The sequence below is a fragment of the Mixophyes fleayi genome, chromosome 3, assembly GCF_038048845.1.
Source record: "Mixophyes fleayi isolate aMixFle1 chromosome 3, aMixFle1.hap1, whole genome shotgun sequence".
In the NCBI taxonomy this organism is placed as follows: Eukaryota; Metazoa; Chordata; class Amphibia; order Anura; family Limnodynastidae; genus Mixophyes; species Mixophyes fleayi.
The window spans coordinates 25,905,721-25,977,809 of NC_134404.1; the positions used below are offsets into that span (position 1 = coordinate 25,905,721).

At 40.0% G+C, this 72,089-nt stretch overlaps 1 protein-coding gene across 1 annotated transcript; it reads left to right on the top strand.

The window, feature by feature from the left end:
* Positions 1-18,121: 18,121 nt before the first annotated feature.
* Positions 18,122-38,014, top strand: LOC142143406 (cysteine-rich venom protein-like). Its single transcript, XM_075201236.1, has 10 exons — positions 18,122-18,221; positions 18,683-18,734; positions 25,604-25,642; positions 26,603-26,722; positions 29,074-29,193; positions 30,580-30,670; positions 31,067-31,212; positions 31,487-31,581; positions 32,652-32,737; positions 37,665-38,014. The coding sequence occupies exons 2-10, from the start codon at positions 18,687-18,689 to the stop codon at positions 37,796-37,798; spliced, it is 879 nt and encodes a 292-aa protein (XP_075057337.1). The 5' UTR covers positions 18,122-18,221; positions 18,683-18,686; the 3' UTR covers positions 37,799-38,014.
* Positions 38,015-72,089: the final 34,075 nt, after the last annotated feature.

Sequence of the window (72,089 nt, forward strand, 5' to 3'; positions counted from 1 at the left end):
AGGTAAATATGTTAAAACATGTATAGTATGTACAGATGTATCGACATGCTAATCCGGACAATTGTTTTATCAGCCATTGGTAAAATCATTATTGATTTGTCAACGGGAGAAATTTTCTGTAGTGTGTACCCAGCCATAGTCTAACAAAAGTAGAATGTAGCCAGTCTCACACTAATTCTTCCTGGTTTTCTGAAAGGAAAAACCTATATCTGTGTCTCTTAATGGAACCATAAATACTGCACATCTCTGCCTATTAAACTGTTTCACTGCAACACTCCCACGCATTGCTGTCTACACAGCTAAGTCTGTACACTGTGCAGATTTCTAGGTTTGTAAACATCTTGTCATATCTGTCCTTAATACGTGTATTAAAGTAGGGTTCTCTGTCCGCTCACCCAGATTTTTATCTTATGTTTACTGAAATGGCAGCACTATGTGTTGCTAAAGAATCTCATAACACATTTTGAGCCTGATTCATTGAGGAACATAAATGCTGATTAGAGATGGGCGGGCTCGGTTCCCCGAGAACCGAACCCACCCGAACTTTGGGTATCCGAGTACCAAGCCGAGTAGGATCAGTACTCTCCCGCCTGCTCGGAATCATAAATCGAGGCCGAACGTCATTGTGACGTCGTCGGATCTCGGGGCTCGGTTCTCGCGATACTTGAAGATTATAAATACACGCCTCCACAGCAATCCATCGCCATTTGACAGAGGGAGAGAGCAGGGTGTAGTCACAGGCTGAATAGAGCAGGGACAGAGAATACAATATTCTGATTCCAATTGTGCTAAAAAAATCGCTAGAGAAGAGAGGAGGATAGAGGATTTTTTTTTTTTTTTCAATATTTGGCACTCAAAGTGCTTTTTGGGTGTCCCCCATTATTTTGCCTAAGTATTTCTGGCTGTCAAAATTACTATCTGTCAGCAGTATCTACCAAATAAATTTTAGCACTCCCCAGTGCTTTTGGGGTGTCCCCCATAATTCAGCATAAATATTTCTGGCTGTCAAAATTACTATCTGTCAGCAGTATCTACCAAATAATTTTTAGCACTCCCCAGTGCTTTTGGGGTGTCCCCCATAATTGTGCATAAATATTTCTGGCTGTCAAAATTACTATCTGTCAGCAGTATCTACCAAATAATTTTTAGCACTCCCCAGTGCTTTTGGGGTGTCCCCCATAATTGTGCATAAATATTTCTGTCTGTCAAAATTACTATCTGTCAGCAGTATCTACCAAATAATTTTTAGCACTACAAGTGCTTTGGGCTGAGAATGGATTCAAAGCAGTCCACATATGAGCAAAATGAGCAACCAGGCGATGTCAAACTACACAGTGTTTCGAAATCAGTCCAAAAAATTTTTTTACTGTGTTGAAGCAAAAAAGAAGTGTTACTGAGCAAAAGTTAAGTGCTGATAAAAAAAAAATTGCCAACATGGCATTCTACACACGCAGTGGCAAAGAGAGAATGAGGCCTTCACCTTTGGCTATTAGTGGCAGATCCCAAAAAGTTACTGAGCCTACAATTGGTGCACAACTACTGTTACGCGTTAAAGCCGAGCTGCAAGATAACAGTAAGGCATTAGAGGATAATGTTTCCTCTGATTCACAAATGACACCAATCCCTGTGGAGAGTCCATCCAACAGTGGGATGTCTAATCATGAGCAATCTGGTGATGTGTGCCTTAACAGCCCGAGTGTAGCCGGTGATACACAAATTGAGGATGCCACTTTGGAATTAGAAGAGGATGAGGGGGAGATTTGTGTAGGCGATGAGGGCGCTAATGAGGATGTTGATGAGGATGAGGTTGTTTGTGTAGGTCCTGCACCGGTGGCAGCAGTTCTGGCACGTGACAAGAAAAAGGCCATTGTCATGCCTGGGCATAAAACGAAAAAATCCACTTCTTATGTGTGGAATTATTTCTACCCAAATCCAGACAACAATTGTATAGCCATTTGTAGTGTATGTCAAGCCACAGTCAGTCGAGGGAGGGACCTTAACCATCTTGGAACCTCGTCTATGTTACGCCATTTAACGAGAGTTCATGGTAAAGTGTTGGGAAAAGCTGAAAGTTCTTCCCAAAAGATTACAAGCATTCCATCATCAGCTAAGACCCTCCGCTCACCGACATCCCGATGGCTACAAAATACACCTACCACACCATCCTCATCAATATCCTCAGTAGCGCTCGGAGTTAGTCCGGCATCCAACTTATTAAGGTTGGATGACTCCTGCACTATTATTGATTCCTCTGAAGAAAGCGTTAGTCCCACTGCTGCTGCTGCTGTTGCTGCTGCTAGGGGTGAATCGTCAGCCCAGATGCAGGTCAAGAAAATGAGCAGTCCTACATTTCAGCAATTAACTGTGAAACAATTATTTGATAGGGGAAGCAAATATGACAGCAGTCACCCAGTCGCCAAGCGAATTACAGATGCCATGGCTGCAATGTTAGTGTTAGATCTGCGTCCAATCTCCACAATAAACGTAGCTGGTTTTTTCAAAGTTAATTGAGGTTTTGTGTCCGCTTTACAGAATTCCATTGCGACACCATTTCTCCCATAAAGCAATTCCACAACTATACCAAAAAGTGTGTAAAAATGTAGAGATTGCGCTGAAAAATGCCATTCTGCCCACTGTCCACTTAACCACAGATATGTGGACAAGTGGAAGTGGCCAAACCAAAGACTATATGACTGTGACGGCCCCCTGGGTTGGTCATTCACCTTCACCAGCAGGAACAGCAGCAGCATTTACACCACTACGTAACATTTGTCACAGGCAGGTCACTCTTTGTATCACCGGCTTCACTAACAGGCATACAGCTGACAATTTGTTACGCAAATTGAGAGATGTGATTGATACATGGCTTATACCACTTGGACTCTCCCAGGGTATGTCATTTCTGATAACGCCAACAATATAGTGCGAGCATTACAGCTGGGTGATTTCCAGTCTTGCTCACACCATCAACTTGGTGGTGCAGAGCTTCCTACAAAATAACCGTGAGGTGCAGGAGATGCTTTTGGTGGCCCGTAAAATTTCAGGCCATTTCAGGCATTCAGCCACAGCATGTAGGAGATTACAGCAGCTCCAAGAGCAGTTTAACTTGCCCTGCCACCAACTTAAGCAGGAGGTGGTAACTAGGTGGAATTCCACCCTGTACATGCTTCAGAGGATGGAGGAACAACGCAAAGCCATCCAAGCATATTGCACAAGCCATGACATCGGGCAAGGATGGGGGATGTATTTCACTCTTGCACAGTGGGGAAGGTGCTGAAACCATTTGAAGTTGTGACGTGTGAGGTGAGTGCAGACTCTGCTAGTTTGAGCCAAGTCATTCCTTTAATTAGACTATTGGAAAAGCAGCTTGAGAAAATGAAGGAGGAGCTGAAAGCAAGCAATTCAGCAAAGTATGTTGGCCTTGTCGATCAAGTACTTCATTCGCTTCACAATGATCCTCGAGTTATTAAGATCTTGAACTCGGATCAGTATGTTTTGACCACTGTGCTTGATCCAAGGTTTAAGACCTACATTGAGTCTTTACTTGTAAATGAGCGAGATGTGAACTTTTGCAAGGAGCTATTGCTCAGCAAGTTGGCCGCTGAACTGGGCCTCGGCTTGACGATGTGTCCTCCTTCACTTTCTCAAGCTGCTGCTGCTCGTAAAAAATTTAATTTCCCAAAAAGAAGCAGGGAAGACGCAGGGGGCAGACCAGAACAATTTAACATCTGGGCTTTTTTGAAGGATTTTTAAAAAAAATGAGTCACTTTGCCCATAACTCCATCCAATACGATTATAGACATGCAAAGGATGGTGAAGGATTACTTTCAAGAGGTAGTTGATATGGAAATGTCAGACAGTCCCTTTCCTTACTGGGAAGAATAGCAGGCCATTTGGAAACCCATGTACAAACTTGCTTTGCAATACTTAAGCTGCCCACCCTCCAGTGTGTACTCTGAACGATTGTTCAGCACAGCAAGGAACTTAGTCAGTGATCGCCGTAGAAGGTTACTTCCCAAAAATGTGGAGAAAATGATGTTTATAAAAATGAACTACATCTTCCACTAGGAAGGCCTTCACCATCCAAGACATACAAGCACTGACTGTTCTCTAATGGCGGATTAAAGCGGCGATGAATTGATAGTCTGTGATGATGACGTACACACTGATGAGGGTGAGGATGAAGCTCCAGATGATGACAATAACATCTTTTTAAAACTTTCTATGTAAGTGTAGGGTGCAATCTACCCCCAAAGAGGAAAGGGACTTGTGGCATTTCCATATCACGTACCGTCTTGAAAGGCTGCTGTTTCTCATTAAGGATAGGGTGTCATAGACATAGTGACCCCAAACTGGTTTTGTCCATTTCAATTAATATTGTACAGTCTATAACGGCTGAACTTTTTTGTATTTTCTACAAGTGGAGGGGGGCCTGTAGAGCCAGAAACCAAACTGGCTTTGTCCATTTCTTTACATATTTAACTATAAGTGTAGGGTGTAATATACATCCAAAGATGATGGCTGTATTACCAATATGCATAGATGGAGAGGAAGACAATCTGTTTTGTGTGTAGAATAAATGAAGGCCTACCTACCAGGAATTAAACTGTTTTTTTGATAATTTATTAGCGTTAAAATTAGATTACTTATCTATGAAACAGGTTGTGCACTAAATTGGGTTATTTTAGGCCCAAATACATTGATTTTCCCAAAAAATAGCAAAACAAGACCAAACAAAACCAAAACCAAAACACGCAATGGCGGTTTTGCAAAACCAAAACCAAAACACGATGGTAATCCAGATCCAAAACCGAATACAAAACCAAAACACGGGGGTCAGTGACCATCTCTAATGCTGATATGTGCCATATTTTGCGTACAATAGCTCTGCACATGCCCAGTACTAGACCATAACACAGTGACGCAGCAAAACCCAATTATTCTTCAATAGCAAATAACCCCTACCACAGCCTACGATTTAAAGGGCATAATGTGATGGGAAAGGGCGTGTGCACAGTAAAGACGCAGTATGCTCAAGCGCACGTAGCAGCATATGATTCAAGCTCTGGGCATCTCTAAGGTATGTGATTTTCAGTCGTATCACTTGCACCAGCTGCAGGTCGGGTGTAGGTGTCGATTACCAGTGATGACTGTCATGTATACATGCTAGAACATGTGTTTGCAATTAAAAGCAGCTGTAAAGATTAATTTATGTACTGTAGACATTCATAACACTCATAAATGTATTTTATGGATGAAAAAATTAACTTTAAAAAAAAAAAGTTTTGTCATTAATGACTATATTATTAACAGGTGACACTTTTTTTTGTGTGTTCTTTTGTGATTTTATGTTCAGTAAAGTCACAAATTGGTGATGAATTAAATTCTGAATGTTTTACTCTTCTCTAATTTTAGCTGACAGTGTCCTTAATGGGTAACAGTGTCCCACTGTACACTCCACTCCAGTGGCTGGCTGGGCTGGGAGGCATCTGCCCCCAGACCGGATCCATAGTGGGCTACATTGGACTGATTTACTGCTCTACTTGCATTTTAAATTGTTTAAATGTTTAAATTTTGGTTTTGAGTGGAGTTACCCTTTAAATATTGTATTAAATGTGTGCAAGAAATATCTTTGTCTTTTTTACTTTATTTCACTTTAGTTCTTTAGTAACAAAACTTCAGTTGTACATCTAATTTCTAGCAGGAACTCTGCCCCTGGCTATTTTACAGTATTTTAATCACTTGTAACATTCTCTGTAATACAATGGAACGTGCTTTGTACTATCATAAATTTCAGAGCCATGTGCCAAACAATACTAGGTGTGGTCCCTCTTGAGCTTCATTCAGGAAATGTACAATGTTTATAGGTTGATTTATGCAACAAGTTCAGGATACACTATAAAGAATATTATTCATGGAACAGCGGGAATTAGGTTTCTGAAAACAAACAGCAAAGCCTAAGTTGGTTTGTACTTTGTAATAAAATGAGCAAATACAACCACGTGGTGGAACAGGTTGTAAACAATCGTCACTTGAAATACCATTGGTGATAAGGTAGAAGTCCTTGTTGTAGGTTTTCATTTTTCAGAAACATATCAATAAGTATCAGAAAACTCAATGTAAAATGCACCTTTTAATTAGAGATGGGCGGGCTCGGTTTTGTGAAAACCGAACCCACCTGAACTTTGGGGTTCCGAGTATCGAGCCAAGCACCTATTCGGATTCCAAAACGAGGCAAAACGTCATTGTGACATCGTTGGATCTCGCGATTTTTGGAATTTATAAATACTGCCCTCCGCGCCGATCTAGCGCCATTTCAGAGAGAGGGACAGAGAAGGGGTAGGACAGAGTATAGAGCACTTTGGCAGACAAAGTGATAGAAGAGAAAGAGGAGGGTGGTAGCAGTGTTAGAGAAAGCTCATTTGCTGAATTTGTCATTGCTGAAATACAAATTATAAATCTACAAGACCTTGCAGGATTTTTTTCTGAATTTGCACTACTAAGTGTAGGGTCTAATATACACCCTTATAGAAGAGCTGCTTTGGTCATTTGTTCATTGCTGGAATCCTAATATACCAGTCATTGTACTCTTTTTTTTCTGAATTTGCACTACAAAGTGTAGGGTGTTATATACACCCAAAGAGAAGAAAGCTGCGTTGCTATTTTTGTCATTGCTGAAATACAAATATACAAGTCCTTGCAGGCTTTTTTTAGAATTTGCACCAATAAGTGTAGGGTGTTATATACACCCACAGACAAGAGCTCCATTGCTAATTGTAATTGCTGAAATACAAATATACTAGTCCTTGCAGGCTTTTCTTCTGAATTTGCACCAAAAACTGTACGGTGTTATATACACTTTTTGCCGAGAATTACAATGCCTTTTTTTATAGCATTGTCTTGCACCCTGGATTGGTGTCTGATAAAAGCACACATCCCGGGAGGGTCAGCGCTCTTTGCCATGTATTAGCTGTAGAATTACCTCACTTATCCAAGAAACAGATGGAGCGATCAATTGAACCATAACTGGTTTCATAATCCAAGGACAATTCCATCTTGGACCACTTTTCTTTTCTGCCACTGCTGTGTGCCAATGTGTCCTAGATGTGGTAGGAACTGCTGTGTGTTTGAGTCATTGCTCTGTCGCTTACCATCCAGCCAGATCTCTGCAGTATTTGTCTGAAAGGGTATGAAAAGCATATTGTGACCAGTGAGATGGTAAAAATTTAATGAAAATCACTGTAATTTAGTGTTAGTGAGGTTACTCATAATGTAGGTATAAAATATTACCTAAATTATGTGATTTTAGTCCAAAAAATTTAATTTTGTAAAAAAAATGGCTAAACAAAACCAAGACACGCAAGGGCGGTTTTGGCAAAACCAAAACCAAAACCTGAAGGTAATCCAGATCCAAAACCGAAACCAAAACACGGGGTCAGTGAGAATCTCTACTTTTAATGCAATATACAGAAAAACTAGCTATTATGGGCCTAATTCATTAAAGGAAAGCTAAGCAAAAGTAAGTAAGGCAAAACAATATTGCATTGGAGGGTGGGGGGTAAATGTAAAATGTGACGGCAGATTTATAGTTGGGATAGGTCCTAGATTAACTTTAAATTTCACTGTACAAATAAGCTATTAAGTATGTGTGTGCTACATGAAATAACAGCCAGTATTTTCCTTATGTGCAAAATAATGAATTAATTTAACCCCATGCATTTTAACATGGTTTTGTCCAGAAAACTTGAGTAAGAAAATGTACTCAATTTTTTGCTTAACTTTCATTAATGATTCAAGCCCTGTATCATTTAAATAATTTCTGCTGTGCCAAAGAAAAAAAATCAGACCCAAACTGCTCATTAGTCTGTGTAAATGCGCCTATCAGTTCGCCTATGCGCATTCCAAGGTACCCGCCCAACCTTCGGCTCTTGAAACTGGAAAATCGGGGCTTCATTTATCAAGAAACGCAAAAGGAACATTTTTTTTTTAACAACACATGTACATCGAATAAATGCACGTCTGTATTCAGCAAGGAGTGGATCTGAAGATACGTCTGTTAATGGGTGGGGTACCTTTTTACGATGCCCATCCTGCCGATAGGAATACAACGAAGGTGTATTCCCCGGCACACTGATAATACTGACAGCTGTAAAAAGTGACCGGAAACTGTGGCGACGAATGAAGAAGCCGCCAGGTAACGATGATGTCACTTAGAAGCTGTAGGTTAGGTTTGCTGTTCTTAACCTGCTATTTTAAGGAGGCGCTGCCTGTACAATGTTATTTATAAAGCCTAATATGTTGTACAAGTGCTGATAAGGCCATGGTTGGGAATTGAACTCATGACCCCAGTGCTGTAAGGCAGAGGTGCTGACCACTGAGCCACCGTGCTGCCCCATGATGGGCCGTGATGGGCCATGATGGTGTCTAGATCTAGATGGTGTAGAAACCCACATGAAAGGAGGTATGAGAGTGGCAATGTAATCAAAATGGTAAAACAACAGCAATGCAATATTTTATCACATCAATGCTATGGCACAGCAGTACAATAATTGTAGTGTTAAAAGCAGTAAATTCAAAGGTAATTGGGAAATAGTGTTAGGGGGAATCATTGGCAGAAAAGCAGTGAAGAGAAAGAGCAGGAGTGAAATGGTGAGAATGTAGAGGTGGAGGAGAGTTTGTGGAAAGCCGAAGTAGGTAGTGAAAAAGAAGGATAACTAGAGAGAGCAGGCTGGATGGTGAGAGTGAAGCAGGGAAATAAAGTTAGAAAAAAAAAGATAAAATGACCAAGTTACCATATCCAGGAACATGAAATGAGTAGTCCAGTGACGGGTTGCAGCAGGTGAAGCTGTCACTGGCAGCCATCAAAGATTGTTCCCTGTATTTTTCTGCCGTGTTGTGTAACTGTGCATTTCCTTACACTTTCTTGGTTAGTGTGGGACACCCCAACATGTTTCTCCTTCCATGCTTTCTCAGTGTTACTTTCTTTGATGCAGTTATAAACTAGTTGTGTTTGGTTCAGAGGAACTCTTCTTATAAAAAAGTACCTTTTATCAGTACTGACTACCCTGACACAGAACAGAACGACATGAGGATTCCGAATGAAGACTTCAGCGACCTGTGAAAAAACCTACTTACCGGAATGCAGAAGACTTCACATCACGACTCCCTGTCTTGCCGGCTTGAGAAAATGACGTCATCAGGAAACACGACTTGGCTTAAACCGATGATGGACGGACCCGCCTGTCATTTATGTAAAGTAAGTACTCTTTTAGGGGTTAGGGTTAGGATTAGGGTTATCCATAACTCCTAACCCTAATATCCCTAACACCCCTAACTCTTAACAGAGTACTTACTTTACATAAATGACAGGTGGTGGTGGTATCGGTGATCTTTGGTAAACGTAGGTTACTCTTTTGTAAGTAAGGGGAACCCAGTGAAAAACTACCACAAAGCAAAGTATGTCAGTGCATATGAAGGGTGAACTGCAGATTAAATATATGAAAAAATGTATACTTTGTCTTGAATATTACAAGTTTGAAATTTGTTGATGTATCCACTTATGTCTGTGCACACTAATTAAATCACTAATTACTGTGTTTGCATGTGGATTATGATGATTATTTAATAGGCTTATGCAAACAGCCTGATGCAAATGTGTCAAAACAATTGTCCACTATTTTCATTTTTAAAGCTTCAGAAAATATTGATTTTTTTTTTCATTGGAAAGGAAGTACAGAAAAGACATAATTGTGGGTAGGTGTCGTGGTTGAGCCCAAATCAAGAGTTAAAATAAAAATGTATATTAATGTTTGACTTTTCAATTATTAAATTGGTTTCTAGCATGTAAACTTATTGAGTGCAGGAGTTATTCTGATTTTTTTGACATTTTCCCTTTTCCAGTTGCTACAGCTATGTTTCTCAAAGCTAAATAAGTGACCTGGCTCCCCAAGCTGCAGGACTTTATGAGATAAGTTTGTCATAATGTGGGTGGATTTCAATCTGATAAACAATTTGATGCTTATACTTTACAGCATTACATTAACATTACTGTGTTTACCCTGTTCTCTAGGCTCATTGAAGAATGGTTCTGGTAGATTTATAGCGTCTTAGACACCCTCAACTACAACAATTTTTGTGTCACTCCACCTCCTATTATCCATTATCCCAAATAAATTTTCATTTCATGTGCAGCATAGTGGCTTAGTGGTTAGCACTTCTGCCTTACAGCACTGGGGTCATGGGTTCAATTCCCGACCATGACCTTATCTGTGTGGAGTTTGCGCAGGTTTCCTACGGGTGCTCCGGTTTCCTCCCACATTCCAAAAACATACTAGTAGGTTAATTGGCTGCTTTCGAATTGACCCTAGTCTGTGTGTGTGTGTATGTTAGGGAATTTAGACGGTAAGCTCCAATGGGGCAGGGACTGATGTGAGTGAGTTCTCTGTACAGCGCTGCGAATTAGTGGCGCTATATGAATAGCTGATGATGATTTTCACATCATAACAATTAGCTCCCCTTGCTTCAGATATAGTGCACCTGCCGAGGGGTATCTCAGATCATTCTCCCCTAATGGTCACGATTCATATTGCTGCCGATAGAGTTATTACATTTTGGAAGTTGTATCCAGCTTGGCTCCACCCTATGGCTGCTGGACCCGACTTGATCCTTATGTGTGATGGTTACTTTGGTGACAATATCCAAATAAGTGATCCGGCTCCTTTATGGGATGCCTTTAAAGCTTACCTTAGAGCTACATTTATTAAGCAAATGGCTAAATCAAGAAATTAAATAGATGGAAAGATTCTGAACTGGAACAAGCGTGCAGGGATTTGGAATGTTGGCATATCGCTTACCATTCTAAAGAATACAGACTTACATGGCTTCATGCTCAACATAATCGGTCGGACCATTTATAAGATATTTCCAAACGTCATCTCCTCTTTTCTAGGTACTTCCTATATACTGAGCCGGACATGGGGGTAAGTTATTTGGCATGCCTGACTCGAGATGAGCAAGTTAGCAGAGCCATTCCTGCTATTTTTGACAAGTATATTTTTAAACATTTTGCTGCTAAAAATATTGCACAGACTTTTTTGCGCTATAATAGAACATTGTATGAATCTTAAGTCTTGTTCACTCACTCCCATCTTAAAGCATATTTACATTAATTTCACCTACCTAATCTCTCCAGAGACTCAATGGATATCTTAAATGCACAACTGACGGCTGACGATCCCTAACCCTAACCCGATCCCTAACCCTAACTCGATCCCTAACCCAATCCCTAAACCTAACCATGACAGTTACACTTACCTTACATGACAGCCGGCATTGTTGCTTTAAAAACTTCTGATATAGTGGTCACCATTTTTAATGACGTCAAAACGCAGTGCCGTTATTACTTGTCATCGGGATGTTTCAGAACACAGTCGGATACTTCTGTTGTCATGAAAATGGTAAGTCTGGATATTTTCAATGTTGTAGAAGTCACGTTCAGCCATATTTTGTCCATAAATTTGTTGTCGGTGTTATCTACACCGTGAATATGATTACCATCGATCAATAAATATGTTTCATCGTTTATATGGGGGGCTTAAAGGCCTAGAATTAAGCTTAATACCCTTTGATCGCTTCAAGTCATCGGGTGGTTTGACCCTTCCTAATCTCAAACTCTACTACCTAGCTGCACAGTTGTCCCATCTGATTGTTTCGATGAAAGATCCAAGTGACAGTGCTTTGGTGGGCTTCCTGGCTGAACCAGCACGCCTGTAAATGTGGCCCAGAAGGAGTTTTGGTTGTGGCAAGGGGGCAGCACTGTTAATGGAAAAAAAAAATCCTGCAAAAAAAAAAAGAAAAGAAAAGCTGGTACTCCGGCTCCCTCCCTTGTCTCCTCCTCCGTGCGGTGCTCGCAGTGAATGTATGGTGTGATGTCATCACGCCCAACATCCATTGCGGAGCGCAGCACAGAGGAGTCACCCGCGCGAGAAGAACAATCAGCAGCACAGAATTGGAGAAAAGAAGAGAAGAGGACAGGAGAACAAGTCGATTAAAAGGTAAGTTAAGGGGGATTTTTTTTTATTATTTCAAGGGACGCTGACCAGTGAATAAAAGTCACCTGGTCTTGGAGCATCATGGACCTTATCTCCCTGCTACATACTTCTACTTGTAATACTAATGGGGCATTATATATTATTCTCTTTGGCCCATTATAAGTTGTTATCCCTTAGTTATAACATAGTGGTGTAATTATCAAAACAGGTCACAATTTGGGGTCACAGTGATGTATATGTCAGGCACCGCAGGCCTGGTCAGGGCACCCTGATATACAATGCCTGGCTTAAATGCACTTTATTGATATTGCATCAAAATAATACAAAAAGTGATTATAGTATATTAACTAGAGAGGATTTTTTGAACAGGGCGATTGAAAGGTAAGTGTAGGGGGATTTGAAAAAAAAGTGATATAGATATAAGATATATATATATATATATATATATATATATATATATATATATATATATATCACTTTTTTCTCATATATATATGTTAACTATGTTTTCTATGGTTTTTTGGATGATCAGCTATCGTTATTGTTAGTGCATCTTATGTGCGGCCCAAACCAACTCGTCGTCTTCCATTGTGGCCCAGGGAAGTTAAAAGGTTGGACACCCCTGTTCTAGAACATCACTTCAGACGCTCATGTCGGGCAGAAGTGGACGGGAGGTAGTCCCTATTATCAGACAATCAATAGAGGTCGTTAGCTCATAATATTTTAGGTGGGGAGAGATGTGACCCGGATACGTCTCTTTGATATAAGGGCAATCTGTGGGAATTACATAAACTTTCTCATGATAATATATGGCAAAAATATGGTGCATCTACACTGGGACACATTTATTGTGTTGGTGCTTTTAAATCTTTTGTCCAGTTAAGACAAGAATTTGATTGGCCCATCTCTGCTTCTTCCGTTATTTACAATTATGACATGCTATAAATTCTAAATTTCCTGTCTCCCCCCCACTGATCTCAATATCCCCTATTAAATGATTGTTATCTTTTAAGAGAAGATGGAGAATGATTTCCACCCTATACTCCAAACTTAATTCTGAATTTGACCTTGATGGATTGCTCTCTTTCAGAGATAAATGGGTGGCTGACCTGGGTCTGCTCTCTGATGACGACTGGACTCAGGCAATTAAAAGCCCTCGAGATGCCACCTCCTGCATCCGATTCCAAAGGATTCACTTATTTTGTGTTTCACAGGGTATATCTTACACCAGTTTCTCTGTTTAAAACGGGTGGTAGACAAGACACTAACTGTCCGAAGTGGGGTTCCTATGATGGTGACTTCTGACACCTATTGTGGGACTGTCCTACAGCTCAGTGGTTTTGGGCAGATGTGTGGAGATGTTTTTGTGATACTGTACCAGGTGCTCCTCTGATCTGTCTGTTTGGTGTCTCATTAGAGAATACATTACATAAAATGATTTCAAAATATATATTTACTCTCCTGACACTAGCAAATGTCATAATAGCCCACACGTGGCTTGTTGCTGATTCCCCTCACTTCCAAAAATGTTGAGCTCTCCTAAATGATGTTATGGACCATGAAAGCTACATGTACATGGTTAGAAATGCCAGTCAAAAGTATTATCAGATATGGTTTTGCTGGTACAGCTTCAAGTATAGAATATATTCTGGAGACGGGGAGGTATATGTGCCTTCTATCTAGTATTTCCATAGTCTTCTCTTTCTGGGTCCCTGGTTAGCTTTGTCCTGCGCATCCACCTGTTTAAGTGTTATCCTGAGCTATGTTATTATATGTACAGAAATTCAGTTTTACTTTGTTAGTTTATCCATTGACAAAACTATATATGTTTATAATCCCTGTATTGGAACAATTGCTATTATGTCAGTCCTTTATTAATTGTTTATTTCCTATAGTTAAACATTTACCTAACTTGTTCCTATATTTTTAACCTGGACAACTAATACATAATTTCATTGATTATTTTAGCAAACAATATACTGTATGTCAGTTGTTGTTTTTGTTTTTGTTTTATAACATTTTTCCAATAAAAAACATGAGTCAAAATAAAAAACATTATTGTGCTTAATTCCTGGCCAACGGTTCTCTTAAAAGTTTCAGTAAATGAGATTATATTCACAGCAGTTACAAGGTCTCACACTGCGAGAAGACAAACTGTTCTGTAAGCTAATTGCTAAGCGCACTTCAGTCACGTGAGCTACTTAGAAGATTTCTGTCATAGTGAGCACAAGACTTACGTGTCTAATTAAAGTTCACCTTTGTCAGTGAGTGGAATTGCATCAGCTAATCAAACTTTGTTTCACTCTCACTTACAATGTTTCATCTTTTCGTGCTCGTGTCATCTATACAACATTTACATCCTGTGCTGAAAAAAACAACACACCCATCTATTCCCTCATCTGTGATATAACACACACAACAGGACCATTGTATGACGTGATCACCTCTAATGTGACTCATCAAGGCATACATTGTGAGTGCAATCCACATTCAGCATTATCAGGGGCAGTTTGGGCTGGGGAGCAGGGGGGCATCTGCACCCTGGGCCGGTCCCATAGTGGGCTACTTTGGGCTGGGTCACTGGGACCAATTTTTTTTCCTTTAAAATAGACTGTTGAGTCGAGTCTTGCCCCAGGATAAAATTTGCCACCTCCTAAGTATTATACATGCGTATTTCAGCTCTGCGCCCTCCCGAGTTCATCAAGGTACGAATCTCAAGATACGTGTGCTATTGAAATCGGGGGCAGGTCTGCTGCCCTTTACTACACTAGACGCTGCAGGCTGCATCCAATGCCTATATGGATCAATACATTGGCCAAAGATTGCTCAGGGGGAGAAAAAAAACTATTCAATTTATGTTACAAGGTAGTACAATAGGCATTAATGACAAAATAGTTAAAAGGGAGGAAAAAAAAATTCCCATGAAATACATTTATAAGAATGATCTTAATGTCTACTGAGCATAAAATACATGTTTACAGTAACATGTGATTGCAGGCACATGTTTTAGCACATACAGCATTTAAACATGTATATCAGACCAACATGCATCTAATTTATGAATTGGAAGCTTTTATCAAGAAGGAAAGATTGTCTGACCTGGGCTCACACATTCTTACTGTCAATACCGCTGAACAGTAAGTGTTATCTAGAACCAAATCCTTAATTTCAAGTTTCAATCTATGACAAAATAGAAGCCTACTCTTGCTTTTGCTCAGACTTCAGGCACACCCTGTCAGTCTGCTGCGGGAAAACCATCAGGTTTAAAAGGAAGCCTCTTTACCCTGACAAGTATCTCTGAAGAAATCACAATTTAATGTGGAGAAACGCGTCAGTCTCTTATGAATTATTTCTTATTGCATTCTGAAGCTGTATAATATTTATCGGATTTACCGATTAATGCACAAGTAACGCACGATTGACACTTATTTTACTATTGACTGTATTCTATGTACCTGGAAGGATCATCATTCATACTAACGTTAAACATAGAGACTGTTTAAACAAGCCTCATTTACAGCTAAGAAAGCGGCATGCTAAACAGCTGTCTCCGAAATTCTGTCTAGACAGGTATTTGTAGTCTCGCTTTTGCAATGGGCCAGTGGGTACTAAGCACTAAAGAGGGAATTGTAATCTATGTCCGGTTTCATCTTTTTGTGTGGGATCCAACATCTATATGGTAAGGATGAGATCTCTTATATCTGGTCATTAAATTCCTCTAAGAAGTTATAACTTCTATACCGCGGTTTTAATTATATAACGTTTTCTGATGTGCACCATCGATTTCCGCATAATATGAGTGAGTACTTTTCAGCCATCCTTTTGGTAAAATTTTGATTAGATATCATTTGAGCTTTAAATTTTATAGGCTGATTGATTTTTTTATAAGAATTTCTGATTGTGTTTTATTGTAACAAATTATACTATATATTTATTTTTAAATAAATTGTTTTAAATATATTATTGTTTGGTGGTATATATTTACTAAGGAAAAGTCCTTTTGCGCTTCCAATATTATTTTATTCCTCTTGCATTTATTCAGAGAAATATATTTCACCGAAAATTAATTAAAAATAACTCAAACTAGAAATATACCCTTGAAAACATACAACACATAATCTTTGCGTACATTATTCTTTTTGACCACTATCCTATCTATTATTATGTTAGGACCACCCAATTGATTGACTGAAATTTTCCATTTTCTCACCAAATACTGTTCATTATATCCTAATTAGGTGACTTTATTTCATTAGTTACATTTGTACATTTTAACAATTCTTGATTACTCTCCCAAAACATCTGTGAGACACCCAAATTTGGGCAGTCCTCTCAGACTCCTGGAAGAGCAGACCACCCTCTCTCATCCCACCTCCCTTTCTTATGAAGGGGGTGGGGCCTTGCTTATGCCAATCACATGATCACATCATTTCACAGCAAGGGGTGGGGTTACGATGATGCAAATGGCGTTTATCACACCCCATACATTTGCCACTTTTGAATACTCATTTTAAATGTGGGTGTAGTATCAAGCATTAAAACACATTTAGACATGGGAAACCTTTACCTTATAGGACACATACTTATTGCTACCTGAGCTGCGATTGTCCTGGCTTGGAAGATGCCTCACATTCCCCCTATCTCCAAAACTATCTCTAAAGTCCAATTTAGCTGTGACATGGAAACCCTAGGGGTTCTGTACTCCTCCTCTGGCACATCCCCTCACATGAAGTGATTTCTGTGGCAGGAATATATTTCGACCCACCCTACCATCATCATCACCATTTATTTATGTAGCACCACTGATTCTGCAGCGCTGTACAGAGAACTCATTCACATCAGTCCCTGCCCCATTGGAGCTTACAGTCTAAATTCCCTAACATACATAGAGAGAGAGAGAGAGAGACTAGGGTCAATTTTGATAGCAGTCAATTAGCCTACTAGCATGTTTTTTTTTGGATTGTGGGAGGAAACCGGAGCACCCGGAGGAAACCAGCGCAAACACAGGGAGAACATACAAACTCCACACAGATAAGGCCATGGTTGAAATCATGACCCCAGCCCTGTGAGACAGAAGTGCTAACAACTAAGCCATCTCCATCCTAGTTCCTGTTCTATGCAAGAAGCCCTCTCGCAGTAAAACCTTCCTTTCAGCTCATGTTGTGTCCCAGTCAGATTGGTCGTTTTAGACATGTTTCTTGTTTTTGACTGTATTGTATACTCACATTGTAATGTTTTTAGTTTTTACGTGCATTGTAGCCTCCTCCTCCCCCTCCCTATTTTCATTTTCCTTTCTGTACCCTTCACAATTAAAATTCTCAATAAAAATCATTGTTGGATAAAAAAACACATTTAGACATTGTCTGATCCATCTGTCTCCTCCCAGCCTAACTAGCCATGTATGTAACCATGACAATGGGCACAATTACGCAAAAACTGCACCATAATATCATTGAATGAAAAAGTGTCAAATTTGCACATTTGTAATCGACCCTCATATAACATTTATTTATCACTGTGTTTTGCCATCTGTGAAGAGATTTGACTGTTTATATAGAATACGTTAAAAAAAAACAGTTGCAATATTTAGATCATATAGATTAACTATGCTTATAGCCATGTGATGATTTTTAATGTGTCCAATCGACAGAGGCCATTTCTTACCTGTTTATCGTAGTCTTCAAGCCAAGCCCATACATTACAGCTTAACCCTATCTGCATTTTGTGTGCATTACAGTAATATTACTCAGGGCTTGTTTGAAAAACATGTTCAGCGGGACACACACCCTCGAAAGTACAAACAATTGAAGTGACAGGAAAAAAAAGTTGTATTGTCACATACTAAAGTACTGGATAATCAGCAATAAAAAAGAAGTTATTGTTAGTATTACCTAATCACGAGAGGTGAACTCAAAGAACATTGGACGAGATATTTACATGTAGTTATTCCTTGTCGGAAGCATGTTACAGGGATGTACTATGCAGCCTGTGTTATAGCCGGTATATTATAATATTGTGTGTTTATGCTTAATGATGAGAATAACAAACCCCAACAGGAAGTGTTCCCTGAACCTGTCTATATAGGCAGCTTTCAGACCTGATTCATTTGTTACCTGAGGTTCTCTCTAACAATCAAACCTCTTAGCAGAAAGCACCTGAAACCAAATTAAGGTAATATAAATACTGAAATGATAATAACTGGTTTTGATGAGGCGTAACTTTGTGCTTTATTGTATTAATACTATTGTAATAATAATTGTGTGGGTATAATTTGATTATTTTCGAAATATGCTATATTTTGTGTCGCGTTCTTGTGTATTCCTTTCAGAAAGTCTTCATATTTTTCTTGTAATTTAAAAGTCACACAACCACTCTTAATTTACAAAAAGTAAACAAAAAAACAAAACAAAATTGAACGTTTATTATGAATACAGTCAATTGACCAATATTGAGTACAAGTGCTTTTTGGCTTTTGTCCTCTGTCTTTTTGGTTATATTGTTATTCATTTAGGAAGCACGTAATTTTTTCAAAATAAAAAGAAAGTACTGCTGCCTCCGAAAACTAATTTTATTAAGAAAGAAAATCATAATTGTTACAAAATCCTAAATGAAGTGTTTATTTTTTTCTGCAGAAAAATGATGCTGATTGTTTTTATGTGCTTTTCATTCTTCCTGGCTGTACAGGTATGTATATAGTTATATATCTGAAATGGAAAGAGCCATTTAGAACTGGATACATATATAAAAACTAATTTAAGAGCTAGGCCTTCCTTACCAACTGTATGTTGTTGTACAATGCAATGTGTACATCAGTGGTGGAAGTGGGGGTGTAGACGGTGGTATGCAATACCGTCACTTCTCCTGCTGCTTCCATTGTAACACTATCAAATTTCCTTTACTTACATTTCATTACATTTTTCATACTGCCACTTGTAATAAATCTTAAGATTTATTATTTTTGGTATTCACTCCATTTTAGCATTACCCCTCTAGTTCATTTCAACCAGCGCTGTTAGAATCGCTTGTGTTAGACTGCCACTTCTAAATGTATACTTCGAGCACTGGTGTACATTATGCTGGGCAGCTATGCTATATATCATACTTTTGTTACATGTATACATTACGAGCCTGATTTATTAAGGAAAGTAAGGCAAAAAATGAGCACGTTTTCTCCTAGACAAAACCATGTTACAATGCAAAGGATGCAAATTAGTTTAATATTTTGCACATAAGATAAATACTGACTGGTTTTTTTTTCATGTAGCACACACATTTTTCCTAGTTTTCCCTGAAATCTAAAGTTGATCTTGAACATGCCTTACTCCAACTATAAATCTGTCCCCACATTTTAAATTTGCCCCCCCTCCCCTCCAATGCAACATGATTTTGCCAAGGTACAAAGTCACTTATTTATTTTGCTTTACTTTCCTTAATGAATCAGGCCCTGCATGTTTAAAAATGGAATTTAGAATATGATATGACTGAGGAGTAGATTGATCAAACCTTCTAAAAGGGAAAGTTGAGGTTTTGCCCATAGCAACTAATCAAATTCTAGCTATAATTTTCTAGAATGTACTAAATAAGTGATGGCTAGAATCTGATTGCTATGGTCAACATCTCCTTTTTTTTGGGAAAGACACGTATGAAAATTCGGTGTTGGCTTTTGCAATTAGTTCTCATTCAACTAGTTGTTATGTACTTTGGAGAACTCTCCCACCTTCAAAATTCCACATTTGTCCCTGAGTCCAATTGATCTCAACGGTGAGACACCAGTTCAGTACAGGCGCTAATCTTAGCAAAGCAGATGATAGAGTGGGAAGAGGGGAATTAGATCATGTCTTCTTTTCTCCTGCATCATAACCCATTTTACTAAGGTGGGAGTGCGCAAAGCACCAACGTCTCTCCATTCAGATTCTTGGGGGTAAATTTATCAAGCTGTGGGTTTAAAAAGTGGAGATGTTGCCTATAGCAACCAATCAGATTCTAGCTGTCATTTTGTAGACCACTAAATAAATGATCACTAGAATCTGATTAGTTGCTATAGGCAACATCTTGACTTTCCAAACTGGCCAGAAACTCGCAGCTTGAAAAATATTCTCCCTGATTTCTATTTGTGATACGGCCTCTCCTCTATTTACCTGTCAAAAAATGCTATAAAGGGCAGTTTTTTATAATGCAATTGTGTACACGGCCCAAAATAGAATTCATTGTTGGATAATGGCTGTCATATTTGTATATACATCTGATTTTAAATAGCAAACATAGCAATCCTGATGTTAAGCTTATTGGGCCTGATTCATTAAGGAAAGCAAGGCAAAAAAATGAGCAACTTTGCACCTTTGCAAAACCATGTTGCATTGGAGGGGGATGTAAATTTAAAATGTAGGAACAGATTTATAGTTGGGATAGGGCATATCCTATATCGACTTTTAATGTCAGTGTAAAAATAAAGCTATCAAGTATATGTGTGCTACATGCAAAATCAGACATTATTTTACTTATGTGCAAAATAAATAATAAACTAATTTGCACCCCTTGCATTGTAACATGGTTTTGCCAAGGTTCAAAGTTACTAATTTGATTTATTTTGCTAATGCTTTCCTTTCCTTAATGAATCAGGCCCATTGTGTCTTTGCAGCTACACTATGCTTTGTGTTTTTCACCCTTATATGTGAATATGAAAAAGATAAATAAAGTTCTCCAGTAGATAATGTCCAAACACTTGCCTATGTTGATGTCCATTGTACTGTAGTTTTATAATTGAATCAAAAAGATATCCAAACAGTATGTAATTCATGAACTACCCACAGCTCTGAAAATACTCACATCGTTCTGTAACCGTAAATCCCCTAAGGCAAGATATATTGGATGACCTTGAATAAGTACTGCTATGAGTGCAAATGTATCCATAATAGTAATTTCACCTTGCAGTAGCCAATCAGCTTTACCGATAATGGGGTAAATGTATGAAAGCCCGGTTTTTTCGACTCGCCGGAAATTGGCGAGTTGACAGCTAAAATTTTAGCTGTCAACTCGCTGATTTCCGGCGAGTTTAAAAAACCGGACTTTCATACATTTACCCCAAGGTGAGTATTCTGGAAATTAAATAGTTTTAAAAGCATAATTGTAAGGAAAAAACAACTAGTGCAGTGTTCCACTGAACGAGCTGTCTGCGGTGCATATTACTGCTAACAGGGTGGTTTAATTATTGATATAAGTGACTTGGGATGTTGATGGACAATAACAGTAACATGATAGCATGTATTGAGCCTGAAGTATTATATTTTTTTCACAATCTTTTTTTATTGAAAATAATACAATTCAGCAGTATTGGGAGCTGCATCTTCAGTAACAATATTCCATGGATCAAATGCTTTTTCAGCGTCTGTGGACAGCAAAATTGTTGGGGTTCTAGTGGATAATGCATACTGGACCATATCAAGTATTGTTCTGGTATTGTCTTGAGCTTCGCTGCCCAAGACAAACCCTACTTGGTAGGAGTGGATCACCTTAGGTAAAAGCAACTTGAGACTATTGGTTATAAGCTTGGCATATAGATTTCTACCCACATCAAGCACTACATCCTTAGAGAAGAGAATAACTACTCCTAGGGGTAAATGTATCAAGCTGAGAGTTTTCCGGCGGGTTTGAAAAGTGGAGATGTTGCCTATAGCAACCAATCAGATTCTAGCTATCATTTTGTAGAATGTACTAAATAAATGATAACTAGAATCTGATTGGCTTTTCAAACCTGCCGGAAAACTCTCAGCTTGATCCATTTACCCCCTAGTGCAGTGGTTCCCATACTGTGTGCCTAGGCTCCCTGGGGTGCCTCGGCGATCTCACAGGGGTGCCTCGGCCAGTGTTAAGCAAGACGGGGGACTACTTGGTAATTATTTTGGCTGAGGGGTGTCTTGACAAAATTAGTGAAACCCTAAGGGTGCCTTGAACTGAAAAAGTTTTGGATCCACTGCCCTAGTGTCTTATTATTAGGATTATTACATGTGTACGAGTGGGAGTATTGGCGAACACTCACGCGGGCTCTGACCTTTGCTTAAAATGAGTCTCCTGCATATTTGCCACATCCATCTTAGCTGCTATGAGGTCTCTCACTAACCTGGACTTTTTTCCAGAATATTTAAACTCTTAACATTAAGAGTAACAATCTTGAGTTTATCCGGCATCATCAAATGGTGGAAAAAGCAAGTACAGTGATTATTCAGGTAGCTGAAGAGATTTTCCTGGCTAAATATAGAAAAAAGGGGATCCTGGAGATAGGGGATGGGAAGGAGGGTCAGGAGTAGAAACAAACAAATGGCAGAAATGTGTGGTGTAGAAATCTGCATGTTGTGAAAAGATATGTTAGACCACTCCGAAGAAACATGAGGCGCCCAGTCATGTTCCAGAAAGAAAATTGTGTGGTCCGGGGGCACCTAGGTGTTGGTGACAGTGACAACAAAGTAATAAAAGTTCTTATGCACTGCAATATGTATGGTAACAAAAAAGATAATCATAAAAGTGAGGGGTGCATATGTAAATATATGTAGATGTACTATATGACGAACATGGTGGTAAAACAAAGCAAACAAGATTTGAAAATTAACAACAGATATAAAAACATTAAAGAAACATGTCAAGCTCTACCACCTCTTCTCTTTAAGCTATAAGGAAACAAGATAGAGTGAGGTCTCAATATGCTTATCTGCAAATGTGGGAAGGAGGTGAGGGGTTCAGAGAGTGAATCCTTCAAGTGGTCATCTCAGAACAGTCTATAACCTGCAAGCTTGGGTATCTCTAGAGAAAAGGGAGCAAAGAAAAAACAAATGGCTTGTCAGGAAAATAACTCGTTGGGGAACTGTGAAGGCTTCAGCCAGTAAGAAGTGGCAACAGGCGGAGTCCTTGGAGAAGACTCCTATAGTGAGAAAAGTCACATGTGCCCATGCAATAGATTCAGGTGTCCTCTTGGGCTTGCTGGTTTTGGTGCCTATTTGGGTTTCTCTTTGATCTGTTGATCTGCTGAAATCTTTCCTCCTCCTGTGGGGCATCCATTAGAGTAAAACATGAGTGTGACTCTTGCCATTCTGGGAGTGAGATTGGTTGGATATCTAGGGCAGAGCAAAAGGCATTGACCTTCTATGGATCCCAAAGGACAGGCAATTTCCCTTCATGTGTGACCTGTAATTGAAATGAGAAGCCCTAACAATATTTAATATATTTCTTTCATAACTCTTCTGTAAGGGATCTAAGCACTCCTCGTTGTTGGAGAGTGTGGTGCGAGAGGTCCTAGAACACTTGGATCTCATGGCCATTAAATTCGAGACCCTCAAGGCACCGCAGTCCCTGCAAGATCTCATCTTTTTTTGTAAAATAAGGCAGGCAGCATATTATGTCCCTTGGGTGATCTGAGGGGGCCCAACGTGGACACAGAATGTGGTGTGCTCTGTCGAAAGTAGTTATAATTTATTGTGGCAGTTACAATATTTCATTAAACACTTTTGTGAGTACATCCACCAGGCCAGTGCAGAGCTTTGACCTGGTTGGCCATTATGGTTTGCAATGTGGCAAAGCGCTCGTCTTCTACTTCTTTGCTTTCTTCCAGGGCCACCAATCGATGACCTAGGTGGGCAAGATCTGTCTATTGAGTGGAGATTTTGTGATGTACCACTTCATGTAGTTTAGCTTCCAGTGCCTCAAAGTTTTTTTTAAAGGGTAACTCTTGTTTAATTGGTAGGGAATGAAGCATCTGAAAGACCTATGCCAGTTAAGGTGAGTGACCATCGTTGAGTTAGCTAACTTATTCTTCACAGATTGTGATTCAGGTGTAGGCGGGTCGAAGGTGTTATTTGAAGAGGCCATGTCACTTTTCTCCGAGGCCGTTGATGGTTTCAGTAATGCATGCAGGTTTGAGCATTGGGGTGTCGCTGATGATTTTCTAGAGTCTCTCTTGGCAAAACTTTTTCTGTCCCTGCCCATCTGGGTGCACGCTAGATGTTAAGCTAAATAAGTTGAAAAGGATGAATCATACGTCTTCAGCAGTGCATTAAGTGCTGTAAACGTTGTCACTGGTCAATGTCAGCAATTGTGTGTTTAGGACTACATTGATGTATAACATAATTGGCCAGCTGTGGGTCAGAGAAAGAAGTTGTGGGAATCAATTTAGTAGTGGCGACTGGACCCAGTCTGAGGTCATAGAGAACAGAAGGTAAAGGTTAAGATAATAGCAAGTTCAAGTATCTTCGCTGGACCTGCACAATAGGGCAAGCTGTGCAATCTAAAAAACTGCCACCAGATGACAGTGTTGCGGTGGAGAAAGTTTGTCATGTGCCCTGTATGAATGGAGTTGCAGTTTGTGTGAAAGCTATCAGGCAGTCAGCAAATTTAGGTTTGGAGATGTGGCACATACCTCATCTGTGCACACCAATCCTGGAGCAGAGGGCGCCTCTGAACGGGTTAATTTTATGTAAGCCGGGCTCTGATGCTTGTATGCCCGGCACTGACCGGGTGTAGCAGTATGTCTGTGGTCAGCATCAATAGGATTGTCCCGTCAGCGTCACTCGCAGGCAGTTTACAGAGGAGTGGATTGTGTCTTCGACTGTGGAAATTGGCAGACACTGGTAAGTGATAGGGATTTCTCAAGATGGCATCGCATGCACCAGAACTTAGCGGGAGATTCCCCTCTGGTATCTGTCCGGTCAGAGACACACTGTGAATGTTTGGGAGCCTTTTGGTCTGCTAGAGGGGGGTCGCTGGTCCTCTGGGGGGTGATTAATGGCCCCCAAATTTGGATCTGATAGCACCATGTGCCCCATATCTCAGCATGGAGGACCAGCAAATCTGCAGCCACATCGCTTCCGTGAGACCTCAGACCTTGGAAGCCCCGGATGGGATTCTACACAGCAACAGGTATGTAGGAGGCAGGGGCAGGCTGGACTGGGGGGCAGGGGAGCATATGCCCCCCAGGCCGGTCCAATAGTGAGCTACCTTGGGCTGAGTCACTGGGCCATCTGCAATTTTTTCCCTTTAAAATGTTCCTAATAGGATGTTGAGTCAATCTTGCTCCTCGGCTAAAATTTACCAGCCCTCCTCTGGTAGGAGGGGTCTTTTGTGCCCAAATGAAGGGTATTAGGAGCCAATTCAGAAGTCAATACAGTTGGGTGGTGCAGGAGCGCCAATAAGCTGCGGCCATTCAGCTGGGCCGCCAAGCCACGATGAAAGAGACAAATTTTCGCAATCAAGAAAAGGCAAAATAGTAGTCTGTTCATCCCCCGTTACAGTATATCAAACTATTTATAAAGAGTTTAATTTTAATTTAAAGTTCTCCTAAACAACTTCTCTCCGTAATACATTTTGTGAAACTATGTTAATATCCAGTTGTGCCGGATTACACAATAGGTCAGAGTCTTGTACTGATATAATAGTCACCATTTCATAGGAAACCAGTTTTTTGGATATGGTACAATGTACACATGTTGTTAGCAAAAAATAACTTAAAAAATAAAAAAAATATTTATAAACAAGTGCATTCTGCAATTAACTATTGACTTTATTTATAGGGTGATTCAATTTATGTTCATGAAAACTTCACATCTACAGTGAGTATATTGTCATAACAATGTTTAAGCTTACTTACAGGTTTTTAATTTTGTTTCTGTTATTTTGGCCCACCAGGCTAGTATGTGTGTACATGTATATATGTGTCACCAGGGATGGACTGTTGAAACAATTTGGGCAGGGTGGCACTGCGTGAGCAGTCTATGGGGGGTGTAATCTAATGGACCAATTTGAAGATGGCAAGTGACTTCCTTATTGGTCCAGAGGGCCAAAAATAAAAACATCCATCTGTACATGACCCAACAAATCTTAATATTAATAATATTATTAGAATTATCTCTTCTATATGCAGCTCCAACCCACATTGCTTCAGATCTTTCCATTCTCCTCCTAATAGCTAGGTAGAGATATAGGTGGCTCCTCCCCCCTCCCCTCACTCCACCCACATACTCAGGGCTCAGAAACCATTGGGTCCTAGAGACTCTCAGATTATATACCTCCTATCTTTCGTATTTGACACCATGTGACATTACTGTTAAAAAAGTCTAAGTCAACAGCTCCCAATGTAAAAACGTGGCAGGTGGACTAAATAAATCAGTAAATGACTAAAGTTAAGTCCATTTGTTGGGCAATTGTACTTTTTTTTTAAAACTTTTTAAAATTTTCTGATCTTCATAATAGTTTATCATCAACCATCTCTTAACAGAGGTCCCGAGGGCTAAACTGTTTCACCAAAATGTTATGCTTCCTGTTATTTATGTTAAAGTAACATAAAATAAAGTAAAAACATTTTATTCTGACCAAATAAGTTGTATGTTTCATTTACAAAGAAATAAAAATATAAAAATGAAAACTGATGATAATCTTCTCTTAATTACACACTTTAGATGAAATGATTTTTTGAATGTAGGACAAAATTAAGACAACTACATAAATATACAAACAATCAATTAAAAGCTACATAGGCATGTGTTATACCTCATGACATTTTTTTTTTACAGAGTAAAGCGTATTTACCGGGTCATGAAAAAGAACTGATAAATGGAAAGTACAAAAAGGTTATAAAAACAAGATCAATTGGAAGACAAGTCGATATATCTGCCGCAGATGTTAAAAGCATGGTAAGTATATGTACAGGGCTGGTAAATATATGATTGTGTGTGTTTAATTAATTGATACTCGACCATAGTCAGGAAGGATCCTTTGGGTCTGATTAGCATAGGCAAACTGAGGGGCGGTTTCCTAGTGCCTGGAACCCCCCCCCAAGCCTGGGGCACTGTATAATTGAGGTTGCTGGACCCTGCTCCCACTTCACACGGCTCTGCTTGAAAAAGGAGAGCTGTGTGCACCTAACAGTAGTCCACGCAGCATTGCCCATGTATATTATGGGGATAGGAAGAGTTGGAGAGCAGCCAAGCACATGCATGCTGGTCACGCCCACTCATGGCGTGGTGTGGAAACCCCCCTCTACAAATCCTGCATTTGCCCCTGATTAGTGTAGAAACAACATAAAAGGTTTTCACCAGAGACCCCCGCAAGGAGATATGAGCTCGGCTGCTTCTGAGCCGCAGGTCACGGTTTTCCGAGTTCCAGTCTCCTTGCTGCCAGCATACCTGGACCTCAGAATCTACCGCTGTGGACCTTTTTTATCTACCAGATCGAGTCTCCTTGTTCTCCTGCATTCAGAGGTGGAACTAGCGGGCTGCGAGCCCCGGTGCAGGGACGCTGGGAGGAGGGAACCCGGGCCCCTGACCCTCTGCATCTGCTGTGCAGAGGGCCACATTATCAGCATGGGCCCCAATAGTAGTTACGCCACTGCCTGCATTTCATCAGCCTGGAGTTCTTCTCCCGGCTGCATGCTACTTACCTGTAGCAGCATTCACCTCCGTTGCCTCTCCTCTGGGCCTCACTTAGAACCAACTTGGACAACCATGACCTGCGGAACAGAAGCAGACAAGCCCATATCCCCTTACGGGGTCTCTGGTGAAAACCTTTTGTGTCATTAGATTCCACGTCTCCTTGTATTTGGCGCTAAACTAAGCTGATTCAAAGGATCCTTCCTGACCATCGTCAGGTGACAGTAGAATTGGCCATAAATTAATGAATGAGGCTGCTTTATATAGTGTGACCAATAGGGTCACCAGCCAATGAGGAGAGATGGTAGACTTCAAAAGACTCCAAGATGGCGCTAGTTAGAAGCCGCAGCGTTAGTGGCACAGAGTGGTAAGCCGGGACCGAACCGAATGATCAGCGGGACTGGCGTGTGATATCAATATCTTTCAGAGTGCTGGTCCTGCTACAAAAGGTAGACCAGCAAGTTGAAGAATAGAAATCCCAGTTAAAATAAATATCTGAAAACAGCAGATTTATTAATATATACAAAATTGTCCTACTCAAATGTATGTGTAGAACTTTTATCATTTTGCTGATTAAAATAATTTGGGAAGAAACAAACATAAACCAAGCAACTCATTGGCCTACAGTGAAGTCATCTGAGGCAGAGGCAACCTAAGTCCACAGTAATTTGAAAATGATGGATAAATATACAAGAATATCTGCCTGGTTTGTGTTCTTGGCCATTTTCAACTTATGGCAAAAAAAGGTAGGTGATAAAACAAGACTAATTTTTAATACTCATCATTATCATCTATTTATATAGCGCCACTAATTCCGCAGCGCTGTACAGAGAACTCATTCACACCAGTCCCTGTCCCATTGGAGCTTACAGTCTAAATTACCTAACATACATACAGACAGACTAGAGTAAATTTTTTTGATAGCGACCAATTAACCTACTAGTATGTTTTTGGGAGTAAACTGGAACACACGGAGGAAACACCCGCAACCACGTGGAGAACATACAAACTCCACACAGATAAGGCTATGGTTGGGAATCGATCTCATGATCCCAGTGCTGTGAGGTAGAAGTGCTAACCACTAGGCCACTGTGCTGCAATACTTTAGTAGTAGCACAGGTAGTCTATAAGTTTATTTGGTTTATAATCTATATATTTTACTCTTAACTGAAATGTATAATTCGCTGGTTTAAAAGTATCTAAAAAGGTACAATAGAACTCATTAACTGGTTTTACAAGCTTATTTTCAAACTCCATCAATCAGTGGCCTATTGAAAAAGGTTATCCAAAGAGCACAGAAATTTAGGAACCAAAGCTGATCAAATATAAGATATACACAAAATAGAACTATTTGGCAATAAATAAGAGTTTAAACAAGCACCTGATTTGTACATTGTCTATGGCATGCAGTAATAGTATATTTAATACCAACAAATAAATCCACCTGATGTCTTGCCTTAATGAAGCTTTTTTGAAAACATGAATGCATTTGTAATGAATGGAGATTATGACAGTAGTTTAGTAAGAAGACACCTACTAGGCATTTCCATGAATGTAATAAATCTATAACATTTTTTTTATACTGTTTTGGATATATTTCTATGTAATTTTTGCAGGAGCAAGCCCCATTCTCGGCATTGTCAACTATACTTCCAGCCAATCAAAAAATAATTCTTGATTCACACAATAAATATAGAGGTTTGGCCAATCCAACTGCAAGTAATATGCTGAAATTGGTAAGTGAACTTTAAATACAAAAATGAATACGGCACATATGTGAGTCCTGCTCAGTAGGTAGTGCTGCCAAGTTGGCTGTTTGTACCTGTTCAGTTTTAAAACAAAACTCTCATATTCTAGGTTGTTCTAATGTAAGATGCTATGGGCCTGAGTCATTAAGGAAAGTAAGGCAAAAAAAGTAAATGTTCTCCGGGACAAACCATATTACAATGCAAGGGGTGCCAATTAGTTTATTATTTTGCACATTAGAAAAATACTGGCTTTTTTTCCATCTAGCACACAAATACTTGATAGCTTTAATTTTACACTGAAATTTAAAGTTGATCTAGGACATACCTTACCCCAATTATAATCTGTCCCCACATTTTAAATTTACCTCCCCCTCAAATGCAACATGGTTTTGCCCAGTTGCACAGTTACTCCTTTTTTATGCTTTGCTCTCCTTAATGACACAGGGCCTATGTGTGGTAATAGTAGCTTTCTTGGTAACAGTTTGGTAACATAGTTGAGCTCGGTGGTGCTGACTACCCCGACAAGACTTACCCCGATGTCTTCACACCAAACAGCTCCTTCCCGACCAGGCTCCAGGACGACTGATGTGAGAACTGACTGAAGGCATCGCGACGAATGAAGAAGCCGGCGAGACTTGATGACGCAACGCTGTTATCGGTGCTGTTGAGGGGGCAATGAAAGTATGCGGGCATGGACAATGTGCTTTGCCAAGGTTAGCACAGTGTCCCTGCTCGCTTACTTACAATACCATCTTAGCAGCACCGATAACAGCGTTGCATCATCAAGTCTCGCCGGCTTCTTCATTCGTCCTGATGCCTTGTAGTCGGTTGTCACATTAGTCGTCCTGGAGCCTAGTTGAGAGGGAGCCGTTCGCTGTGAAGATGTTGGGGTAAGTCTTGTCGGAATAATCATCATCATTATTCCATACCCCACCCGTTGAGCTATTGCAGAGTGGGATGTATACCCCTATGCAGACCTGCGTAATTCTTATGCACACCTGCCTTTAGACAGGTGGGTGGGAACGAGCGTTCTATTGTTGTCTGAGTACATTAACGGAGTGTTTGCGCAATTGCCACTCATGCAGACCTGCAGAAACATGCATAGGTGCCTGATAGTAGGTGTGTAATTTGAACATGTAAAACAGCTGCAAATTCTGGCTGATGGCGATAACTTATCTTAAACAAAGATGATATGTTGCTGATGCAGGGGCATATACGAGATGTGCATGGCTCTCCATATGGGCGGAAATACACTATTTTACTATTACTATTTGCCTTTAGTAATTTGCTCCTATTTTGCAACGAACTTTGCATCAGCCCGAATGAGTACCTTTCATTGTGAGACAACTTATAAGTAAAGAACTTTATTCACAGGTGTGGAATGACGAGGCGAGAATAATAGCCGGAAACTGGGCAAGAAAATGTGAACAAAAACACAGTCTTTTAAAAGACAGAAAGATAAAAAGTGAGTTAATCTGCATTCTGTAAATGGAGAAAGCAAACATAATATTTAATTTCAGGTTGCCACACTTGAAGTAAAGGCTGGACTGGATCTTGATTGACCGAATTTAATTACATATGTTGTGCTCAACGGAGCCAGCTGTAGGTTGGCTGCCGACATAACTCTTCTACCTCTCCAAAATGTCATATTGACCATACGCTAACTAATAACCATGCACCTCTTCCGGAATCATTAAAGGCTGAGTCCCTTGCCCACAAGTTATTTATTTTAAATTTCATTTTAAGTTAAAACATGCGCTCATTTTCATAAATGTCCTTTCTTAATATTTAATACATGTTATTTAAGACATGTAAGTTATGTAGTAGAAAAGTTGAATTTAAAATCACTGATATATTTCAGGTTTTACCTGTGGGGAAAATATATTCCTGTCAAACTTCAAAGTCCCCTGGAACGTTGTGGTTGATTCATGGCACAGTGAAGTTGTTGACTTTGTGTTTGGAAAAGGGCCAAGAGAAGTTGGTATAGAGGTCGGGCACTACACACAGGTAGGTGTTCTTTGGACAGCATTTACCATGCAGCCTCCAGCAGGTGGCGTGCTGTTAATGACTTTGACCCCGACCCTAATATTTAATTTCACAACTAAATTAATCAGAGTTCTGTTACAAGATAGTGTAGATATTTCAATGAATCCCTATACATGTTGCACCTTTCACTGTAATAAACTCAACTCCATCTGTACTCTGTTTTTCCACAGTATGAACATTAATTGTTTTGTTATTTACTCTATATGGTTTTATAAATTCCCTTTTACATTTTCAGCTTATGTGGGGTTCTTCACAGTGTATGGGATGTGATGTGGCAGAATGTCCAAATGCAATCAACAAATACATGTATGTGTGCCACCTTTGTCCAGCGTAAGTACGATCTGGATTGGTTCTCCCAACCCGAAGACTACTTGTCCGGTGGTATCATCACAGGAAGATTGTATAATGCCACTGTATAACATATAAATCTTTTATTGTTTAAAACGCTGCAACTGAATCAACTGATTTCACAGCTGCTGTAAATTATACAATTCCAGGAGGTAAATGTATCAACCCTTCTAAAAGGGAAAAGTGGAGGTGTTAACCATAGCAACAAATCAGATTCTAGCTATCATTTATCTCGTAGATTCTAGAACATGGTATCTAGCATCCGATTGGTTGCTATAGGCAGCACGTCCACGTTTGGACATTTTAGGAAGGGTTGCTAAATTTACCGCAGTTACCCTACCCATCTGGTCAATTTAGTCTGTGCAGGTGTGTATGTATTTGTTATTCAATGAAACACACTGAAGTGCACCAGCCACCATCTCATATGTTGTATGGGTTTATATGAAAGATAGGATATCTTTAGTACTCTCTCCGTCTCACACTTTGTCATTTCACACAGAGAGTCCCACCAGTAAGGTGGATTATGAGGTCCAATCCAGTTCTTAACCAGAAATGGAAAGTTTATCACACATTCTAAAATGTCTACAATACCTCCAATTTCTTGTTCAAGAACATGCAGTCAATTAATGTCTTCATTTAGAGTTACCTTAGACCTTGCAAGTTACACAGAGCTTTCTTCCAATGCACCAGTTCTGTCCTATCTTCATCCTATTAAAACTTCTGCATTCTATCAGTGTTGTAAGATTGGAGAGTCCAGTGCTTAGGACAGTGAGGCAGAGCGAAAAGATCACATGGCTAAGGGCGGAACATTCTTTACAAGACCAGCAGATTTCAGAGATCTCAGCTCTTTTATTAAGGGGGAAAGGGAACTCTTGCTGAGCCTCTCAAGGTTTGGGTGAAATGCATATGAATTTGTGACCTTGCTGCCTATGAACTCATACCTACTGTGTATATAGTACATACAATATAATGATACACTGTTTTTGTGTTTTATATATATGGTATTTAGACATGTGTATTTACTTACTATTTGTATTTTATAATTATTGCAGAGGAAACAGAGGTGACATAAATACTCCCTACAAGAAAGGACCTCCATGTGGAGAATGTTCCAAATCATGTAATAACAACCTCTGCAGTAAGTTTCTATAGTATATGAGTCACTGTTCCAGTTGAAATTTGCTTTTTTATCTTATGTGCGGTCATATGGACTATGGGGACTATTAATCATTTTTTGCCTGTGAATTCCCTGAAAACTGAAGTTCCTCCTTTCAATTCCTGCGCATACGCACAGGAATTGAAAGGAGGAACGTAGAAGTCACTCAGGATCAAATTACGAAGATAGAGATAGATTTGTGTTCACAAAAACAGCAGCTTATCAGAACTGCTATTCCTGTGCAGATTTTTTGATGAATATGAAAAAATAGTACAATTCTAAACAATGCAATAAGGACCGAAAACAATTTTTCATTTTTTATGGTGTGTCTTAAATATGCCCCATAGTCACATCTTAAAATATCTATTGCTCTGTGAGGCATGCTCCAATTGTTTGTTGACAATCGACAAAAGTGGTGTTCATGATGAAGCTTCGCCATATTTCATCACTCTGGAATGGGAAACGATAGGAAGTGCACGTAAACCTAAAACATACAGTGATTGGTTTACAGATTACTAGGTAAAAATACTCTGTACAGGTTGTGGATTCAAATACATTAACAGTGACGTGTAAATACAAGTCAGATCTCCTGCTGGGTAATGCATAGGTCATGTCTTACAGGTTCTTCTCTGTACTGCTGTTGACTGCTTGTAGGAAATAATAAAGCTCCCATTACTTCAAATCCTTTCCCTTCTCTAAAGGAGACACTAGCCCCCAAAAACATAATATCAGGCAAATAGCAACGTGCTGTAGCCAAAGTAATTGCACTAGGAAAATATGACCTTTCTGCTTAACTACAAAGCATATTCCGCTTTGCCATTTGGATTTCACTTGAATGTGTATGAGAACCATGCATGCCAACTTATGGCAAGTATGATCCGGGAGCCTGCCGGGGAAGGTGGGCGTGTATGGGGGGGGCTTCCATAAATCGCGTCATGCGGAGTTTGAACCGAATTCTGCCCACTACCTAGTGAAGTGGGCAGAGATTGCCACACTCTCCCGGTAGTCCGGGAGACTCACGCGTAATTCGGGAGTCTCCCGGACATTCTGGGAGAGTTGGCAAGTATGATGAGAACATATTCTAATCATTGTTGCTACTACTGTTACTTCTAGGGGGAGTGCACCTTTTTTGTTTAGCTCCTGAAAACCTAGAGAAATTTGATTTCAGTATTTCTATTGGTGAATTGTTTTGACATTCATTTTTCTAAAAATGTTGTTGCAAATTGCCATGTATAATTAATTTATTGTCAGTTTAAAACAGCAATCACAAGAAAAAATTGGTGTATTTTTAAACATAAACACATAGTGGCTCTAAGGAGAAGATGGGTAATTACCATTTTCCTTGTTTATTGTTTTTTCTTCAGGCTGCTATTAATGATTTAAATTGCTGCCTAACATGAAAACCACAAACACATGGCACATGATGTACTGAGCAGAGAGGCTTTGGAATGACCCTCTGAGCTCTGTCTGCAAGGTGACATCCCCCCTCACTCTTCTATAACATGACATACTGAGAGTTGTCAGCCTGTGTCTGTGTAGCAGACTGACTGTGTCTGTGTCTGACAGCCATTTTTGTTTGCCAACAGGGGTGCATTTAAAAAGGAGATAATGATTTGTAGCAGGATAGCTAGGAAAAGGGACAGATGTTTGCTTACTTTGATTTTCAGTTCTAAACCAAGCACCAGAAGTAAACAGTCCAGCTGCCTACTGTGTGTGCTGGGTTCATAGAAAAAAACAGATTGCACACCTTTCCTCAATTACTGTACCCATTGTGTGTGTAATTTAGACATCACGGCTTGGGAATAGGAATAAACACCCCTATAGAAAAGCGGGAGACACAGACAATTGTTGTTTAACATGATCATGGAGTGTGCTGCTTAGCGGGCATTGATATCCACATTGAAGCTTACGCAAATGTTAAGGGCAAGTGGTTGGAGCTTTTTATATAGAAACAAATGGTATGTCTGGAAAGTCGATATAAAAAATTGGATTGATACTTATAAAGCTATTGAAAAAGGAATAGTAGGAGGAGGTGCCTTTCACTAGAAAGAGCGATTAGTTGGGTTGGTAACACATATGTGTCTTTCAAATGTGCCCCCTTTAATGCTGCAAGAAGCAGCATTAAGTCTCTCTTGGATAGTTTTGGTGAATTAAAAATAGTTACTTTTTTCAATACCTTAGGTTGAAAATAGCTTCTCTGTTTACTCGTGAGTAATGACTGTAATTTCGTACTCACTGTTGTGGATCGGTCGGAAGTTTATACACACTACACAGCGGAAACGAGATTGGAGCGAAAATATTAAACAGTACGACAAACCAAATGAGGCGACAATCATCCATTTGGGCAGACTTTCGACCATCGTGTCACTGCAGACACTGACCCGACTTTTGAACGAGCGGTCGTAGGTCGGCTGATTTAGCCGATTATTGGATGAAAACTGTGTAGTGTGTACCCAGCTTTAGTCTTTATTGGTTGGATCACACTGAAATATTGAGAGAGATCTGTGGTTAGTTGTTCTGGACACAGAAACAGACACTTGTTCCGAATGTCTCCAACTCCACTGAGCCTCTCTGCTGGGTGCCAGCTGCTCGCTTATTCTTTGATACAGCCAGGCACTTGGGGAACTCTCCTTCACAGGTCTCGCAGCAGAGGTTCCCCTATGCTCTAGTCACTCTAAAGTCTCTTACTGGCAAATTCTTTCTCTCTCTCTGTCTCTCTGGCAATTTCTCTCTCTCTCTGTCTCTCTCTCACTGGCAAATTCTCTCTCTCTCTCTCTCTCTCTCTCTTTCTCTCTGTCTCTGTCTCTCTCTCTCTCTCTCTGTGTCTCTCTCTCTCTCTCTCTCACTGGCAAATTCTCTCTCTCTCTCTGTCTATGTCTCTCTCTCTCTGTCTCTCTCTCTCTCTGTCTCTCTCTCTCGCTCTCTCTGTTTCTCTCTGTCTCTATCTCTGTCACTATCTCTTTCTCTCGCTCTCTCTCTGTTTCTCTCTCTCACTCTCTCTCTATGTCTCTCTCTCACTCTCTCTCTCTCTAACTCTCTCTCTCTTTGTCTCTCTCTTTCTGTGTCTCTCTATCTCTCTCTGTGTCTCTCTGTGTCTCTGTCTCTCTCTCTCTCTGTCTCTCTCTCTGTGTCTCTCTGTCTCTCTCTGTCTCTCTGTGTCTCTCTATCTCTCTCTGTCTCTCTGTCTCACTCTCTCTGTCTATCTCTCTCACTCTCTCTCTCTCTGTCTCTCTATCTCTTGGTCTCTCTCTCGGTCTCTCTCCCTGTCTCTCCCTCTCTCTTTCATCTCCCCATGCTCCACTCTCCAGCCCTTCCCCCTTCACTTCCAGACTTATCTCTTCCAGTACAGAGGCTTATGCAGGTTTTCTAGAGGGGCTGTTTCCTGTTCTGTTAGTTTAGCATCAATGAAAAAAATGCCTTATTCTTCAGAAAACATTTTTTTTTTAATGAATGGAGGTTTTTCTTTTTTTTTTTAATAATCATAATCTATTTTGTAAATTAAATATTTTTTCACAAACACAATGAGGACAGAGAGAAACACACATGACAGAAGGAGTGAGGGGTCTATTTACAACCCTTCGTTTCCTTACAGTTGCAATTTTTCAATCCTTATTTCCTTGATAAGGATTGAAAAGTAACAGCAATGTGTTAAAAAACTTCTCAGGGACAGCAGTGCCGATAACCTGCTCTCCCTGAGAAGTGACTCACCTGATCATCGCAGTCTTTTCTCAATTTTGAAAGCTGCAGTGATCTTCTCTTTTTATTATTTTCTTCTTTTTTTTCTTCTTTTTGTTAGTGCGCACTCGCCGACCGAAAACTTGGTGCATGCGCACTAACATCCTGGACGGCAAAATGTACGATATGTGACAGGGAGGGATCACATGATCCCTCCACAAATGTGCTGTCCATCTCTGCTCGTCAGAGCAGAGCTGACAGCTGCGAAAGTTTTCAGATATGTTAATGTGCGCCAGCTTCAGATGACGCCAGCTTCAGATGACGTACTTTAACATGTAGAAAAAGAGAAACATTTCTCTAGTTAGACTTTAATACATAGCGTTACTGAGCACTTCCCATACACTGTTATGGGGAGTGCTCAGAAAAACGATAGGAAATGCAAAGCAGCAGATATCTGAGATATGCGATGCTAGAATTATACATAGTAATTTAACGGTTAATCCCCCAAAACTGTTGTTTTTCGTGGATTTACCTCTAAATTACAGGGGGGAGATCTTTGATAAATAGGCCCCTAAGAGAGAGGTACATACACAAAATTGGAGAAAGAAACACTAAGAGTAAACAGAGCTGATAGATACATGAGAACGAGGGCAAGAGATATAGATGAGACACAAAACATGCGTGTGGGTGTGGGGGGTCAGTGGTGGGCTGGGGAAAAAGTGAAAGTGAAGGACTCACCAGAGTAGATCTAGGGGTGTAATCCATGTTGTTTAAACTAACTGAATGCGTTTTGCCTACTTTTGGCAGCCCCATGACGTCTCTGGGGCTAGAGGACTACAGAAAATCCTCCAGTGAGGTCAATTACTGGCCTCTGCATACTGGAGGTGAAGATGAGATTCGAGAATAGGGGGGTTTCTAGGCAACTGGATAGAAACCCCCTAAGTGCGCACCGGCCAGGTGCTCTGTGCACTATCACTCCCTGGGTACCTCTTGTCACTTCCTCTTCCCAGCATGCTGGGAGATGTAGTTTTAGTTCTCTGCATTCTTGTGTCTAGGCAACAAGTAATTGGGATAATAGATATCTGAAATCCTCCCTGTGTCTCTTTTGCAGTGCCGCTAGTTGAGCTACTATAATTCGCTCTCATGAAAATTGGTTCAGTCCATAAAATGGCTGCCTCTTCTTTTTGCAGCCAACATGTTCACTATATATTAATTGTTCTTGTCTTTCTCACAGATAACCCTTGCCCATATGAAGACAAATTTTCGAACTGCAAAGATTACAAAACAGGAGATACCTGTGGAAATGACCAATCTCTTGTGAGCGATTGTCCTGCCATGTGCCGTTGTACAAATGGACTGATATCATAATTTCTATAGAGGGTTTTGGTGTAAACATTAAAACAGTCTTTGTTACATTACTGCAAATATAATTCATGAAAATTAGCTTCAATTATCTATATTATTGCTGAAAAATAATACTGGTTATTTAAACTATTGCAAAGCTTTTCAATGGTTTATCAATACTGTATCCTCTTGATTATACATTTTAATCAATGTGTTTGTACTTAATTATAATGATATGAATGTTTTAAGACAAGTTCTGACAGTTCTTGTTACAGTGAAGTACAGTTCTTGTTACAGTGAAGTACTCACTTTCCATTTCACAATAAAACTATATTTTAGAGGTAAGAGATATCATTTTTTTCTGGAAAATGTAAAACATCTGTTTCATGGTTCTGACTGTCTGTTGTTGTCTATGAATAACAAATAATAAAAGTGATAGTTAATCAGGCAGCACACCTCAAACTCGGCATATATTTCAAAAGCTTACCAGAGCCGTTTTATTGTGAGGCAGGGGATCGTGATCAGGGGAGAGATGGCAAATTTCAGCCCGGGGACAAGACGCGACTCAGCAGCCTATTTTAAAGGAAAAAGATGCAGGTGGCCCAGAGACCCAGCCCAAGGTAGCCTATTATGGGGAAAAGATGCCCCCCCCCCCCCCAGCCCAGCCTGTCCCTGATCCCGATGCACAATGTCTTCGCCCCTCCACACGCACATCATCATCATAATCATCAACATTTATTTATATAGCGCCAGCAGATTCCGTAGCGCTTTACAATTGGGAACAAACATTAATAAGACAATACTGGGTAATACATACAGACAGAGAGGTAAGAGAACCCTGCTCTGAAGCTTACAATCTATGGGACCATGCGAGTTTCAAACACAAGGGCATGTGCTACATCATATTGCACACTGGACCAGCTAGAATGCAAAGGTAAAAGTATTGAGTGGGCTGGGTGGGTACCAATGTTGGTCAGAGGGTTGTTGTCTTGTCTTAGCTGTGTAGAGGGTGGTAATATGGTAATCTAGGGAGATTAAGATGATGATTGAGGAATATCATAAGCTTGTTGGAAGAGGTGGGTTTTCAGAGAACGCTTGAAGGTTTGGAGACTAGAGGAAAGTCTAACTGTGAGAGGGAGAGAATTCCATAGAGCGGGTGCAGCCCGAAAAAAGTCCTGTAACCGCGAATGGGAGGATGTGATGAGAGTGGAAGAGAGATGCAGATCTTGTGCAGAACGGAGGTGTCGAGTTGGGAGATATTTTGAGACAAGTGAGAAAATGTATTTATACATATATGTATATACCCTATAAGGCACAGCATTGCTATAACTAACATTAAGTGCAAGCATATCATTGCTTATGAGCAATAACATATACAGTAAATGTGATACAGAGCATGCAATAGACAAACAGCAATGTGCTGATCCATTTCAAATATTTAACACTTTCGTGGGTTAAATGCATTCACCTCAGTTGCTATATAATTTGGAATCAGTTTTTCCAGTGGGTATGGTGTGCCTCTTATATCATTCCATCGTGGGGGCAGATTAAAGACTTTAAGCGGTCCTGGAAAATTTTTTGGAAGTGGCCTCATGTGGGTGGAACAAAACCAACTGTGGGTGTGGTCAACTAAAATGTATTGTGTTCTATCCCAATTTAAATGGGGTGCAAGGTGGGTGTGACCATATTGTGAAAGCAGGAATGCATTCTATTTGTTCACAAAATAAATTTTTAATGCTGTTCTAGCAAAGAAAAAAAACAAAAACATATTGGACGGCCTCATTAGTTAAGTCTAGGGCCAATCCTGAGCATCCATGTGTAGTGTGAAGTGGGAGAGACTATTTAAACATGTAAATTATTTATAATACAATGTATTTATTTTTCTTAAAGTTGTTTAATTCCTGCAGATAAATAATTTGAGTAAAGAGAAACTATCATAAACACACAAACACACAAATGTGCAGTATACATAATAAAAAATGTGAAGGTTTATGAGCATTCAGCCACTATATTACATCACTAAGGCATAGTACACATAGTGATGCAGACCACAGAACTGCCTCCAGTGTGTTCTAGTGCTCTAATTTTACATGGAAATCTTTCAGAGACATACAGTAAAACCTCCTTAAATAACACAGAGCCAGGAGCAAACGCAGGATTTATAGAGAGGGGTTTCCACACCCCGCCACCAGTGGGCGTGACCAGCATGCATGGGGGCATGGCTATAATTTTAGACAGTGCTTGGCTGCTCTCCAACTCTTCCTATCCCTATAATATACACGGGCAATGCTGCATGCACTACTGTTAGGTGCACGCAGCTCTCCTTTTTCAAGCAGAGCTGTGTGAAGCGGGAGCAGGGTAGAACCACCTCAATTATACATTGCCCAGGCTTGGAGGGGGTTTCCAGGCACTAGGAAGCTCCCCCTTAGTTTGACTATGAGAGTCATACACATGCCATATTACCTGTTGCTATTATTCTATTATTTAATCTATATTCTAAATGTTAACTGCACAGTTAATGGAATTGAATCAGATCATTACACAAACTGCACTGTCGGTGTAACTACGCAGACAGTGTTCCCAATTCCCACAATATCCTTTCAATCATTCAGGGCCTTCTATTGCAAATGAAATGTTTGACATTCACCTGGCACAGTAAAGTCAACACAGACATAGCTGTGCAAAAAGTTAAACATCTTTCATGTGTAGTATGTCCCTTTGCAGTGGCCCCCTGTACTTACCTGGCTGACAGCAGTGGCACAGCAGAGGTCAGTCTGGGTGGAACTCTCCATGTAGTGGGGTTAATGTAAAGGGATTCTCTTATCTCGTGAGACCCAGAACTCAGCAGACCACGTTCAGTACCGGAAAGCTTGGCAGGTCACTGCCATGACCACTTCATTGACAGGACACCCACTCTACCCTGTTGTTGAAGCTGGCTGCCATGAGTTCAGACAGCTGAGGCCACTCACTTCCCCCAGGTGACAAAACAAAAATCGCAATGAAAAGAAACCACAAAAAATAACCAGGCAGCCTTATTAGGCTGCCAGCCTATTAGGGAAGTTATGTAAATCCCTATGAATCCACTGGCGGACCCAGAGGGGGCCATCGTGGCAATCGCCCCCACCCTCCCCTAGCAGCAATCTTCATATCTTAAAATTGCCACTGAGAAATCCGATCGTCAGGATTTAGTGGGATGGGGCCAACCAGAGTGAAGGAGGAGGTGGCTATGCAAAATCACCCCCTCCCCTAATAAAATTCTAGGTCTTTCCCTGTGTAAGACCTATGGCCAATCGACACTTGGTTGGACATTATATCCAATTATATTATGGCTAAAACATATCCTTATTAAAATCAGCAAAAATGCACTTTGAAACAACACAAAACGTTTCCAGAATTTATGCAAATATTACATCCAATGTACTGTTCAGCACTCTACCTAACTTCTGCTCTGTGAAAAATACCAATACATGATCAATGATCCTTAAAAGGTACAGATACAATTCCATTGCAACACTAACTGGGTTAAAAACACGTGTTGAATTTGGTTTATCAATGTAAATAACAGTTGAGATCTATTTCTGTGTAGAAAAAATTGCTTCTAACACTTGCCTGAATATCTGAGACACATAGGGCCTGATGCATTAAGGGAAGCAAAATTATTTTATTTTTTTTAATTTTTTTTAAATGCACGTAATTCGGACATACGCGCCTCTGTATTCAACTAAAAGCGGATCTGAAGAAGCGTCTATGTACACTCTGGTCTGACAGAAACAATACACTGCTGGATACGTCCAATACATAAGTGGAATAGAAAGTCCCCACAGAACTCACAGTAAAAAAAATTTGGGTGTCACCTGTTAATAATATAGAGTCTTATTCATTAAGGAAAGTAAGACAAGAAATTGAGTAAGTTTTCATCTGGACAAAACCCTGTTACAATTCAAGGGGTGCAGATTAGTTTATTATTTTGCACACAAGTTAAATAGTGTCTGTTTTTTTCATGTAGCACACAAATACTTGATAGGTTTATTTTTACACTGAAATTTATAGTTGATCTAGGACATGTCCTACTCCAACTATAAATCTGTCCCCACATCTTAAATTTACATCCCTCTCCAATACAACATGGTTTTGTCAAGGCGAAAAGTTACTCATTTAGATTTGCTTTACTTTCCTTAATGAATCAGGCCCATAGTCATTAATGAAAAAAGTTTTTAAAAAAAACAGGTTTTTTTTTCAAATGCTTTTATATCAATCAAATGCATTTGTTGCGTTGCTATTAATGTATATTGTACATAAGATGCATTTCTACAGCTGCTCTTTATTGCAGACACATGTTCTAGCATGTAGATGCGACCGTCATCACTATCAATTAGAGATGCTCACTGACCCCCGTGTTTTGGTTTTATTTTTGGTTTTGGATCTGGATTACCTTCGTGTTTTGGTTTTGGTTTTGGTTTTGCAAAACCACCATTGCGTGTTTTGGTTTTGGTTTTGGTTTTGTTTGGTTTTGTTTTCCTATTTTGTTGGAAAATCACTTTTTTTGGGCATAAAGTAACCAAATTTAGTGCTCCACCTGTTTCTTGGATAAGTAAGGTAATTCTAAAGCTAATAAATTCGGAAGAAAACAGTTTAATCCATGGTAGACCGTCCTTAATTCTGCACACGAACCTGATTGTCTTCCATCTTAGCCTGTTGGCAATGCAGCCATCGTCTTTGGGTGTATATTACACCCTACACTTCTAGTTAAAGATCTAAAGAAATGGACAAAGGCAGTTTGGTATCTGTCTGCATCAGCCCCCCCCCCATCCACTTGTAGTAAAATAGAAAAAAAGCAGCCTGCATAGACTGTAGAACTAGAAGTTTGAATATACAAAGAAATGGACAAAGGCAGTTTGGTATCTGTATGTATCAGATCCCCTCTCCACTAGGAGTAAAATAGAACACTATTCAGCCATTATATAATCTAGAATATAAATAGAAATTGAGAAAGGCAATTTGGTATCTGTCTGCATCATAATCATCAACATTATCATTAGCGCCCTCATCGCCTACACAAATCTCCCCCTCATCCTCTTCTATTTCCAAAGTGGCATCCTCAATTTGTGTATCACCGGCTACACTCGGGCTGTGCAGGCACACATCAGCAGAACTGCTGAAAGGGCCCCTCTTTATGGGTACACTAACAGAATGCTCATGATTGGACATCCCACTGTTGGATGGACTCTCCACAGGGATTGGTGTCATTTGTGATTCAGAGCAAACATTATCTTCTAATGCCTTACTGTTATCTTGCAGCTCAGCTTTGACGCGTAACAGTAGTTGTGCACCACTTGCAGGCTCGGTAACATTTTTGGATCTGCCACTAATAGACAAAGGTGAAGGCCTCATTCTCTCTTTGCTACTGCGTGTGTAAAATGGCATGTTGGCAATTTTTTTTTTATTGGCACTTAACTTTTTCTCAGTTACACTTCTTTTGTGCTTCAACACGGTAACTTTTTTTTTGGTGTGTGTTTTTTTGACTGATTTCAAAAGACTGTGTAGTTCGCCTTTCCCAGATGACGTACTGGGAACACTACCATCAGGACTGGTGATAGAACCTGGTTGCTGATTCTGCTCATATGTGGACTGCTTAGAATCCATGATGAGACCAACGCACTTGTAATGCTGCAAATTGTTTTAGATACTGCTGACAAATATGACTTTTGACAGCCAGAAATATTAATGCAAAAGAATGGGGGACACCCCAAAAACACTTTGCAGTGCTACAAATTATTTTTTCAATCTGCTGGCAGATACTACTTTTGACAGCCAGAAATATTAATGCAAAAGAATGGGGGACACCCCAAAAACACTTTGCAGTGCTACAAATTATTTTTTCAATCTGCTGGCAGATACTACTTTTGACAGCCAGAAATATTAATGCAAAAGAATGGGGGACACCCCAAAAACACTTTGCAGTGCTACAAATTATTTTTTCAATCTGCTGACAGATACTACTTTTGACAGCCAGAAATATTAATGCAAAAGAATGGGCGACACCCCAAAAGCACTTTGGAGTGCTACAAATTATTTTTTCAATCTGCTGACAGATACTACTTTCGCAGCCAGAAATATTAATGCAAATCCTCTATCCTCCTCTCAGAGCCGTAACTAGGGTGGTGCGGGTGGTGCCGTCGCCCCGAGGGTGCGCAGCAGCCGCCCACTACCTTCTCCTCTGTGGCACTTAGTAAAAGAAAAATGTTCAAAAAAAAATAAAAATAAAAATTGAGGCCCCTCCCCCGACTCGCGGCACCCCCCCCGCACGAGTCGGGGGGGGGGGTCGGGTGCCACGAGTGGGGGGGAGGGGCTAGTGTGCTAGCTGGATATGAATCTATTTAGTGCTCATACACTGATCTGCAGGAAACGGCAACATGGACTGTTAATGAAACAAGTGAACACTGGAGTCCTAAGTTAAAATCAGTAACAGGTTAGAGACGATTTGCAGAACTTGTTCCTGTGTCTCTCCAGCTGTTGGAGAACTACAAATCCCAGCATTCCCTGCCAGTCTGGAGATGCAGGTCTTGTAGTACCATATCAGCTGGAGAGCAGCAGTTTGCATACATCTGGTTTGTGTATACTCCTGTGATGAAAGGAAGATAAGGGGTTAATGTATTCCCACAGCCCCAAAACAGAACTCTGTGACTGTGAGATAGGGCTGCAAATGATCCCAGAGCACCTGACATGTCTGTTGCCGAAGGTTGGGCATTCTGTCCCTGGAATGCTGTTTCCTATATATTGTTACATTACATAGTGACAGGCAGTAATCCCATGGGGGGATTCAATTGTCGGCGGCATTAAATTGTATTGGGTGCATTAAATATTATAATACCTATCTATCGCTATATATTTTTTGCATACTTTAAATGGTCATTAGGCCAGAGAGCCGGATGTTAATTTATTGGAATCCCACCACTGTGTGTATATATATATATATATATATATATATATATATATATATATATATACATAAGAATTCTTTCAGTAAAGTGCTAGCCACACCCACACCCACACATTAGGTTGGCCACACCCACTTGTCAAATGCCACTCCCACTTAGATGGGGGGGCGCCGGTGCCCTGTCTCGCCTAGGGCACTAAAATGTCTAGTTACGGCACTGCCTCCTCTCTTCTCTATCGATTGTTAGCAGAATTGGAATCAGAATTGTATTGTCTGTCCCTGCTCTAATCAGCCTGTGACTACACCCTGCTCTCTCCCTCTATCAAATGGTGATGGATTGCTGTGGAGGCAGGTATTTATAATTTCCGAGTATCGCGAGAACCGAGCCCCGAGATCCGAAGACGTCACGGTGACGTTCGGCCTTGATTTGGATTCCGAGCGGGCGGGAGAGTACCGAGCCTGCTCGGCTTGGTACTCGGATAGCCAAAGTTCGGGTGGGTTCGGTTCTCGGGGAACCGAGCCCGCCCATCTCTACTATCAATTGACACTTACACCTGCCCTGCAGCTGGTGATATGACAGAAAAACTCAAAGCTTAGAGATGCCCAAAGCGTGAGCTTGGCACGCCCTTACTGTACATTGACTACATGCATTTGCCCATTCCCCTCCCCATTCCGCATACAAAATTGTTGCCTGTCATAAGTGTACTTTGTGCTCCAAGATGAAATCACTCTCTTGTGTTCTCTGATACATTGTTCATATCTGAGCAGAGCATTTTAATGCAAAATACAGCACGTATTGGCCAGGGGCATGCGCAGGATTTATAGAGGGGGGTTTCCACACTACGCCGCAAGTGGATGTGACCAGCATGCATAGGGGGGCGTGGCTATAATTTTAGACAGTGCTTGGCTGCTCTTCAACTCTTACTATGGCCATAATATACATGGACAATGCTGTGTGCACTACTGTTAGGTGCACGCAGCTCTCCCTTTTCAAGCAGAGCCGTGTAAAGCGGGGGCAGGTTCCAGACACCTCAATTTTACAGTGCTCCAGGCTTGGAAGGGGATTTTCAGGCACTAGGAAACCCCCCCCCCCCCCCCTCAGTTTGTCTATGTTGGCATTTACGTTCCTTAATGATTCAGGCCCATGATGTTATTTTATTATTGGAAATATGTTTGGAAAGTGGAGGAATGTCAGATATGGAGAGTTTATTCAGAATATGGAGGCATATTCAGATTCACACTGGAAGGAGTCAGACCCCACTGTAAGTTTGTTTATGAATAACAGACATATTTCAGTTGGAACGTAAAAGGAAAAAAAATTATACTAAATAAGTTATGTATTCTCTTTAATGTCCCAAAACAAAAAGGTACTTTTATTACTCTACATCATATTTTTCGTGTTCTATGTAATTCCATGTCATAGGCATTATCCACTGATTATCCTTATTATAAGTATTGGTTGGTGACAAGCTAAGTTGGTTTGCAATGAGGTAGTCATCAAATTTAGTTGTATGTTTTTACACACTATGCTATAAAACATAAGGAGATTGGTAACTCTAAAGGTAGAAATTATGTTTATTGGTGCACACTAATGATTAAGGCATTTCGCTCAGATGGGTCCAGGTTTGGTGGAGGTTTTACCTACTCTATGACGTAAAATAAATATACTCCCTAAAAATCACTGCCTTAAACTTTACACCTTCATTCCAGCACTTCTGGACTCATCTGGGGGTAAATGTATCAAGTTGCAAATTTCTGGCGGGTTTGAAAATTGGAGATGTTGCCTATAGCAACCAATCAGATTCTCGTTATCATTTATCTAGTACATACTACAAAATGATAGAATCTCATTGGTTGCTGCAGGCTACATCTCCACTTTTCATACCTACCGGAAATTCGCAGCTTGATACATCTACCCCCCTGCTCCACAAATCCTGGGGGTAAATGTATTGAGCTACAATTTTATCAAAGATTAAAAAATTGAAGCAAATCGTTGGTGATAACCCACAATTTTAGTCCCCGAGTCTCGAAATGTATTAAGCTGCGTTTTTTACTCTGATCTTCAAAATAACTGGTCATCTCTTGCGATTTGCTGGGACTTCAAACACGCCCGGGATTAGCCAACTCTCCCGTGTTTAGGTTAAAATTTCCATAGACAACATGCTGCTTGCAAGCTGCAAGATTAGTAAACACATCACTGTTACACTGGCTGTCTACAGTGGTGTAGTACCTATAAACGATACTGACTACCCTGATACAAAAGACAACGACATGAGGATTCCCACGGAATAGTACACCAACCTGCAAAAAAAAATACCTACCGGAATGCGGATTACTTCAGATCACGAGTCACTGTGTTGCTGGCTGGAGAAAATGAGGTCATCACCAACCGCGACTTAGCTTAAAGCGGCGATGGACGGACCCGCCTGTCATTTATGTCATGTAACTGCTATTTTAGGGGTTAGGGGTGTTAGGGATATTAGGGATAGGAGTTAGGGTTAGCCCTAACCCTAACCCTAACCTTAACCCCTAAAATAATACTTATATCACATAAATGACAGGCGGCTCCGTCCATCGCCGCTTAATCCCAATTTACTTGACAACCATGTCCCATATGAATTGTATTCCAAAAAGTCCATGCTTGAAGGCTTCTTATCTTCGGTCAGAATGACCCCCATATTTGTATATCCAATATGTCCATGCTTGAATTCTTCTTATCATCTGGTCACAATGACCCCCATATTTATATATACAAATGTGGAACATGCTTGTTAAAGAAAATAAACCCAGTACACAAACGAACGAACCTCTGCTTGTACAGTGTACACGAGGCAGTTGTTAGTGATTATTGTCAAGTTAGTCATTAACTTATGTAGATAAATTAAATCATCATAAATGACACTACAGTATTAGCTCCACTAACTCCTGGATTTCTATTTCGGCCTTATGGGCCTTTGGTTGTGATGCACTAAAAGCATGTCATACGTTTTTTCAACATAGCATACACCTTAAGCATATGCTACTAAAATGCACACATTTTACGTATTCTTCAGAGTCACAAGTATCTTAAGATACCTTCAGCTGTGAAAACAGAATATATTATAGGATACAAGTTACACTAACGTAGTGTAAATCGCGTCCAACCCTATATAAGGACCAAAGAGGTTAGTGATATCTACCATGAATTTAGTTTCCAGTGACTGTCTTAGGAAAATGTGTCAACACAAGACGCAGTTGGTCATACCTTTAAAATAAAGAAAGAGAGTAGAACTGTACATTTTTTATTGAGCGTTTTGTTAGACCCTGAAAGTAGTTTAGAGTCTAAAAATATTGTTTTCAAAAGAAAAATCATAAGATTTTAAATCTTATATTTGTAAATTAGATCTTGAGTATAATTCTTACTTTCAAGCCAATTCCTGTATGTTAACTTACATTAAATGATGGCAATTCATAACAATTAATAGCATAAAATGTTGGAATCCTACAAAGCAATCATCTTATATATATAAAAGAATAAGTTTGTTTGTTGTCAAATATCTTCCACATCTTCCAATATCTTCCACAGCTCTAAAGGTAAAGCTGCCAAATCTTACATAGTTATTTAGTATCGAAAAAGTAGCCCATTAGACCACATAGGGACAACGTGACAATGCGACAAACCGACAGAACGACAAATATTGTGGCTGTAAACAATTGTTTGGCTGCTAGAAAGAAACCTCGCCACAACACGATATAACGACAAGGCCACAAAGTAACAAATCTTATCTTATAAATAGCATTTTTGGTCTATTTACCAAATAATTTGCTAATATATAAAAACTGCTACATATTACCAATCAGACCCGCCCAACACTAGGTGACCCTGCTAGTAACATATATATAAAAGTAGAACAAAGTCCTTAGTGGCGCATGGTTGATAATAAATACCAGCGCATTTCGTTCACTCATGGACATACTTCGTCAGGGAAGTTCTATGGTGGAGCGCAGAGGGAGGAGTTATGACTACCTCTCTTTCTGTTGCATTGATATACATGTGTGTTGACACATTAATCTAACACAGTCCCAACTAGAAGCCTACATACATCTTAAATACCACTTACCACATTCAGTTTTAGCCCTGTACATTATGCTAAAGTTATAATATAATGAATAATGCAAATTATGCCCAATTTTTATTCAATAAAACAATTATTACAAGATTAAAATATGTTTTTTATTAATAAACAAATATAAAATATATTCCAAAACTAATTAGAAACAACAAAAATTAAATCAGGTTGAGCATTTTATAGCCAACGCCCCCTGCAGCACAAAATATGCAAATTTTATACCCAGTAGCGGCATTTGCTCATAACTGAATCTGCCTCTACAATGTTAAAACTCTGGTGCTAAAATCAAGACATTATCTTCATCAGCATCTTCCTCTTCCTTTTCGCCACTGATGTGAAGAGACTGAAAGATACATTTTACATTATGAACATGAATTGTTTAACAAGCATATCCTAAAATTCCCCTTGTAGTCAGAGGTTGTCCCTTGCTAGTAAACAGAGCAATCAGTATGTAGCTCACAATACCCTTCCAAGAGTTCATGTTATTTGTTGACTCTACATAACCCAGAACAACCCTATTAGCAGAAGTGCCGTGAAGTGGTAGGTAGCTTATCATGCATTTGCACATTTTCATTTACAATTAGAAAGGCAGCTCTTTTACTGGCTCACAGCAGTGTTGCTAGGGAATTTTTCTGTGTATCTTTCAATCACCTGCAGTGAACCTATAAATTGGATGAGCAACTTCCATTTATGTATTGTTGTTTAAAAGGCCAGTCTGGTATCAGTAGCTAATGAGGAGTGCTGGTGCTGTATTGCCATTTGTAGACTTTGGGGGTACCTCTTGGTAAGTTAGCTCTCAATTTAAAAACACATGAATGAATGACCCAGTATCTAGGGACTCCCATTGTTTAGAGATAGGACTAACCTATTTGCAGAAGCGCCGTGAAGTGGCAGGTGGCTTATCATGCATCTGAACATGTGTGTAACTGAGAATTCTGCAATTTTATGTACAAATATAAGATCAGCTCTTTTACTGGCTCACAGCAGCATTGCTGGGGGGATTTTCCTCTGTATTTTCTCCTGTCTGGATTACCCCACCTTTCAAGCACCTGTTGTGAACCTATAAATTGATTTAGTAACTTCCATTTCTGTATTATAGATTGGAGTTAGTTCTACTTCCATTAGATGTAATTATTATAGTAATTTATGTTTCTTTCCTCTTTCTTTCTTTCTTTCTTTTTTTCTTTCTTTCAACTCAATGGGTGTAATAGTGGTAATATTGTTCTCATGATTTATTTAATACATTTTATGTTTTATATATAATTTTGTGTGTTGATATTTGGATGGCTTTCGAAAAGACTGTTTGTAGGAATTTATGTCCTTCTTTTTCATCTTTTTATTTTTAGTTATTACACTAAATTAATTGATTTAAAAAAAAAAGTTTAATATCCACATGATGCAACATTTATATACATTCTTGTCCTCATCTGTAATGCTAATGAATATGGTGCAGAACTGTAGGGAAACGGTGGGTACAGCACATCACATTAATAAATGCAAATAACAAGCTACTGTGAGTTGACCTTCCAGGTTTTTGTTTGAAATTGCAAAAGGACTCCTGGCGCCTGTAATTACACTTATGCTATGAACAGATAAGAACATTCTTGTAGGACTTATCTTTCATGTCCAAAGACTCAAAAAGTTTTACAGAGTTAACTCCAAAGGAAAGTTACTATCAGTTACACACTACAAAGTAAAACTTTTCTTGTATTTTCACTTTGCATTTTAAAGAAGCCACACTGTTTTCTTAGTACTGAACTGTTTTAAAGTAATATCAATTTTCATGTTGACTTTCAAATCTTTTTATACATAATTTTTTTCTTAATATGGATTTGAGCAACTACGACTATGTAGATATCTATCAGCAGATAAATACTGCTCTCTATAGTCTATTTATTTTTATGTTGTGGTTTATTGTTAGGGTATACTTATGTTCATCAGATGCATTTACACTCAGTGACCAAGTTATTAGGTACACCTGTAGGGTTGGTTATTTCGACACTACTTACCCCGACGTGGAGAGACCGAAGGGCTCCTTCCCCAACCAGTGTGCAGGACGACTTCTGTACAAAGCAACTAGAAGTCATGGCGATCCCTGAAGAAGCCGGTGGCAGCTGATGACGTCACCGATAACCGCAACGCAGTCATCAGTGCTCTGAAGGGGATAATAGTTACATTAATAGTTACTTTACCCCCTTCACAGCACCGATCAGTGCGTCGCGGTTATCGGTGACGTCATCAGCTGCCTCCGGCTTCTTCAGGGATCGCCATGACTTCCAGTCACTTTACACAGAAGTCGTCCTGCATGCTGGTCGGGGAAGGAGCCCCTCGGTCTCTCCACGTCGGGGTAAGTAGTGTTGGGGTAGTCATCATCGATATGCTGACTAGCACCGCACATGTACACCTGCTCATTAATGCAAATATCTGATCTGCCAATCATGTTGCAGCAACTAAATGCTTAGGAGCATGCACACATGGTCAAGAGGTTCAGTTGTTGTTCAGACCATACAGCAGAATGGAGAAGAAATGTGATCTAAGTGACCGTGGAATGATTCTTGGTGCCAGGTGGGGTGGTTTGAGTATCTCAGAAATTGCTGATCTCCTGGAATTTTCACACACATTGATCTCTAGTGTTTACAGAGAATTGCGGGGCGAAAAAGGCCTTGTCTTTAAGTAAAATAATATTTTTTAGGTATTACGCTTAAACTTTCTAATCTCATATTTTAGAGAGTAAGATTTATTTATTATACGCACAAAATGCAAAGTAAGTGGCTTTTTGTGATGTTGTGGATCTATTTTTGCACTAATTTCTATGGGAAACATATTGATTAGTACTTATAGATGGATCATTTGCATGGGGAGCTCTGTGAAGGTAGTGAACTGAGTTGTCCCATCATCAGCAGCTATTTATATAACGCCACTAATTCCGCAGGGCTGAACAGAGAACTCACTCACATCAGTCAATGGCCCTACTGGAGCTTTCTGTCTAAATTCCCTAACACACACACACACGCACTGAAGGAGACTAAGGCCAATTTAATAGCTGCTAATTAACCGACTAGTATGATTTTTGTGTGGGAGAACATACAAACTCCACACAGATAAGGCCATGGTCGCAAACTCATGACTTCAGTGCTGTGAGACAGAAGTGCTAACTACTAAGCCATCTTGCTGCCCAAACAGTTCAATACTAACTACAGCTAGGTGATGAAAACAGACAATAAAACCTAAAGGCTTTATTGCGAAAAATATTCATATAGATAAATAATGAACATAAAAATTAAAGCTGCGCTGGTCTTAATTGTTTATATTAATAATTTAAATATGATCCGGAGCCATTTCAGCTCTATGTACCAAATTTATTATATATGTATAGTTAACCAAAACATGAATATTACTATTAGTATTTTTTTAAATACATAAAAATGCAATAAATATGCTATAAAGTAACTAAATGAATTTATACAGCAGATCCCTTAATATCTCAACAATCTGCAATTCCTTGTAGCACCAGCATATAATTATTTTATTCCTGAGATACACCAGTTTCCCGCAGAGGTTTCACTTATATTTTGCCACTAAGCACTGAAACACATTATGCATACGGAACTGGCACCTGGTCAGTAAATATGTGACTCAATGCCAATGTATAAATAAGAAAGAAGGAGGAGTCTATTGGCCTTAGTCATTAAGGAGAGTAAAGCACAAAAATGGAGTAACTTTGCACATGGCAAAACCATGTTGCATTGGAGGGGGAGGTAAATTGCAAATGTGGGAAAAGATTTATAGTTGGGGTAGGGTATGTCCTAGATCAATTTTAAATTTCAGTATAAAAATAAAGCTATAAAGTATTTGTGTTCTAGATGAAAACAACAAATAGTATTTAACTTATGTGCAAATTAATAAACTGATTTGCACCCCTTGCATTGTAACATGGATTGTCCCAAGAATATTTACTCCCAGGCCCTATAAAGATTACAGATTTACCAATGTGCATGTGGTCAGTGAAACTACAAATTGCTACTAGAGCAATTTTAGAGTCCCCATCACAGGTACACTCGCTGCCCCTACATTTGATAGCAGAACTTTGACTCCATGATCTTTCCATCCAGAGCACTACTGCACATAGGACATTGCCCGGAGACTCACTTTTTAGCCAATATATACAAAGCCCCACTCCACTGTTACCGATCATAGTGCAGAGATACCGTTCAGTGCCAGTAATATTGTAGAGATCCCCCCACCCCCAGCTGACAGCTGTGTTCCATTGAAACCATTTATTTCCAGCCTTAGTACATGGAGACCACCTAACTGCTAGTTGCAGAGAATTTCCCAGGTCATATTGCACAGATCATTACAACCCTTCCATCTTACAGAAAGTATCTCCTCTGTAGCCTTTTGCTTTCTAGATGCAGTGAAATATTAAGTCCCAGCGATACCCAAACAGCCCAGAGTATGATGAGACTTCTTAATCCTTTATTATCTGGAAAGCCGGATATGATCTCTGCATGCACCACCTTCCACCATCATGATGGTGCCACCTGATGATGTCAGTACTGTTAATAGCATGTGGATGACCTCCAACCACTAGCCATGCTAGTATAGAGCCAAGCAAAGGATTTTACACAAGTGTTACATAGACAAATATCCAATGAACAAAAGACGGGTGGTTAAGTTCACTTCAGAAGATTTCTAATCCTGTTCCAGAATCCCTTATTCTAGACTATTTACTACTCCTACAATTTTCTCTGTCCAGGTCCAAATACCAATCTATTCTCCCTACTTTCTGTCCTACGCTAATTAGTCTATTGTTACCTACACAAAACTCACTGTAGCGCTCAGGAGTGACACACCCAGCTTCACCCATTTAGAATAACATCTCTATTGGTCAAACTGGTGAATAAATTGTACAGTGCATTGCCTGGATCAGAGGCCTAACATCATCTTCATCATTTATTTATATAGCACCACTAATTCCGCAGCGCTGTACAGAGAACTCACTCACATCAGTCCCTGCCCCATTGGAGCATACAGTGTAAATTCCCTAACACACACACAGACAGACTAGGGTCAATTTTGATAGCAGTCAATTAACCTACTAGTATGTTTTTGGATTGTGAGAGGAAACCGGAGCACCCAGAGGAAACCCATGCAAACACAGGGAGAACATTCAAACTCCACACAGATAAGGCCATGGTCGGGAATCAAACTAATGACCCCAGTGCTGTGAGGCAGAAGTGCTAACCACTGAACCACTGTGCTGCCCATCATCTTTAATAAGGCGTGGATTTCTTACCCTAGCCCCCACTCAATTAATACACAATGCACAATTATAGTGGTTAATGGTGGAAGCAGCATTTATCTAAATATACATATAAACCTAACAAATGCTGAAAGCAGCAAATCAAAAATCAGGCATCTAAACACCCAAAAACTGAGGAATGCTTGTCCACAGTTGCTACTCATATGAGTCATGCTGCATCTAGCTGCTTACAAGTCAGTTTTACTCATATTATAGCTATGCCCTACCTGCACTCAGCTGCCTCTATTTGGAGCTGATACCAGCACCTCCATACCACCTATGCTTCATGTCAATGCTAATTAGAGGTGTGGCTAAAAATACTTGTCATGGTATATTTGTAATAGCATCCACTTATACCCCATTCATACTGCATCAAAACCCCGGGTTTTTGCAGAGGCACGCTGAAAAACCCGGGTCTTGGTGCAGTATGAATAGTCCAACCACAAAATCCCGGGTCTAAAATCCCGGGACTTAGACCTGGGATTTTGCGAGGGGTAATTCCCGGGTTGGACCCCGCTCGCCTGCAGTATGAATGGTGCAACCTGGGTAATTCCCGGGTCTCACCATTCATACTGTAAAAAAAAAAAAATGGCACCCGCCCGACCCGGGAATCTTCTTATCTATACTGCCCTGTGCCCCGGCAATATTCTGGGTTAACAACCCGGGATATTGCCGGGGCGGCAGTATGAAAGTGGTATTATAGATGCTTCCTTTTTATCATGCCATCCCTTCCTGATGGTTGAGGACCACAATTGCTAAATATTTCAATCAGGAACTGCAAGTCCGTACAAACTCAGTGGCCAAAAAGCTATACAGGCCATTTCCTACAGTACGACTGGGCCAGTGTCGCTCCCTCCTCACTGGAAAAACTTGACTTTTATTCATACAGATCTCCTACAGAGCAAAAATGTGTCTTCTGTGAAAAGACTGATATTGTTGAGGCTACAGTCCACTGATAAGGAAACATTGTCTGTAATGAAATCAAAAACATATTAGCATTCTAAATACATTTAGTAGACTTGTGGACTTCCTGCTTTAAAGCAGATTGAAAAAAATAATGAAATATTTTAAAAGAAATAGGAGATAACCAAGATAGCCACAGAGGAAGGACCCTCCCTAATGGATTATAGTCCTATTTGTGTCTTTCAAAAGCACAATTAGGTATTTCAAACATTATAGTAGATTAAAGTAAGGAAATGCCATTCTCCTTCCTTCCCATACATTAGAGAACTTTTATTATCTGCATATGTGTTCAAAGTAAAGAAGGGACTGTGTTTCATTGTCATTGTCTATCATGGGTGTATTATTTTTTACAAATGTGTTTGAAAATGTTTACTGTGTACTGTATGTATAGTGGTATAGTATATATTCAGATTGGCCGATGTGTTGTAATGTATATCAAACATAATGGTAAATAATTTTACGTTCGTTTGATCTCTATAAAAGGAAACTGAATATCATCTTTACCCTTCTGAAGGTCTGGAAAGAAGTTGAAGGCTGCATGTACAACTCTCCAGCCTTCAAAAGGGCCACACAGTGCAAGAACGTAGAGCAAAGAGTACTTCATCCCCCTCCGAGTATGCAGAGTTACTTGTCTACACTGTGCATAATATGTCACATGACACGGAATTCGGCTGTCCAGGTTCTTATAAATGCAGGACTGCAGGTGAAGGCTTGCTGGACTGGTGGTTGAATTGGCCAATTTTAATGTCTTATATGTCAGGATGTTGTTGAGTTCTGGTGGCTAAGGGTTCTATTATAATTGCACTTTTGGGCGTAAATCTATCAAGCTGTGAGTTTAGAGCGAGTTTGAAAAGAGGAGATGTTACCTATAGTAACCAATCAGTTTCTAGATATAATTTATATAGTACATTGTACAAAATGATAGCTAGAGTCTGACTGGTTGCTATAGGCAAGATCTCCACTTTTCAAACCCACCGGAAACTGACAGCTTGATACATTTACACCTGGTGTTACCTAGGGCCTGATGCCCAGGGATAAACCCGACATGGTCTGGGTTAACCAGAAAAGGGAGCCATTGGTTTAGTCCATTTGCCCAAATTTCTGAATTTTTTTTAGATCAATATTCAGAAGAGAAATTCGGCCAATAGCTCCTGCAGGGTATCTTTGCCATGTTATGTCTTTGTAACATGGCCCAGCTATGGCGATTTTGGCAATGCATGTGTCATGAGAATTTTAGTTTCACTTTTAAAGAAAACAGAAATTTTGTGTTACAGCATTTACTATAAAACCTTAATCACAGCCCTACTTTTGTAAGTTTCTTGGAAACTGTTCATCTTCCGTGAGCATGAAGACAATGTAAACAACACCTTCTTTGCTATTAATTACCACTGTTTCACTCCCTTTGAAAAATGACACAGAATTCTTATATTATTTTTTTTGCAGCATTGATCGTCCTCAATGTAGTAGTATTTACAATAATAAAATAACTGACTAATGAAACAAAACATAACAAACTAAACTAACATGAAATACTGTAAAACTTTAGCAGTCCAAGTTCAGCAGAGTCTCTGTCCAGATTTCATATATTACGAACTTGTAAACAAACGGTATAAATAATATATTGAATTATAAATATATAATGCACTCTATTCACTAAGACACAAATACTGCATATCAATATACCACATTTTATACACGAATGTGCTAATATAAACATGATACATTCCAAACAACATCTAATACTGTATATAAAAAAACAAATAGCAAACGTATCACAAAGCCACACAGACTATACTTTACTGTAGTAAAGAGCAAACCATATTGATTTGCCCACTTATCAAAAAAATGTGTTTTATTGGAACATACATCCAATCTATAGGCATCATACTGAACCTGTAATTCTTAGTGGTTCAAGTTAAAGCAGCAAAGTTTAAGCTTCTGAAACTTACAATTCCAGTTCACAGTCTGTAGGTACAAACATTTTACATGTGCTTATTGCAGATAGCAGTTTAAGTGCTAGTTGTCGAAAATGTTTAATTATGACACAGTGGCATCAATGGTGTAACAGGAGTTCAAAGAGTATTTCAGAGAAGGTCAGGGGTGTGAATATAGTGTTTGCTATTCTGAAACAAAAATATTGGGTCTGTGCTATTGGTGTTGGCTTGTATACTGTCTTGATAATAAATATGACAAAGTAATACAAGGATTTTTAAACAGGTACAGCACACTGCTATAACCAGTAAATGAGCTGTTATTTCTATTTCTACATAAAAATGCAGAATTTTCTGTTACACACACTTGCAAATGTATGGAAAGCCAACCGCCACTTCACGGCGCTTCTGCTAATAGGGTGGTCTTAACGCTAAACAGTGAGAGTCCCTATTTTTTGGCCATATATATGTGTTTTTAAATTGAGATTTAAGTTACCAAGAGGTACGCGAAAGTTCTCCAAATGGGAATACAGCGCCAGCACTCCCTATCAGCTACTGATAATAACATGCCTCTGAAGCAAACAATACAGAAGTGGAAGTTGTTCATTCAATTTATAGGTTCATAGTAGGTGCATGAAAGAGCGTTTCTTTACAAATAGGAACAAATACCTGTATTTGTACATGCACATGTATGTATGCATGTATTTGTTCCTATTTGGATAACCCCACCCTTTCATGCACTAGCTATGAACCTCTAAATTTATTGAGCAACTTCCAGTTCTGTGCTATTTAAACAGGAAACTACATTAGTTTTTCTCATAGTAACATTTTGAACTCCTAAGCAGTATGTACCCAATACATCACTATTAATGAGAAATATGAACACAAACAACACAAATAATCAGCATCATCAAGCAGACCTGAAAAAAAACTGATGGAATCACATGATTTCAATCCACCAATCATTTTTCACAGATCCTCACTGATCACATTTCCTGCCTCAACTATTTTTACTCCCTACTAACCGGCCTTTCATTTAGCAACCTGCCACTTGTTTAATTCACATGAATGACGGAGTTTATGCCACCGAAGAGTTGACAAATACTTGCTCTGGTGTGTGAATGGCAGCGCATCGAAAATGTATAATCTATTGTTGTTGTTTTTTGTATAAACAATGTCAAAAATGGCAAAAAAGTATTAATATAAGGACTAATAAAAACATATCATTATAACATCTTGTCAAACATTTTTTTAGCTTGTACCAATAATAAAAGATTTCTGAATTGATCCCATGCAAATAGAAATATTGGCTCTATATTCTCCTGCTAAACACAAGCGATATTCAATTCTGCCAACAAATTTGTCCTATTTTGACATGAGATTAATGTGGAGGGAAATAACCTTTGTGCACAACCCATTTTTCTTAGAATTAAAAATAAGTTTACAATAAAACCTATAATCTTGAAAGGCACACAGGGCAGTATAATTAATTTATTTTCTTAGATAAGACTGGTTTGATTATATATTGTGTCGTAACTCATATAATTCTTGTGGACCAGTGACCAGTTGTAGTATAGTATTTTATTCCATTAGTAATTCACATGCACTGTTAACTTAACTGTATTGTGTTTGACCTATGCCCTGGCAATATTTTGTTCATCACGAAAAGAAAAACAGTTTTCTCTTGAGAGAAGCTGAAAACAAAGAGCTGAAAACTTTTTTTTATTATTATTTTTAGAACATGCTCACACATGCTACATAACATACACATTTTTCAACGGTTTGCTATGGCATTTAAAGTTAGTATTTCAACACCTGGAAGTTCAGTTGCACGGACTGTATCTGACATTTTATCCAAAGGCTCCATGGTATTTTGCATGTATTGTGTTGTTCTTTTATTTCCTTCCCTGTCTTTTGACATATTTGTCTGTTTTTTATTCCAGCTTCCTGATCTATGTATCTTTCTTGATGCAAACAGGGCGTTACTTGCAACTGCTGAAAAGATGTTAATGTCATTAGACAAGTCAAAACAAGTTACTGATCTGCACTATGCATTAGTCATTCTGCCGGGACACAAACAATTTAATCAGCTATCTGCTAGGTATATTTAAAATAGCTGCTCCATTGGGAAAACATCCACGCAGGAACCTAGAGAATAGAGAGGGGCTGCTATTTTGGTGAGGGATTTTGCAACATATCAAATACCGCAAAACTAAACAAATAAATACATACATAATAATAGCAACAATAATAATTGGATTTACTTTTGAGTGCATGTGCAAAAAATACTGTTTAAATTAATTATTTATGTTTGTCGTTTGATGTGTGTGGGTATATATATATATATATTTATATTCATAGCATAATGTGTTACAGCATTACAATAAACATTGCATAAACATTGCAAAACAATAACAAGTGAAACAGGAAGAAATACAACGTTTTTCATGTCACCTGGTTACAACAACAAATAAGCTTACGTCTGTGCATTGTGTACTATTGTATCTTCACATCGACGTTTCTAATGCAGTGACGGGCAACCTAATATACTTCAGAGCTGCACATTTCCCGAAATTTCAAGAATTAAAAAAAGGTTTGGAAGTGATCTTGGCACACATACATCACTCATCCCAAAATGTACTTACATGTCCCTTGCTTGTTGTAAAATTCCACCACTCAGACCACAAACTTTCTCCAAAATAGCCCTACATGCCCTCTTGTCATACCGCCACTTGCCACAAAATGCAACCAAATGCACTCAGAGTCTGACAAGCATTCAGATCCCACATTTACTCCAAAACTTCCCTACATGCCGCTGATACTTCTCAGCATGCCACATAGTACACCTCACATGCACCCAGATGCCCCTCGAACCATCCCACATGCTCCTCAAACTTACCTACATGCACCCAGACATTAACTTGCGTTCCTACCCTATATTTAAGTACTGAAATACTGATAAGTTTGTCTCTGATGGTAGCGTTGTGAGCGTCCCAGAGGTTTAAGTGAGAAATTTCAGCAGTGAAGTTGAGAGTAAAATATTCACTTAACGTCTCAATGAACAGAGAGGGGGGCTAAGCAGCTGGGTTTCATCAAGTCTACACCAGGACTTTCTTGGGGGAACGGTATGAGAAGTCAAGGTACATTATATTGGCTGCATGGTCTGTCCATGAAAATGGAATAACATCAGCACTTTTAAATCTTGAAGTAAATTTCGAGTAAAAAAGAGAGAATGAACCCTATGTTTGGCTAAATAATTGGTGTACTGTCTGGCTTCACCAGTGACAAGCTGCCAGTTATCCACAACTGACTGTTCACTGAGAATTGAAGCAGATTTCTATACAGTGCAATGATTAAATTATTTTAATGGAGAGCCAGGTAGTCTTGATTTTTCTATCAGGGGGACCTAAAATTTAAGTTTAAATTCCCACTAGGATCAAATGCCCCTTTGCATGAAGGTCTATTTGTTTAAACAACGAGGAAAGATAGGAGAGCTGACCAGAGTTTGTGGCATAGCAAGAGATTAGGGAAAGTTGGATGTTTCCTAGGGAGCTTACCACAATTAAGAATCATCCTTCTGGGTCAGAGTTGGAGTGATCAACAATGAAAGAAACTGCTCGGTATTAAACTGGCAACCCCTTTGTGTTTATGATAAGTCAACGTGAAAAAGATCTGAGTAAAATGTTTACTTTTAAACATAGTGTGGGGGAGACGTGAGATGAATCTTCTGCAGGAGAACAATGTCATAGTGTCACAATACAAAATTCAGATACTCCGCGCAATCTATCCAATTGCAGCCTTTCAAATCACAGTGCACAATCCCCTCAACGTGCCTATACAAAATAGAATCTAAACAAAATTGTGAACAGAAATGGCGCTATTAGTAAACAATCCAGATAATATTATAAATGGAATTCAATGTCCATATATTTTCAATTTCTGGTAATTTTCGTATCCTTGGTGTATCCACTCCTCTTTATTCAGTGTGTTCCTCTGTATTCACTCATCAAAGGAATATGTAAAACAAATATAAAACAAACATAGTGCAACCTGTTTTTGCCATATGATTATTAAAGGAATAATACTATCCTTTTAGGCCCATGTGTAGATATAATAATAAAAACACCTCGTGAAAAAGAAGTATTCCTAAAAAACCCCCTTAAGGGTGTACACTTACTAAAACAAATAATTTTTACAGCGGAAAAAGCACAACAGACATCATATTTCCTTGTATGCCCTTGTGATCTAATGATACAATGTAGACACCTCGTGTGAAGAAATGGAAAACAACTCTTCTTTTACCCCTTAAGGGTATACACTCACTAGAACCAAATGATAATCAGGCGTGTCACGAAGTATCTAGATCCTCCTTTCTGATCCCGATATAAACCATCCGATTGTACTTGTCCGTTTATAAAAATAAAAGAAAAGAGCAATGCTCCATAGTGTAAAATCCTCAGACACTTTATTATAAACACATAAAAACGGGGCCGTCATAAACAAATGACTCCTCACATTGCTCTTTTCTTTTATTTTTATAAACGGACAAGTGATGTCTGTTGTGCTTTTTCCGCTGTAAAAATTATTTGTTTTAGTAAGTGTACACCCTTAAGGGGGTTTTTTAGGAATACCGTATATACTCGAGTATAAGCCGAGTTTTTCAGCACATTTTTTGTGCTGAAAAAGACTCCCCTCGGCTTATACTCGAGTGATGCTCGGGGTGATCTAAGTGAGCGGCATTCCTAGTGGGGAGAGAAGGTGCCGTACTGAGAGCAATGCAGGATGCAGCAGAGCGTGACCTCTGACATCACGTCACACTGCGCAGAGCCAATTCAGGAACAGATGCTGCCCGGCAAAAACACAGATCGGAGCCACCAGCGGGGAAACTACCCAGCAATCAGTGCCAGCTCACACACCGCCCGGACAGGACACCGCTGCCCGCCTGACCTCACATATCGACATCGCTCCTGCTCAGACCGGTCAGCGTCTACCCAACCTACCCGGGACCGCGCACAAGACCCCTGACATCCACCATAATGGTAGTTTGACTACCATCAGAAGGTAATTGCATACTTTTGTCACATCTGAACGGGATACACATTCACCATTACAGCCCCTACTGTGCATTCCAGGCTGCCAAAGTTAATACAGGCAGAAGCACCATTTACATCCATCTACCAGCGGCACGGACACTCTTATCAGTGCAATACCTACAGCATCCATTAGAAATACTGCTCTGCATGTTGAACACTGTAACATTTACCTCTGTGCCATATTTATACTGTCTACTGTTTATATTTGCTTTATACTGTACGAATCCAATACATCTATACTCATTCATTAATCAACCTACTGATGCATCAATTAATGTAATTTTATTGGTATCTATTTTTATTTTTGAAATTTACCAGTAGCTGCTGCATTTCCCACCTTAGGCTTATACTCGAGTCAATAAGTTTTCCCAGTTTTTTGTGGTAAAATTAGGTGCCTCGGCTTATATTCGGGTCGACTTATACTCGAGTATATACGGTACTTCTTTTTCACGAGGTGTTTTTATTATTATATCTACACATGGGCCTAAAAGGATAGTATTATTCCTTTAATAATCATATGGCAAAAACAGGTTGCACTATGTTTGTTTTATATTTGTTTTACATATTCCTTTGATGAGTGAATACAGAGGAGCACACTGAATAAAGAGGAGTGGATACACCAAGGATACAAAAATTACCAGAAATTGAAAATATATGGACATTGAATTCCATTTATAATATTATCTGGATTGTTTACTAATAGCGCCATTTCTGTTCACAATTTAATGTCATAGTGTCCTCGTTTGAGTGTAGTCAGCAGGACTGAGCTCTTCTTTGGAGATTTGATATTAACAGAAAGAAGTTTCAGAAACATATAAAAATAAGAGGTAGATTAAGATCACCAGACAAAGCAGTTGAAACCTGAGCCTTGCGAATTTCATCTGCCATCGAAGAGTGGGTACGTCACCCGAGCGGAGGAAATTCCTGGGAAACAGGAAGAAAGAGAAGGTGGGAGGTTGAAGAGACCAGAGCAAGTACCAAATATGGACTGATAATAAACCAAATAGTAGAAGTGTCACTCTGCATGTAGTTTTTTAATATTACACTGAAGCCCTCACTTGGTCTGAGTTGGGCCCCAGATTTGGCAGTTTTGGGAAGAGAGAGAACTAGGGCCATGGTCTGTTCAGTCTAGGATTATCAGGGCTGGACCTCATTTAATGGATGCTGGCCCCACCATTTGTGTGCCGAGATCAGCCACCAATGAACTGCCCTGTGGATCAATTATCTCCCCCTGTTTCTTCCTCCCTTCCATTCCGCTCTTACCTCCTCCATTCCCCCATCTCCTTCTATGTTACCTCCTCTATCCTAATTGCACTACCCATTCCCCCCAACAGTTAACCAAATAGATAAAAGTTTTTCATGACACTTACACTGATGGAATGGCAGCCAGGTCAGTAAGATCCACCCCCTGTAATGTGCACAGATACTAAACTCATGTCACCTCTGGGTCACAAAGTAGAAGATGCATATGACAGCAGAAAGGAGCAGCTGCCACTATCCACTAATGAGAGCAGAGACCAACAAGTGCCAGCTCTATAGCAACCCACTTCGACAACTCTATCTATCTATCTATCTATCTATCTATCTATCTATCTATCTATCTATCTATCTATCTATCTATCTATCTAATCTATCTATCCATCTATCGAGCTATCTAGCTATTTATCTATTGAGCTATCTATCTATCTATAGTCAGTTTGCCTAGACTAAGCATTTTTGAAGGGAAGGATCGAAGGAGTGGTAACAGTCCTCAAACCATTTGCTTGCCTAAGGCCCCATGGAGTTTATGAAATAAACTGGGAAGAGAGCAAACCTATCAGTGGATTTCTTTATGCATTAAAAATGTCAAATGCATCTAGAACAGTGGTAAGGGAACAGGGGTAAATTACCCCAAATGGGGTAAAAATGAAAATCCTGGGGGTAATGCTGCCGATTCACATGCTGTCAGTTGGATTGTAGACCCCTTTAAATGTGAAATTTCTGTTGTACCAGAAGAGCCCCAAGGGTTGGCAGAGGCACCTCTTTTAGCATCGATGCAATAATGAAAGACGTATTGCATTTGAAAACAAAGCAGATCTGTCATATTTTTGGATGTCAACAGCTGCAAAGGCATTCAAACTTGCACATGAGGAGGCAGTCAAAAAGTTGCTGCCTTTTGCAACAACCTACTTTTGCGAGCAAGGATTTTCCACTCTAACGAACATAAAAACAAAGCAGAGAAATTGATTGAATGCTGAAGACTGTATCCAAATTGCTCTGACATCAAAATGCCCCAATATTGATGCTCTTGTATAAAAAATGAAGCAACATCATTTCTTCAAAACCTGAAGTTTTGAAGTTGAAGCTTTCAAAGAAATTTTGAATATATTCAATAAAAGTTTGAATTCCAATAATTAATAATAAATAATTTCCTTCCTTTCAAATCGGGGGCAACGTCAGGGTATCTAAGTATATTTGGGGGTAAAAGGTAAAAAAGTTCCCTGACCCCTGATCTAGAAAGATGCCTGCCCTTGTCAAAGCTTACTACCCTCGAAGGGGTTTTCTCTTATCAGGCGCCGGTTGATAGCAAATCTAAATCTAAAGGAATTTAATAATGCTCTTTCTAGTGTTGTATTTGTTAGTTCACACTAGCTGCTCCCAATCAGTAGCACCGGAATAATAGTACAATGTAAAAATAAACGTATGATATACATGGTTTCCTATGGACTTGCATTTTTACTCAGAACAAAAGTAATCACTGCTATAAGGCAGTGAAATTTCCGCCTCATGCTGTGCTGGTATTATTTTAAATCCTCAGATGACTAATATAACAAATTATAACATCCATCTGTTTGCACAGAAAGGAAATTCTTTAGTGCTCAGTTCTATAACTACACAAAGCGATTGCTGCTAATATTTAATGGTCCTTTATGCATGAAAGTGAAAAGGCTCCTGTTAGCAAGAGAAGTGTTTTCTTTTGTAATCTTAAAGTAATCATGGAAAACAAAACATGGTATATTATCAGTATGTCCTAATGGACTTGTGCAGATCCACTTTATCGTAAACAATCTGACTAGCCAGCCATTGTCTGGTTTCAAATCAAAATTTGTATTGGGCCTATGGTGTTGAAATATCTTACATGCAGGACAAATCCATCTGTATTTTAAAAAAAAAGTTTATGCCCTTCTCATCTATAAACTTTTATATCAGTTTAGTATACACTATTTAAAATAATTAATGTCAGCAGAAACAGCTATCATATTATCATGTGTTACCAAATAAGGTAAATATACAATTCAACCTTTGTAGATATGAGAAAAGCATTTTTAATTTAATTCCATATATTTTGCTGCCTCATTATAGATACACTACTGGAGAGCTGATAGATATTGCAAATTCCTTTAATTCATAACACTATATAATAATATATAATATAAAAAAAAAATTCTGATTCATCCATCTCAAATTGCATCTCAAAATGCCCTCTTATATCTACCTCTGACCTGTCCCTCTTCTCAAGTCTGATAACCACTTCTCACTCCCACCTATAAGTCTTCTGTTACGCACTTGTGGAATTCACTACCTAGCCTTATTAAATTCTCCCACAGCCTTCAAATCTTTACAAGATCTTTGAAAACCCATCTCTTTATTAGAGCCTGCCCTACGCCCGCCTTTACTAACCACACTAATACACCCTTACAACTGTAACAATCTCAACTCTGATCCACACTCACTCTTCTTTTCTCAGCTTGGTCATTTTCCCATTAGAATGTAAACTTTTAAGAGCAGAGCCCTTCATACCCTTGATTTTCATATCTACATTTATTTTGTTTACCTTGTATCTCTCTGTTTAAGGTTTGACCTGCTTTTCCCACTGTCTGTGCCTGCAGAGCATTGTGGCCCCTATCAAATGAACAATAATAATAATGCGTGGGCATTCCCATTCAGCCACCTGGGCAGCACGGTGGCTCAGTGGTTAGCACTTCTGCCTCATAGCACTGGGTTTATGAGTTCAATTCCCGATCATGGCTTTATCTGTGTGGAGTTTGTATTTTCTCCCTGTGTTTGCGTGGGTTTCCTCTGGGTGCTCCGGTTTCCTCCCACACTCCAGAAAACATACTAGTAGGTTAATTGGCTGCTATCAAATTGACCCTAGTCTCTCTCCCTCTCTTTCTCTGTGTGTGTGTGTTAGAGAATTTAGACTGTAAGCTCCAATGGGGCAGGGCCTGATGTGAGTCAGTTCTCTGTACAGCCCTGTGGAATTAGTGGCGCTATATAAAAAAAAATGGTGATGATGATGATGATCCATTAATAGGTTGAAGATATTGAGAAGAAATGAAAACTTATATGCTGGAGTCCAACATCCGTCCCCCCATTTTATCTGTAGTGTTGGCCCAAAGTCTGTTCACCAATTTCTCCAGCTTGCCTCAACCTCTTGTTGCAGCCTCAGGGCCCAGCATTACCTCTGCAGTTTAATTTTAGAAAGTAAGTGGAGTTTATAAAACTGTTATGGTTTCAATTTGGAAGGTGAGTTTAGGGTTTTTATAAATTTTTAGTTGGCTCTTCTCAAATAAATATAGCCAGAATCATCATCATCACTATCATCATTATCATCTATTTATTCCTACACCAAACATTAACCGTAAAAAAAATCCCCTATCTTTAATCTAACTGCTTAATAAATATAGAGGTCTGGACTTGGTATGGAGCAGTGGACACATTTGGAGTAGACACAGGGTGAAGGAGGGTGTAGAACTGTAGAACTGTAGAACTGATGTAGCTCCTGTTGTTTCTCTAACCTACACATTTCGGAGTGGAGATAAAAAGTTTCATTCAGTATTTCAATATCAAAAGCAACCACTATTTGTATGTAATTCCTGCCTTTCCTGGACCCTTCCAGTAAACACCAAAAACAGACTATCCATGTACTTCAGAAAGAAAAATCCTTTTCCCATAGTACTAAGGTTGTTCACTATAACTCTGTACTCTTTAGCAAGCAGTTTTATGTGCTTTCCTCTTAGGGACAGAGTGCAGCCAAATGGAAGGGTGAGTAGGTAGAGAGAAGTTCAGAAACTGTGGGATAAATGCAGATTAACAATAGCAATATATTGTTAGGTTAGGAGAGGCCCAATGCCAAGTTGATATCAAGACAGAAGTCATAATATCAAGGTCAAGCAAGCACAAAGGTCAGAGCTGGTGACAGGAATCAGCAGTCAGGTAAAACAAACACTAAGATCAGAGCAATCAGCAGGTATTAGTAGCGAGGATCAAAGTAAAAAGTCAGGTCTGGCAGAAAGGTTCAATAATCAGGGACTAATCAAAAGGTAAGAGCTAGTAAAATTCAGTTGTGGTCAAAGATTCATGATAAGTGTAACGGATTACTGGATACACTACTAATCTTGATTAGCGCTGGCTTACCTGAGGTGCGGAGTCTAACGATCTCCCCAGTGTTCACCAAGAACCGCCGCAGGGCAGGATGGGCTTTGCTGCCAGGAGTCACAGGTCGCGGTCATCAGGTTTGCCTCAAGATGAAGTACAGCGGAATAGGAGCAGGATGAGAATAGTTGGACAGGCCGGGTTGGTACACAGGTAGGCAATGCAGACAGAATCGGGAGACAGTCTCGGAGTCAATAAAACCGGGTCGGTACACGGGTCACCAGAACAGATGCGAAGTCAGCTAGCCGGGTCGGTACACAGAAATGGCAGATAAACGTATAGAGGAAGGAGCGTGAGACAATCCGGGTCAGGAGCACAGGCAATCAGGGAGGTCAGCAAGCCGGGTTGGTTCACAGGAGAAACAGAATCCAGAAGGGTCAGCAAGCCGCGTCGGTACACAGGAGATCAATAAACACAGGAAGCAGGAACCAGGAGGACACAGAAATCAGGAGCCAGGGACAAGTAAGTTGCTCTGACACTCCTAGAGTGTCAGAGCGCTGTTTAAATAGGAAGTCCCAGATTTTAATTCTCCACCCTACGTCTGGCGGTCATGTGACAGCCGAACCCGGAAGTGCGGCTTCCGGGTCCGACAGAGCGGCGGGGGAGCGAGGAGAGGTAGGTATCGTTACAGTACCCCCTACCTTAAAGATGGACTCCGGACACCTACACAGGTTTACAGGGAAATTTCTTATGAAAAAGTTTGAGTAGACAGGGGAGATGAACGTCAGCTGCTCTTACCCAGGAGCGTTCCTCAGGGCCATATGCTTTCCAGTCTACCAAGAACTGTATGGAACCTCTGACTTTACGAGATTCTAAAATTTGTTTCACCTCATATTCACCCTGATTCTGAATAATAACAGGAGAAGGAACTCTGGGAGGAGTGGAAAATTCGTTATTAACCACTGGTTTCAGCAAGGAAACATGAAAAACATCTGGAATACGAAGAGAACGTGGTAATTTTAGTCTGAAGGCTACTGGATTGATGATCTCGGAAATGGAAAAGGGGCCAATGAACCTGGGAGCAAAGTTTGTGCTGAGAACCTTTAAACGAATGTTCTGTGTAGGCAGCCATACTTTGTCCGCGATGGAGAAATTAGTACCAGCTCTTCTCCTTTTATCGTAGGCTTGTTTAGAGCGAGTGATGGCCTTCCTAAGGCTTAATTTGGTTTGTTCCCAGATGTGGGAAAAATTGCAAAATAATACGTCCACTGCTGGAACCTCGGAAGAAGAAATTTGGGAAAAGATGGGTAATCTGGGATGACAGCCATAGAGAACAAAAAAAGGAGAGTTGGAGATAGCCTCGTGGAAATGGTTATTATAGGCAAACTCAGCCCATGGAAGGAGATCCACCCAGTTGTCTTGATTGGCAGAGATGAATATTCTCAAGAATTTCTCCAGCTCCTGGTTAGTTTTCTCTGTGAGGCCGTTGGACTGGGGATGATATGCGGAGGAAAAATCGAGTTTGATTCCAAACTTGTGACAAAAAGATCTCCAAAACTTGGATATAAACTGAGAACCACGGTCAGAGACAATGTGATGAGGACAACCATGAAGATGGAATATCTCCTTAATGAAAATATCAGCCAAAGAGGAGGAAGAAGAAAGGCCTTTCAGTGGAATGAAATGAGCAGTTTTGGAAAATTGGTCCGGGACCACTAGGATTATAGTACAAGACTTGGAGGAAGGTAGGTCCGTAATGAAATCCATGGGGATTTGTGACCACGGGTATTCAGGAACTGGCAATGGAAGCAAATGGCCATAAGGTCTCCTCATAGGAGTCTTGTGTTGGGCACATATGGAACAAGAAGACACGAACCTCCTTACATCCTCTTGTAGGGAAGGCCACCAGTAGTTGCGAGATAGCAACGCCAAAGTTTTGCGAATGCCGGCGTGACCCGAGAACAGGAAACGATGAGCTCATAGTAAAAGTTTGATGCGGAGAGGAGCAGAAATGAAGGTCTTGTCTGGAGGACAGCTTCTCTTGAGATGTGTTGCTGCCAAAATTCGGCTAGGGTCCAGAATACATTTATTCTTCTCCAATGGTTCCGAATCAGCAGGTTCAAATGTGCGAGATAGAGCATCCGCTTTAATATTCTTAGATCCAGAATGGAAGGAGATGTTGAAATCAAATCGAAGAGAAGAATAAGGAACATCTTGCCTGCCGAGGATTTAGACAGCGAGCAGTACGCAAATATAGCAAGTTCTTGTGATCGGTGTATATAGTAATGGGTTGTTGGAGGATGGGAGCCGAAGAAAAGAGATATTTTAAGGTAGCAAAGGCCTGAGTAGCTTCCACAGACCATACTTTGGCATTCGCAGACTTCCGGGTCAGGGCGGTGATAGGTGCCACAAGAGTAGAGTATCCTTTAATAAACTGGCGGTAATAATTAGAAAAGCCTAGGAACCATTGTGTAGTCTTCAGGCCAGAGGGTTGAGGCCAATCTAGAATGGCCTTTAACTTTGTGGGATCCATTTACAATCCTTTGCCAGAAATGATGTAGCCTAAGAAAGGAACTTGTCTCTGTTCAAAGATACATTTTTTTAGTTTGCAGTATAAATGGTTTTTCCTGATCTGAGACAGAACTTCCAGGACATGTTTGCGATGTGATACCAAATATTGGGAGAAGATGAGGATGTCATCTAGGTAGATGACCACAAACTGATACAACAGGTCTTGAAAGAGTTCATTCATAAAACCTTGAAACACAGCTGGAGCATTGCACAACCCAAAGGGCATGACCAAATTTTCAAAGTGACCGTCCCGGGTGTTGAAGGCAGACTTCCACTCATCTCCCTCCTTAATACGCACCAGGTTATAGGCTCCTCTGAGGTCCAATTTCGAGAAGATGGTAGCCCCCTTAATCCGATCAAACAATTCTGAGATTAATGGTAAAGGGTACCGATTCTTTACGGTGATGGCATTTAGACCTCGGTAGTCGATATAAGGGCGGAGGCCCCCATCTTTCTTTTTCACAAAGAAGAAGCCTGCCCCAGCAGGGGAAGAAGATTTTCAGATGAAGCCCTTTCTCAGATTATCGTGGACATAGTCCTCCATAGCCTTGGACTCGGGGAAGTAGAGAGGGTACACTCGGCCTCGAGGTACTGGTTTGCCAGGAATCAAGTCGATGCTACAATCCCAAATTCTATGTGGAGGGAGTTTCTTAACCTCCTGTTCACAAAAGACATCAGCAAAGATTTGGTAGGGCTCAGGAAGAAGGGCCAAGGGTAAGTTCTTGTGGCATTTGGAATCTCCCAGAGGACCAAACAATGTTGTCCCCAAGATAAGATATGACCAGACTGCCAGTCAAGATTAGGGGAATGGAGACGAAGCCACGGTAGTCCAAGGATGCCTGGATTAGTAGATCTGTGAATGACAAAAAAAGACATACTCTCCTGGTGAAGTGCTCCAATTTGAAGAATAAGAGTAGTGGTGCGTACAAGGAAGGATCCTTCAGGAATTCTTCCCCCATCGATGGCTAAAAGGGAGATAGGTTGTTCTAATGCGTGCGTGGGAATGGAGAATTGCCTTACCAAGGCAGCAGAAATGAAGTTCCCTGCAGCCCCAGGAGTCTAGGAGGGCTGACTGAGAAAAGGTATGATGTCCTGACTGTAAAGAAATAGGGATGGTGAGACAATCAATATTATAAGGGATTGAGGGAGACTGAGAAAGGAGGCCCAACGATACAGCTCCCAAACACGTCAGGCCTTGTCGTTTCCCGGTCGCTTAGAACAAGAATTCAGAAGGTGGCCACTCTCTACACAATATAAACACAACTTATTACGAAATCTCCTCTCTATCTCTTCGGCCGATAGGCAGGTCCTTCCCAATTGCATCGGTTCATCGGGCGGAAGAACAGGTGTTTGGAAGTTGGGGGCGTCGAGACTGTTCCTTCTCAGAATTACGCTCCTTGAAACGTAAGTCAATCTTAACGCAGAGGGAGATGAGATCGTCCAAAGATGCAGGGAGTTCTTGAGACACCAGCTCGTCTTTAATCCAATCTGAAAGACCCTGCCAGAATGTAGCCACAAGAGCCTCATCGTTCCAGTGGAGTTCTGAGGCCATGGTTCTGAAGTGAACAGCATACTGACCCACGGACTAGTTTCCATGGCGGAGACGCAACAACCCAGCAGCGGCATTGGAGACCCTTCCTGGCTCGTTAAAAACCTTTCCAAAAGTGGACAAAAAGGTGGAGAAATTATGCAGGATAGGATCATTCCGCTCCCATAACGGGGATACCCACGCCAAAGCTTGACCAGAGAGCAGCGATATCACATAGGTCGCTTTAGTCTTCTCAGAAGGAAAATTCCCCGGCAACAGTTCAATTAGAATGGAGCATTGGTTCAGGAATCCTTTGTAAAGTTTAGGGTCTCCATCAAACTTAGGCGGATTAGGTATCCACAATTGGGAGGAAGAAGCTGCTGCTGCAGAAGGGGGTTCCGGAGCCGCAATCACTGGTGCAGGAGGTCCGGTGGCCACTAAGGTGTTCTGAACAACGTCCAGCCGAGTAGATAAGCTTTGGAGGGATTTTGAAAGCTGCTCTTGGTTCACCTCCTGTTTGTCTATT

What these genes read in the sequence shown, in the direction of transcription:
- LOC142143406 (XM_075201236.1), top strand. Translation starts at nt 18,687, where the DNA reads ATGATGCTGATTGTTTTTATGTGCTTTTCATTCTTCCTGGCTGTACAG. An exon ending in CAAGTAATATGCTGAAATTG is followed by an intron (nt 29,194 to 30,579) that starts GTAAGTGAACTT and finishes CTTTATTCACAG; the next exon opens with GTGTGGAATGACGAGGCGAG. An exon ending in AAAAGACAGAAAGATAAAAA is followed by an intron (nt 30,671 to 31,066) that starts GTGAGTTAATCT and finishes GATATATTTCAG; the next exon opens with GTTTTACCTGTGGGGAAAAT.